The sequence below is a fragment of the Dipodomys ordii genome, unplaced genomic scaffold (genome assembly GCF_000151885.1).
Source record: "Dipodomys ordii isolate 6190 unplaced genomic scaffold, Dord_2.0 Scaffold90, whole genome shotgun sequence".
Classification (NCBI taxonomy): domain Eukaryota; kingdom Metazoa; phylum Chordata; class Mammalia; order Rodentia; family Heteromyidae; genus Dipodomys; species Dipodomys ordii.
Window position 1 is genome coordinate 10373259 of NW_012267306.1, and position 61808 is coordinate 10435066.

Sequence of the window (61808 nt, forward strand, 5' to 3'; positions counted from 1 at the left end):
TTCTGCTCATCCGATAAGATTATTCTAGACATATTAATTATTGCAAATAAGGGAAACCTGGGACCTATATTTCTTTAAGTCTGCCTTACTCAATATTATTAATATGATTTGTTCCAAGTCACAAGAGGATTTTCTTTGTTGTTGTTATTTTTAGTGTACTATGTGATTTTTTTTGGTTCTTTTGTATGTTGTTCTATAGTATATACCATGTTGTCATTGTATTTGCTTTTGGTACCCTGCATCTTGTATATACATTTATCTAATTTGGGAAAGGGAAGGGGAATAACAAAATGTTGAAACAAGAACTCAGGATGACCTATTGCAACATGATACTCACAAGACAATGTGTTGGAAATGAACTTTACAACTTTGGGGGCAGAAAAATGGGGGGGTTGGGGAGAGGGATAGAGGAAGAACAACAAAGGAGGGAGTAATAATGCTCCACAAAAAATGTACTCATTACCTTACAGTATCTTTACAATAAAATAAAATTAAGAAAAGAAAATGTTTTACTTTTTAAATATGGCTTTCATTGTAGCCACAAAATAGAAATGTGAGCTAATGTGTATATGTACTGATACGTTCCTACTAGATTGTGAGCACCATTGGAATAAATGAATGCTTTTTTCACTCATTTGTGCAAAGATGCACATAAAGAGTTCCTCAGATAAGATGCTCTATGAATTTACACGTTTAATTTAATGCAAAAGAACATGTAAGCATCATATGTTGTCTGTGTGTAGAGTTTACATCATAAAGAATAAGTGGAGATGAATCAAAACATTAATAAAAACACCAAGGCAAAACAAAATACTAGAAGGAAATATTTTCCATGATTAGAAAGTAGTGAAAAGTTGGAAAACAAAATGAAAATTTTCAGTGAGTTGAATTATTAACTATTTCCTAGGGAATCAAAGACATTTTGATGGTTAAAGTAATTCCTTACCCATTTTAACACCTCAAAAGCATCTACTGAGACTTGAATCTGAGATTTCAGCCAAGTGAAGATACATCTATTTATCCTCAAACCCTATTGCCAGATTACACATTAATCATGTCCATACCACAAAATCTTAGTCACAAGAGGAACTGAAAGTTGTAAAATCTGGTAAAATAAGCAAAAAAAAGTTTTAATTGAAGATGGGGGGAAAGTGGCTAAGCATAAAACACACTCATGCCTAGACTAAGGAATGTTTAGATATATTTCTAAGTATGTAAGAATATTTTTGGTCCCATAAACAAAACTTATCACTAAGAAACAAACACTGAAAATTGAATTAGAATTCTACTACATGGAATTTTAGCATTTCTGAAAGTATGGCTAAGATAGTTCTATAAAATTCTTCAAGTTAAGAATTCAGTCATTCAAAACAAGTAATTTGACTCCCAATTAGTCCAAATTAGCTATTTTGTATCAGACTTAATTCATTGATGATGTGTATATGTCAGTATTCCTGAAATCCAGAAAAAAATACTTTTCTATATCATGAAACTAATATATTATAAATATAAACTCTATGTCCTTGTATATTATTTAGCACATTTAATTATCAAACTATCCATAACAGTCATTTTATTGCAGTAAATCAAGAAAAAATATAGTAGCTCCTATTTTCATAACTACTGGGACTTTGCTGAAGAAATTACTATTGATGGGCTGGGAAGGTGGCTCAGTGGTAGAGCGCTTGCCTTGCATGCATGAGGCCCTGGGTTCGATTCCTCAGCACCACATAAGCAAAAAGAAAAAAAGCCAGAAGTGGTGCTGTGGCTCAACTGGTAGAGTGCTAGTCTTGAGCTGAAGAGCTGAGGGACAGCGCCCAGGCCCAGAGTTCAGGCCCCATGACCAGACCCCCCAAAAAAAACAAACAGAAATTACTATTGATTTGTTCTTGTTAGGGAAACATTATCAGGTAAAATTATCTCTGGGCCAGCAGGAGAGAGGCAAGTGCTGAAAGAACAGGAAGAGGACTGGAAGGTCTGCCTATATTCTTAATTGAAAAGCAGGAAGTAGCAGAGTGACTTTCCTTCTTGATTTGTATCCCAGTTATTACTTGTTTACAAGTTGTTAATTAAAGAGGCAGAAAGACCTCTTGGTCTAGGTAAGTCCGACTGTCCATGTTAACATAAAAATCAATGTGAATTCTTTCCTACAATTTGCTTCTTCATGCAAAGGGTTCACCTTCAAAGGGTTCAGCATTCCCATGCAGTGCATAAAGGAAAGAAATGAACTACTTCTCCTGTTAGCTTTTCAGTAAAGAAGAGTCTTCCCTCTGCAGCAACTTAGCCTCATCAGGGGCTAGGCACCAAATTCACTAAAATGTATGGCTGCTTCTTTTCTTTCATGTAAATACACCCAGCAGCTTAAGAAAGCCATTCTTAATCCTCTAAGAAGATTTGAGGTGATCCTAACTCTCCTTACTATTGCAAAATAAAATGAAGAAAGTGTGTGAGACAGAAGCAACACTGAACCAGACCTACTGACTACTGAGAATAAGTGGGAGAAAATGTGTGGCTTGCTCACCAAAATAAATAATGTGGCTCTGTTCCATATTAGAGTAATTTCCTCCACTGAGTTTGGAGATTAAAGGCTGGATAGAATAGAAGAGAAAGTAAGAGACACAGAAAGCAAGAAACCTAAAACAGTAATAATATCTGAAAAGAGAATTAACATCTAGTAAACAGCAAATGGAATGTGTGGACGCTAGATCCAGCAGCTGGTTCTCCTAGAAGCAGCATCTACATAGCTGAGCACAGGTGTCAAGATACATGTTTCCATTACATTCATGCTGGATATCCTAGAGATATGTTAAGTGGAGAGAATAGGAGCTACCAGGAGAGCAGATTACAAAAGAGGACTTGAGGGCTGGGAAGGTGGTTCAGTGGTAGAGTGCTTGCCTTGCATGTATGAGGCCCTTGGTTTGACTCCTCAGCACCACATAAGCAGAAAAAGCCAGAATTGGCTCTGTGGCTCAAGTGGTAGAGCGCTAGCCTTGAGCTGAATTGCTGAGGAACAGTGCCAAGGCCCAGAGTAAAGGCCCCATGACTGACAAAAATATAAATAAATAAATGAAAGAGGTCTTAGAATTAATGTGATAACAATTCTGATTTCTGTTTCCTCTACTTACTTTGAAAATTGAGCAAGCTATTTATAGATTCCTAAGCTTTAAATTCCTCTGCATTTAAATATATTTTAAATAATTAAAAAAAATATTCTGCTTTTTTTTGTCAGTCCTGGAGGCTTGAACTCACGGCTTCGTTACTATTCCTGAGCTTTTTTAAAAAAATATTTTTTTTATTGAGCTTAGGTGATTATATAAATTTCACATATTTCATAGTATTGTGGAATAGTGATACTTAGTTAAATTTAAATTCCTTTAAATTCCTCTGTACTTAAATATTAAAAGGACAATTTTATTAAGCAATATATTAATAGGTGATATTAAATATTTAATGCATTCGAAGACAACTGTGGTCCGCACTGATAAGAGTATTAAACTCACCATGTCTTCATTTCACACAACAAAACCCAGAAGTAAGCATCAGATTTACCCTTTGCGTGTGTGTCGGTTTCTAGTGGTTTATTGGAGATGAGCCTCAAGGACTTTCCTGCCCAGGCTGGCTTTAAACTGTGATCCTCAGATCTCAGCCTCCTGAGTAGGTAAGATTACAAGCAAGAGTCACTGGCTCCTGGCATTTAGCTCCTTTATACAGGAATAAACTCTTAAGTTGAAGAATAGAACATGGGAAGGCCTTGCCACACTACACACATACACAAGTGGAAATCAAAACCCAACACATTAAACTGCTTAATAGTGCCTATATCATTTATACCGTGAGCAAAATTGCTCCTTAAGTTATATAATGATTTAATTGCTCAAACTATCTAGAAAAAACCTGAGTCATTAACAAACATATTAGAGAAAATGGAAATATTCCACAAATAAAGAAAATAATTATATCTAAGACTTTTTAAAATTTTATTTTATTTTATTGTAAAGGTGATGTAGAGAGGGGTTACAGTTTCATAAGTAAGGTATTAAGTACATTTTTTGTTAAAGTGTTATCTCCTCCCTTGTTTTTTCCCACTTTCCCTCCCCCAACTTCCCTCCCCCACAAGTTGTAAAGCTCATTTCCAACATAGTGGCTTGTGAGTATTGCTGTTGCATTGGTTCACCCTTTGTCTTTTGTCTCACCATTTTATAACTCCCCTTCCCTTCCTCAAATTAGATAAACATATGTACGAGGCACAGAGTACCAAAATAAAAAAACAGTGACAACAGGAGACAAACCAAATGAAAAACAAACAAACAAAAAAGAAATAACTTCATCCAGTACATTAAAAAAAAAAAAAACACCTGGTTTTCGTATCTTGGAGTTCATTTTGACTAGCATCATTTTATATGGTCATATGTACATAGCTATTGAGCTCTTTTGATCTTCTGGAGGACTATCCTAGACAAATGACAAATGAGGGAAACCATGGAACACATGTTTCTTTGGGTCTGGCTTACTTCACTTAAGATGACTTTTTTCCAGGTCTTTCCATTTCCTTATGAATGGGGCGATGCCATTCTTTCTGATGGAAGCATAGAATTCCATTGTGTGTGTGTGTGTGTGTGTATACACCACATTGATATATATATATATATATATACCACATTGATCCATATATCTACTGAATAGCATCTGAGTTGGTTCCATGTCTTAGCTATGGTAAATTATGCTGCAATGAACAGAGTTGTGCTGGTAACTTTAGTATATACTGCAGAGCTTCTGCATGGTAAAGGACACAGCTAGAATGATAGATACAAAGCTCACAGATTGGGAGATCTTCACTAGCTATACAACTGAGAAGGACCTCATATAAAAAATATACCTAGAGCTCAAAAAAAAAACCCGAAAAACAAAACCCTCAAAAAAACAACCACTCCATTAATAAGTGGGCTAAAGAATTAAAAAGAGACATCTTTGGAGAGGAAATAAGAATAGCTAATAGACACATGAAGAAATGTTCAACATTTCTGGCTATAAAAGAAATGCAAATCAAAAATACATTGAGATTCCACCTCACTCCAGTTAGAATGGCCATTATCAAGAAAACAAATAATAACAGATGCTGATGGGCATGTGACCAAAAGGGAATGCTACTACAAGTTGGTGGAAATGTAAACTTGTTCGACCACTCTGGAAAGCAGTATGGAGGTTGCTCAAAATATTAAATATAAAGCACCCCTATTACTCAACAATTACCCACTGCTGGGTAAATACTCAAATGGTCACCAACAATAGCTGCCTAAGACTCTTACTGAACAAAGCTATTATACAAATTTGTTATCTTGCTTGGCCAGAAAGAGAGACTCAGTTTCTTATCTAAATAGAATCAATGAAATATAACATTTCCATCGAAAGTTAAAAATGTAGATCTTCTGTTTTTAGTTCTTTTGTCCATAAAATAGTCAGTAAGTGTGAACATGAATAAATATTCAGACTAAACCATTTCATATATAATGAGAATAGAAATTTGATATTTAATAATTTTGGTTTTAATAAACAAAAAACTACCCGTCCTTCTTGAGTCATCTTAAAGTTAAGAAATCAAATAACTTCTGGATATTTACTCCAAAATTGACTTATAAGTCCTATGAATCATCTTAAGAGTAAGGTTTGGCCATCCACAACATCTTAGAAAACATCTTAGAGTTAGTTATCCTGTTTGTAAAATAAGCTCATCAACATGTTCTTGGGAGTTGCCCTGATTCAGCTTATATAGTAAAAGGCAGCCATCTGGAACCTTAATATCATTGGGGAAGTGGAGGAGGATATCACTCCCATTGTACAATAGAGACAAAAAAACAGTTTGTTTCCTATTATGCTGATTAAATTTTTAGGGGAAAGGTTAAAATGTTGAATATAAAAAATACAACTTTGGTCCCGTATATTTGCTGTCTGTAAGTGTGACAGTACTTTGGGAGCTACTGCTCCTGAGATCTCCAATGGTAGGGAACTGAAACAAGCTAAAATTAGATGGCAATGGGGAAAGTCTCTGGGGGCTGCTCAAGAATGTTCTTTTGTTTGTTATCTTTGGTTATCATTAAGTAAATGCTATCAATCACAGGCCAAAGGTTCTGGGATGATTCCAAAAGCCAACTCCCTTTGATACTGAGCACAAATTCCAAGAGAATTATGAAGAGCTTATAGGAAGTCACTGTGAAAAACTAACTAGTGTCAGTAAACTAATTGAATTAAACAAGAAATAAAAAACAGGGTAAATTTTACCTTTTGAATAATTATTAGTAGATAGTAATAAACAATAACAGTTGTGAAGTTAATGAAAAAATGAGTCTGGCAAACTTTACTTTGAGAGAGAGAGAGAGAGACATAGAGAAAGGTACACATCAGACAGTCCTCACAAAACTCATATCTTCAATCATATACACATCATCACTTCTTGCCAGTTCTATAAAAGATTTTCTAAAACTATCTACTAACTACAACACATCTAGTAAAACTGCCCTCTGCAATTCCAGTACTACACATTTTTTTTTTTTTAAGAATAACATCTCAGCCAGACACAGGTGACTCACGCCTGTAATCCTAACTACTCGAGGTTGAGATCTGAGGATTACAGTTCAAAGCCATCCTGGGCAGAGTAGTCCTAGAGACTCTTATCTCCAATTACCCACCAGAAACCTACAAGTCGTGTTTTGGCTCAAGTTGTTGAGCCCACACTTTGAGCTGAAGAGCTCAGAGATAGCACCCAGGCCCAGAGTTCAAGCCCCATTACCCACAAACAAACAAACAAAAAACAAACAAAAAAAGACTGCATCCCCTTGGGATTGGAGAGGAGAGAAAAGTCATCCTAAACACAGAAGTCCTATTTTGATATAAAGTTGTAGTGTAAAGAATTTAGGCTTGATTTCTTTGTTGTTGTTGTTTTGTTTTGTTTTGATTTTTCTCAGTCATGGAGCTGGAACTCTGGGCTTGTCCCTGTGCTCTTCAGCTCAAGGCAAGCACTCTACTACTTGAGCCACAGCTCTACTTCTGGTTTTCTAGTGTTTATTAGAGATAAAGAGTCTCATGGACTTTTCTGCCTGGGGTTGGCTTTGAACCAAGATCCTCAGATCTCAGACTCCTGAGTACCTAGGATTGCAGACATGAGCCACCAGCACCCAGCTAGGCTTGATTTCTTAAAACAGAATTTCAGCTACTAGGAATTAAGTAATAAATGGAAGTTCATATGAATTAGCTCCAGGGATGATTCTTATATGAAACCATCCAAACTAATCAAATAGATTAAACATTTAGTTATAATTAGAGGTCAGTTTCATAGGTGATAAATTGTTTTTCTGACATATGATTGCATCATTGTTTTTCACAATGTTAGAATTATTAATTATTGAAGACATGGCAGAGACTTTGAATTAAAATTATGTGTTTTCTATTTATAAATGTTTTAAATATTCAATTATGAGCTGTTTGATATATGCATATGTATTATATATATATATTTAGTTACTAACAATCCATAAACATTCAAAGAAAGTAAGTTCAAAATTTACATAACTCTAATATCTTGGACTTAAATATTTAATGTGAGAGCTTCATCACCAACTTTTCAAACACTGTGTTTTAATGTAACGTGTTAGATCCTTCCTTTTAGCTGGGTGCCAGTGTATGGTTCACATCTGTAATCCTAGCTACTCAGGAGGCTGAGAGCTAAGGCCCACCCTTAAATTGGAAGCCAGCTAATCTCCAATTCATTACAGAAAAAGTTGGAAGTAGTGCTGTAGCTCAAGTGGAAGAATACTAGCCTTGAACAAAAGGTTTCAGTGACAGCACCCAGGCCCAGAGTTCAATCCATTGGACTGACAATATAATTTGTGGAAGGGAAGGGCAAAAACAAATCGTTTAAATAGGGATGCAGGTGGACCCATTGCAACAATGAGATGTACAAGTCATTATGTCTAAAAATGAACTTTACAACTTTGGGGGGGAAGGGGGAGAGATGGGAAGGGATGGGAAGGGGAAACAAAGGAGGAGGCAACAATACTTGATAAGAAATATATTCATTACCTTGCCCATGTAATTGTAACCCCTCTGTACGATATTTTCACAATAAAATAAATAAATATAAAAATAGATGTATCCCATAAATATCAGTTGAATATGCAACAAATAATTCATTCTAGACTAAGGATACAACATAAAGAAGGGAAAATCTTGTATTTCTGTTATACAAGATCTTTGTATTTAACTACAGCATTGATTTTTAAATATATATTTTTATTGTAAAGATACTGTACAGTCACATGAGCAAGGTAATGAGTCCATTTCGTATAGAGCACTGTTACCACCTCCTTTGTTTTTCCTCTACCATCCCTTCCTTCCCACCTCTCCAACTCCTACCTCCCGCCCCCTCCCCCAAATTGTAAAGTTTGTTTTCAACATAGTGTCTTGTACATCTTGTTACAATATGTCATCCTGTATTCTTATTTCAGCATTTTGTTATTAAAACTTTGTTTTTCTTTTTTGGTGACAGTCTTAGGGTTTGGAATCAGAATGTGGTCACTGTCCCTGAGTTTCTCTCTCTCTCTCTTGCTTAAAGCTAGGGCTCTGCCACTTGAGCCACAGCTCCACTTCCAGCTTTTTGGTGGTTATTTAAAGAATCTCACAGCCTTACCTGCCCTGTTTGCATTGAGCCACAATTGTCAGTAGCTAGGATTAGAACTATGATGCCCTGGCGCCCTTCTATAAGAACCTTTTGGTAAGTGAGCATAGCCTCTATATTTTGTCCTCATGATAAAACAACAGATTATGCTTAGGACTCCATGATTGGTCCTTTGTCTTATTTCCTCCCAGTTCAGAATGTTTGTATGCCTTTGCTAGCATCTTCTTAAATCTGCAGGTGGACTGCACACAGTTGGCTCTCAGTGCAGTCTCCTTTGTAGTTTTAGGCATTTTCTGGAATACCAGCGTTAATCATATAATCATAGTCATTCCTGCCGTAGGTATTTTTCCTGGATTTCCAGAACATCCTTGTCTGTTCTGTTCTGTTCTTTCTTTCTTTCTTTCTTTCTTTCTTTCTTTCTTTCTTTCTTTCTTTCTTTCTTTCTTTCTTTCTTTCTTTCTTTCTTTCTTTCTTTTCCTTCCTTCCTTCCTTTCTCATTCTTGCTTTCCTTGCTGTGTTGCTTTCTGGACTTCTTGCTTTCTTTCTGCCTGTCAGGGGGCTTGAACTCAGGGCCTGGGTACTGTCTCTGAGCTTCTTTTGCTCAAGGCTAATGATCTACCACTTGAGCCACAGTGCCACTTCGGGTTTTTTTTCTGTTTATGTGGTACTGAGGAATCAAACTCAGGGCTTTATGCATGCTAGGCAAGCACTCTACCACTGAGTCACATTCCCAGCCCACCCTGTCTTTCTTATAGTAACTAGTCCATTTCTGGTGTTGGTGCTCATACATTTGTTTTAAAATTTATAATGTGTGTTTGGGGACATCTTGTTATATATAAATTACTTTAAAAACAATTACTTTAACTATTTCTTAATTTTATATTTCCCTTTCCATTTCTACTCACATGCTATGAGATCTTTATCTTTTCTGTCCATTTCTGTATTCCTTTTTTTTTTGTTGTTGTTTTGGTTGGTCATGGGGCTTGAACTCTGGGCCAGGGCTCTGTCCCTCAGTTCTTCAGCTTAAGGCTAATGCTTTACCACTTGAGCCACAGTGCCACTTCCAGTTTTCTGAGTGGTTTATTGGAGATAAGAGTCTCACGGACTTTACTGCCCAGGCTGGCTTTGAACTGGGATCCTCAAATCTCAGCTCCTGAGTAGCTAGGATTACGAGTGTGAGCCACCGGTACCTGGCTCTGCATTCCTTTCTTTTTGTGGAGCTATGAAATATGAATATGATAACATCCCATTTTGTTCTGTGCCTGTTTCAGTTTCTTTCTTTAGAATATTGTTAGAAAGAAGAAAAAAAGAAAGAAAAAAAGAAAGAAAGAAAGAAAGAAAGAAGGAAAGAAGGAAGGAAAGGAAAGGAAAGGAAAGGAAGGGAAGAGAAGGGAAGGGAAGGGAAGGGAAGGGAAGGAAAAGGAAAGGAAAGGAAAGGAAAGGAAAGGAACTATTGTACAGACTCCTGATGATCTCAAATTGTGGCTCTTTGGTTTTAGGTGGTAGAAAGACCACCTAGTTTATTGTCCTTCATAATTTCCATATTTTTCATAAAATTCCATGTTGTTCTCAAGTATTGATGTCATATTTAGTATACTCTTAGTTGAATTTTCCCCATTCTCTTTATAGTGCCTTATATAAGAAAAAGAAGAAACAAGATATTGTGCTGTCTGAATTGCAACCTTACATTGGAAGAAAGTGTTCCTTCTTATTTTGTATATGCTGGTAGTACAGGTTGAATATAGAGCCTCATATTCTGCCTCAGCTTTTTTGCTCACAACTAACACTTTCCAACTTGAACCACACCTCCATTCCAGAAATTGTGCTTTTGGTGATCCTGATGTTTTGAAAATACAAAGGACTTCAAATATCTAAAAGAATCCAGTAATTGTTATTTAATTTTAAGTTTAAAACATTTGAAATAATAAGAATCAATATGCTAAAAGGCAAAATAATGTTAAATTTTCAAATTTTATTTAATAAGTAAGCAATTAACTAAGACTATCCCCTAGAAGTGACTTGGAAGAATATGTGGAGAGGAAGACACGAAAATTCCTTTAACAATGATCATGGTTATTCATTTATTTCTTCGTGTGTGTATGTGTGTGTGTGTGTGTGTGAGAGAGAGAGAGAGAGAGAGAGGAGAGAGAGGTCTTTGTTACTGTACTGAACAACACAGGTTTGGCCACTCCTTTATTCAAAAATGTTTTTTGGCTTCCTTTAATCTATACAATAACTTGTTACCTTGATTTTCAAGCCTCTACATTTTTCCCAGTCCCCCACCACCACCCAGATATCAACAAGGCTCTAACCAAACTCATGCATTTATGTAACCTACTCTCTATGTACAACAGACACAGAGGAAAAATATGGACACATGCAATGTCATAACTGATGTTCAATATTGATACCTGAAGCATAAAGCATATTCCCTAAATGACATTGAGCTAAATTTATCTATGACTACTTTTCTTCTTTAGAAAGTAGAAGAGGAAGTAGGGAAGTTGTTTAGCATCCAGAAAGGAGAAGGATATGACAGAAAGGAAGGTCCTAATAAGGAAAGATAAAATAAAAAATACAATTCATGAAAGTTAAAGGGGAACCTCTGAACGTGTAGAGGGAGAAGTGAAAATAGGGAGGGGAGAGAGATGCAATTGAGGGACAGACTTAGTCCAAGCATATCATTTGCATGCATGAAGATATCACACTGAAGCTGCTTTCTATAAATTGTGTACGCTATTAAAATAAGAGAATCTCATCAGTAATTATATAATTATATACTTTCTAAATGAGCTATTATTTGTTCTGTTTTCCTCAGTTCTAGAGCTCTTCTCCCCACCACCTTCAAGGGGCCAATACTGATTCCTGGCCCAAAGATTCATAGATAGAGAAAACACTGGAACATCGGCTGCTGTTAGGAGAAAAATAGTTTTGTGACTTGCGGCTTTATTGTGGTTGGGGCAATTTGAAGAGAAAAGATAAAATAGATTAGAATTCATGTTTTTGTGAGTCATAGCAGAAAGCCAAACTTAGTTCTACAATGGCTAGGTTAAAGGGAATATGCAAGTCTTACAGCAGCATTATATAAAGGTTTGCAAGGAGGCAAGAAAATAGATTTCGCAGAATAAGTTTTCCCTACAGATTAACACATGATAACTAAAAACCACCAGCTGCTCGTGATCATGTAAACTGAAATCCAAAATAAAGAAAATTAAATAAAATGTCAAATTCGTCTGTGCAGGTACCAAGCATTTAAATCATTGTTGTTAAAATTATTACCCATACTCTTATTGCTTTATTTTTTCTCTCTCTTCAACTCCCTTGCCCTGGAAACCAATATTCATCCAATGTATATTTTCCCTCAGTTTTTCCATGTGTTATTGCTTATATTGTTTCTATGTGTTGAGGGCTTGGTCCCCAGCTGGTGAAGTGATTGGCAGGTGACAGGAACTTTAGAAGGCTTTACATAGTAGAGAAATTAGGTCGTGAGAAGTGAGCCCTACTCTAGTGACCTTTGGCCTTTTCCTCTCTCCCTCTGCTTCTCCTCCCTTGCTGACAGAAAGTAAGTAGCTTTGATCCACCACGTGCTCCTGTCATGATAGCCTTCCTCATTTATAGGTCCAGAAGAAAAGAGCCAAATGACCATAGACTAAAATCTCTGAAACCACAAATCCAAACTAAACCTTTCTTTCCTTAAGCTTTATTTTCCTCAGGTATTGTGGCATAGCAAAAGAAAGCTGACTACTGTGTTTGCCCTATAGTTATACAAGTATATAGAAGTAAGCATACATTCATGGAAGAAATCTGTTTGTTTTTTTTTTTATCAAATGGTATCATATTGTCTATATTTCTCAGTCAATCTGTTCACTTCTCACTTAATATATGGCTGTTTTATGTTGCTAAAGCTAAGTGCTTAGGTTTCTACATCCCTTTTGCTCTATTTTTCAGGCAAAAATGTGTTGTTTTTCCCAGTTGGACCTTGTCTTGGCTGAAATATCCTTAGTTATGTCTCCCATAGAGAAGGTATGGCGATTGCATACCACCTGCCCAGCTTTTTGTTGAGATATAATCTCAACAATTTGTCCAAGCTATCCTTGAAATGTGATCCTCCCAATCTTTACTTCATGAGCAGCAAGGATACATTGTAAACCACAGTGTCTAAATAGTCATTTTTATTTATTCACATTTATGTCTCCATACTATGGACATATTACTATTAATTACTTCTCATATACAGGATAGCCTATTTGAATACTTAATTTGTGGGCCTAATGATATTTGCCATTAAGCCTTTGATTTCTCCTTGAAATCTCATTACTCCAGTCCAATTCAATTATTACAAATCTTAAGTAGTTTATAAAGCATTATTTATTTAAGTCCCCATATATGCTTTTTTTTTTGTGGTATCATTTTCCTCATTGGTCTTAGTCCTGTGATTTGTATAAATGTTAGATATAGGGTTTGTTTCAATCTTGGGAAACAGGCTTTGTCTAAGGAACCTCTTCATTATCTATGACCTTGTCGAGAGATTCTGTGTATGTAATGTGGAATAGTCAGAGATGAGCTTGATGTTAAGATCTTCAGGAAAGCTAGAATGCTGATACTTCAGGCCAAGAGTATGTGGGTATGGCTTCTAGTTCAGTGAGGTTGGCCTGGAGCAGAGATCTATAAATAGTAGCCTAGCCCTGGTATCTAATGGGTTGGGGTTGGTCCCTGGGTCTGCTGGAATGTAAGATCTGGAGAATAGAGTCTTAGCAACCATCCCAGCAATGCACAGTCACAGAACCTATGTCTGTGAGTTTTAACCGGACAACACAGGGAAGGATGATAACTTGCTCCAGTACAGCATAGGAGGTGATCTGAGGCCTGGAGGTTTGTGAGTTGACTTGGCTCTGGAGCTTAGAGCTCAGATACTGACAACAAACAACAACAAAGAAAAACGTATTGTCTCCATATCTTGGGGTTTGTTTCACTTAGCATCATCTTATAATCATAAGTCTTGAGTTTTTCTGACATTACATACTAATAAAGGGATCTCTCCTACTGGAGGATGTAACAGTTCTAAATATCCAGTCACTAAATACCGGATCACCCAAATTTATCCAAGAAACATTGCTTTCCTTAAGTTTGTTTTTCAGACAAGGTCCAACTTTTTCTTTTTGGCAATGACCGGCCTCTGACTGTAACCTACCTACCTCCTCAGAGGGAGCTTCAGGAGCTATAAGCAGCAACCACAACCACAAACATAACCTGCCTTGCTTTTGAGATGACTTGTGTCTAGGCTGGCTTTGAACTGTGACCCTCCAAATTCTTCTTCCCAAGTAGCTGAGATTACAACACCCAGCCTCCCAATTTTGAATCCTTAAACTCCCCTGAAACTTCTGCACCTGTGGAAATGGCATAGTTGTTGTTTATTCTCTTTTAAAGGCCAGAATTCTCCCTTGCAAGAAGACAATTCAAAGGAGTTTGGCATGCACAATGACAAGCACCTTACTGAAAATTTCACTTACTTCTACTGAAAACCATAATCTACTTAAAGTATATCTGGCAAGAAAAGTGGTAGACCTACTAGTGGAGAAAAAAGGCTATGTACTAAAAGAGCTGCAGAATCTAGTCAATGTGTACTTGCAGAATCCAAAAAAAGAAATACGATAAAGATTGAGATGCAGATTCAGATAGATTTTTTCCCTCCAATTTACTAGAACTTTAATAGGTTATGAGTGATGGAATATTGTTTCATTTACTGTCAAGTATCTCCTCCACTTCCTTCTAATCCCAGGTAAAACAGCTGCACTTAACAAGTAGTCTTTGATGTTACAGCTTTTCTTCTTCCACATTTTTATCAGCAACAATTAGTTGAGCAAGGGGATTCATTCTGGCATGTCCCTATATACATTCAGACTCAGCCTTTTGATTACTCTCCTTTATCATCCTCCTCCTCTCCCCAAACAAATTTCAGTGTTTTTCTAGATAGATCCTAGGGATATAAGATCAAAGGCAGATGAAACATAAAGTTAAAATAAGTAAAAGTGTCATCTGAAAATCCTTTCCTATGTCACAGGACTGAAGAGCTTGAGATATGGTATAAATAGTCTTTTGGTCCCTCAGAAGCTTACATATAGGATTGTCCCATAACAAATGGTAGTGAAAACAACAAATTAACTCACAGTATTTCATGTGTTAGAATGTATTATACATAAAGCTGCAAAATAAATCAGACTTTATAAAGTAGCCATAAAGCATTCTTTGCATTAATTAAAAAGAAAACAATACTGATAGGGTCTTTTGCATGACTGAGACTGAGACAAGAAGATGGAATGCAATGAAAACTTGGGTGCATTGCAAGATTGCGACCTTCAAGAGACAGAAAGTATTCCCTTGCTAACAGGTAGCATGTTCATCTTCATTCAGAAATGACTTTCACTCAAAACAATGGATCCATCTCACTAAAAATATTGCCTTCTCCCTAGGCCAACCCCATTTTCAATGTGTCCTTTTTGAAAGGGATGAATGGTCCAGTCTTTTTGTCTTATTCCAGTATACACACAAAGGACTGTCTCTGCTGTGCATCTCCCAACAGGGTCGACTGCATTCTCTGCTGCAATTTCATTTCAGTACAGTTTCTCCCTCTGTCAGCCTCATCTCAGTCACTGATAGCAATCATTCCAAAAGACACTTTCCAAATAATTGTAAGCATTATTGTTTTCATACTTAAGTCAATTGCAAGAGAATCTAACCAATAAATTGCCTTTTCAGTAAGATATTCATCAGGTATGACACATAAGATTCTTATCCTATTTTTTTTTTTTTTAGTCAGTCGTGGGGCTTGAACTCTGGGCTTGGGCGCTGTCCCTGCACTCTTCAGATCAAGGCAAGCGCTCTACCACTTGAGCCACAGGGCCACTTCCGGTTTTCTAGTGGTTTAGTGGAGATAGCCTCACAGACTTTCCTGCCCTGGCTGTCTTTGAACTGTGATCCTCAGATCTCAGCCTCCTGAGTAGCTAGGATTACAGGCGTGAGCCACTGGCACCCGGCTTTAATCCTATATTTCTTATAACACCTCTTATGCTCCTTCTCTTCACTCTTTGGTGCTTTGCTAGCACTTTTTAATCATCTATATATTTTACATGATTTTTCTTGCTTATTTTCTGTGTGAACTTCCTAATTACCTCCACACAAACTTTAAAGTTTAAGCTCTATTGGGAAATATATCAAATACCCTATATTCCATCCCTGGAATATGCCTGAAGGTTAAGTGTTGAATAAATTCTTACAGTTCTAGAGTCACCATTTAATACTTGCAGGTATTTAGGAGAAAGAATCTTGTATATCCAAGATGGAATGAAGTGCACTCAAGTATCATGTGGACCATCAGCCATTCAGTAATTGTTTCCATCAACAAGATTTCCTTCTAAGTGCAATTAGTTTACAGACTTCAAACTAGAGAAGGACAGGAGGTTATGGTCCCTGGGAAATATACTATCTACTTAATAAGGAAGGACAAGCCAAAGGCAACATGTGTCCCTTAGACATCTGAGAAGGAAGGAATACTCAACAGGTGGTACACGATTTGAAACATGAAAAAGAACATATGTATGGATTTAGAAGGAAGGAAGGAGAGAGAAAGAAGGAAGGAAAAGAGGGAAAGAAGAGAGAGACAGACTGAGAGAGACAGCGAGAGAAGGGAAAATGTCCTCTGTGAAGACTGAAGATTTTCTTAATGAAGGGGAAATTAGCATGCAGGAAAAGGAAAATTAAGGTGGAATGTGGACATAGAAAAGAGAAAAAAGCCCAATGTAAAGCCCAATTTCCTAAGGAAAAAGGTTAAAGGAGTTAGTGATGCAAACACATTAAAAAGATATATGTTAAAAAGCTTATATTTGCATCTGTGATAGAAAGACCAACCTTGAAAAGCAATGGTAACTATTACTTCAATAATCCTTATGCACCAATAGGTAGAAATCAACTCCAAAAACATGTGTCTCTATTACCTACTTGAGACATTAGCGCTAATTAGTGTTGACCATTAAACTATATTGCGATTTAAATGTACTAACTTGACACAGCAAGTTTTGCCTTACTCTCTTAAGATCAAAAGATTGCTACATGAAAGCCCACAAAGGTATAAACTCTCCAGAGGTAGCACTGCACTCTGAGCTCCCAGAAGTGCACATTTGAGTACCATTAGCAAAGGAGGGATGCTTTGCCTCAAGTTTCATGGGAATCTACAAATACAAAGGTCATTGCTAAGGCAGCCAGGATAAAACCACCCAGGGAATCAATGCCTGAAATCAACACCTCTTATAAGATACAGGAACAAAATTAAGAATAATACAGATGACAGCCTGCCTTGATTCTTTCCAGCAGACACTGAACCACTGATGTCACCCACATGTATTCTCCCTAAGGGAGAGCCAGATTGATGTCAGTAGAGGCCCAGGTAATTAATATTGACAAAAGAGACATAGGTTAAAATCTGGCTAGTACTAAAAGCAGATCATCATGGATTATATACCAAACCAAAAACTTTTAAATAGAAATTACTTTATGTTTTTTTAATTAAGTTTTTTAGATGAGCAAGGTAATGAGTACATTTCTTATCCAGCATTGTTGCCTCCTTCTTTGTTTTCCCCTACCATCCCTTCCCTTCCCTCCCACCTCCCCAGCTACATCCTCCCACCCCTGCTTAAATTGTAAAGTTTGTTTTTCGCCATCGCATCTTGTAAATCTCATCGCTGCAATGGGTCCACCTGTATCCCTATTTAAACAATTTGTTTTTTCCCTTCCCCTTCCCAAATTATACCAACATCAAATACAGTGAAAACAGGGGTTATACCATGGGGGAGGGACATACAAAGCAACAAAATAATCACATGGTAATCTAAATTCAAAGATTCCTAGAGACTCTATCCTAATATAACAACAGGCAAATTATACATAACCCCCAGGCTTGTAGTACTTAAGTGACTTTAGTGCTTAAAGGATATAGTCTGTAATCAACCGCAAGTCCACTATCTTTCTCTCAGGCCAGTGTCAAAACCATTTAGACTGATGCTGAGATGTAAACCAAAAATCACTTTTGATGATTTTGCTAAAATACCAGAGAACTCCAACACTTTTTTATTGTGTGCATAGGCTTGTATATACATTTCCATCAAGCTCTTTTCCTGACCAGTGTTCTCAACATGTAGGTGTTTGGGGTAGCTTTATGTTTCTTGTTCTCAAGGTCAAACTCAATTTCAGTTGTGCCATCTAATTTACTATCCTTTCTCTTTTAGCATCCTCTATCAATTTTCCCTCTCTGGGTAGCACAGTCTAAAAATTGAATGAGAGAATGAAGCTATTATTTTTAAGGCTGAGGGGAAAGAAGTGTGAACATTGGAGTTATAGTTGAAAATGTACATAGTGAGCCTCTTTGAGAGTATATTTTTTTTGTCCTTCTAAAACTTTTAGCATACAGAAATAAGCCAGCCTTAACAATGAATCCTGGAGACAAAGTTAAACTATAGTGTCACTGAACACAAGAATGGAAGGAGCTTCATTCAGTTCTCTATCACTTTAAGTATTCCCTATGGTAAATACATACTAAATATTGTGGAAGATTATTCTACTCTAGTGGACTTTCATCTTGATTTTCACCTTTTTTTCAGCAAAGAACCTACATTGCTAAGTGAAGTAACATGAACTAATAGCTTTATTAACAACCTGGATTCATTAGCGGTGCCTCATCCCAGGGCCCCAGAGGAGAGGCCTGAAAAGCATGTATCTCAGCTTTCGGCAGCCTCCCTCCCATACAACACCTGGAATTCCCTATCAGGAATAGTTTAACTGCTTGTGGAAAAATAATCTAACACTCTCACAGAGCTTGTGATCAATTCTTGGTTACATAGTAAAGTGGAGGCTCCTCATCTTCATACAGTGCAAAGTTGTATAATTCAATACCTGAAAAAGGTTGGTTAGTTTTAGTAATCCAGCTAGCAAGCCTTAGAAAACATATATTCTCTCAAAACCACACTACATCTTTACCGCAAAAGCAAGGGCAATGTTTATGCTTGATTGTAAATTATATAATGTGTCCTGTCATTACACTACTGCTATGGGACAAACAGCGATCCTAAATGTTTAGGGTAATATATATTGGGAAGTAATGAGCAAAAGTAACTCAATGTGCCAAGTCTTGCTTTCCTTGCTTTCAAACTGAGCTCTGCTCTCATTAGTGAGCATAAATCATGTGTTCAGTGCAAATCTCAATCCGTTGGGACAAGCTCTTTGCATTGTAAAAGCAATACTACATGATTTGTATAAAACTTTGCATATGTACCTTTCTGAATCTTCATACCATCATAATATTGCTTGGAAGGGTGAAGTCCAGTATGATTTGACTATGTTTATGCATCTTCAGCACAACCTATTTAATATATAAAAGTAAACAAAGCAGAAATGTGTGTTTTGACAGCCTATTTCCTTGCTGTATGAATATTCAAAACTGCACCTGTTCCAACTTTGTTCAAATTTCCACAAACAATAGCACTGACAGGCTGATTGGCTAACTACATTCTGGCATTTTCTGGTTAAACATGCTCACAAATCTCAAAATGTACATTGAAAGAGGAATTTGCTTCCACAGACAAACAACTCTGTTTGTATCAAAAATATTGATTGACTACCTGTTTTTATATATAAATTAAAAAAATGGTGCAATATCATATCTACCCAAAGCCTGCAGATTTTCAAAAATTACATGGCATCACTAGAATAGTTGAATAGTATGGAACATATTTAAATATATTTACTGTTTTCACTGTTCAGGACAAACCAAAATAATCACACAATGTTTCAAAGAGCATTGAGTTTTATTCCCTTGTCACCAAATCAGTACAAATATCTCCAGCACAGCAGCTGTCACTTAATGGCCATAAAGAGTTAAAGTGCTGCCTAAATTGAACACAGGTCACTGTCTCCACCAAGCAGATCCTCAATTAGTGTTGATGGATTGACTTTCTCACAGGCTGTAAAAGTTCAATTTATAGAAATGGATCTTGGAGACCAAAATCAATAATTTCAGAAAACTGTGCCCTGAATTCCTGGTTTTAGCTCTAAGATATGTATAAATGAAAGACCCGTACATATTTCCTCCCGATGTTTAAAAATTATTTTAGTTTAGTAATGTATTTAGAGATTCCCAAAATGTGTATGTAATCTATATACAGATAGGACTTCAAATGTGGATAGTAGAAATACTTTTTTGACAGAGGAATGATTATGAAGAATCTAAAGAGGCACATAAATGAAGATAAGATTCTAGTCCCAATAATAAAGGTCATCTACCAGTGCAAAATATTCCACAGGAATTAATCACTGTAGATCAATCGTCTTTAGTATACATTTGGACAGCACTCTACATTTTTAATGGTATTTTTTAAGGCAGATAAGCATGGTTTTGAAGCTGTGCCAGAAGTGACCATTTAATTTGAAAGCATAATGAACTTCCTCTTCTGTTTCTACCAGGGATTCATGGCTTTACCCCTTGATCAGGTGTCAGATCAAAATGCATGGGCCTTAGTCAAAGCAGACTCTTAGTGTGGGGAAATGGGCTGTTGACTACCTTAGCAAGCTTTCCTCTTAAATCCCATCTCTAAACCAAGACTGTGTTCTGTGTTTGAAGAAGTTTGAGCAAATAAGCTGATCAGTGTCTAGCACTGCAAAATGGGAAGCAGAATTAGTTCAGAGGGCAAGGAATCAGCCAAAAGGTCAAGAGAACTGGAGAAAAAGCTTCAGGAAGATGCTGAGAGAGATGCAAGAACTGTAAAGTTGCTGCTATTAGGTAACATTTTGCTTTCAAAACCCGATTTTCTTCATTTCTGACGTACTTTTCTTAAACATTAATTTCAATCATATTACTACATGGAGAGCTTTATTACAAAATATGTTTCAAAATAAGTAAGATTTATTGCACTCTTTTTAGTATTATATTACATGCTTTCTCAAGAGATAAATATTTATTAGTGGTTTTAACTTATCTGTGTCAATAATGTGATTTACCATCATGATAAGAAGACTCATATATATTATAATTATTTATACATAAATATATATTTATTAAAATAATCTTTTTCAAGTTAAAATATCTTTATTGGTTTGTATGGGGAAAACTATGTTGAATGACTTGGTTGCAAAGTTGATTTGCTATTTATACATGATATGTAAATCAACCACTATCAAATTGTTTCAAGAATAATGCTAATGTACTTTAAATTATATTACTATTATTTTATAAACATTGAATACTGATGAGGATACTTCTCTCACTAAAAAGTACTAAATGTAACTCATTTTTTATAATACATATATTTATCCAATTCACAACTTTCAGTGTATCTTCTATTTTTAAATATTTTAGTACAACTAAAATTTAATAAAGTTGGATTAACACAAATTAAAGCCAAAAATTGAAAATACTAACACTATTATTTAGTGATAGACAAATAAAATTAAACCTGATGAATGTAATGACTCTTGAGATGGGTCTATTAGATCAATTGGAGATTCAATTGTGAAGGAAAAAAGCTCACTAAAAATATTTACAAATGACTGAAAATAAATAATTGAAAATCAAATTTGATAGATGTATGAAATAGAGACTATTAAAAAATAGAGCCTGAAAATCAGTAGATCACATACATACACACACAAATGTACATACACACACAAACATAATGTTTATATTAGAAAGAATTATTATTTGTACTAATGATTAAGTTTCTTAAGATAATTACATTTGTACATAGTGCCCAGGTAACCATGTAATACATTATATTTGTTTGATTCCAATAGCATGTGCACTGAGGTGTTTAGTCAATTTCTATTTATACAAAATGAATAAAATTATCTTCATTTGTCATATCTCCGTTGTATTTCAAGGATTTGACTTAAGAATCCCTTCTGGATCCTAGGTTCTTCTTGAGTTTAAAGTTTTTGAGCCACTCACAAACTTTATGAAAGATAATCTTGCAACATCTCTGTCTTCTTTCTTATTTTTGATTTATACTCAAATTAGTTATATCACAACTTTTAAATTTACTTTGGCCTCATAAAGGTGACATAAAATGTTCTAAAGTAATTTCCCACTATCTCACTATCAAATATCTTCAGATAATAGATCTATTTGGTTTGTCTCAAAACTGAAATGGTGTCCTCAGTTGCTAATGTGGTCTGGGTAACAGTGTATATGTGACATGATACTAATTAGCTTAAAATTAGTAATGATTGATCTTGAACCTAGCCCCCTATTTACAAAAAGCAGGAACACACTTGAGAGAATTCATTCTTTGGCTTGATCCTCATTGTTTGGTGATATTCTAGATAAAACAGATAAGAATAACTTCCCAAATTTACCATGTACTATAAAGTAGGCAGAGCAATTTCATAGTATTGGAAACAATATTTACTAGATCTGAAAAACTAACAAATTTCTGCTGTATGATTAAAGGATGACAGTAAAATTATGATACATTTGTCAAATTTCTGCTTTTAACAGATGAACAGGCTCTAGGAAATATTGATGATTACTCATGAAATACTATCTTGTTTGATTCCTTCTATAAAGACAACAATATCATGTGTTAACCATATGACATTATAAACATAATATCTAAAAATATATTTTAATATATTCTTTAATGTAAAGAATATACTTTAATAAATACTATAAGATATTTCAGAAAGAGTACATTTTAATAGGAAAGAAAATCTATTGAACAAAGTGTTCTCATTGTTCCTTTAGCTTTTAAAATTTTGTTTACATATGTTTGATTAAACTGTATTTCCATTCATTAGAAATACCTATAATTGAATTGTGGGATCAAATATGAAACACATTTGCATTTTTCTGTCTCCTTTACTATTGATTCAAATTTCAGTTTGAAATTATTTATTTCTTTTTATTATGTTTCTTTGTGTTTTTACAAAATTCCTTCGTAAGAGTTAGATTTGGAGCACCAGGGGAAGTTGAAAAAATTATACTTTGTTCATACTGGAATACTTCTTTACATTTTTCCTAAGCAGTTAGCATTCACTCTACTACTATTCACTTATGATATTGTAGTAACTTTTAGCCAATTATTTTCAACACTATTGTAGAAAGTGATCTTGAGTGTCCTTTTCTATTATAAAATCTCTTATAAATTTTCTGTGTACCGGATTGTAAAAATTATATTATTAATTTCAATATTGTCAGCCAAGCTTTATTTTCTTAAAACATTCCTTCAATCATAAAACATAAAACATATAAATCTGGATCAAAGAATATATTTTTTAAAATGTACTTATTATTATAGTTAACTAATATTTTCAGATTTTTCAAATGGCCCTTCTTATTCACAAATACATATTTGCCAAACATGAATATATATATATGTATGTGTGTGTGTGTATCTATCTATTTGTGGGGGGGTTGGGAATGGGGCTTGAAATTTGGGCTTGGTCGCTGTCCCTGTGTTCTTCAGCTCAAGGCAAGCACTCTACTTCTTGAGCCACAGCACCACTTCCGACTTTCTAGTGGTTTATTGGAGATAAGAGTCTCATGGCCTTTCCTGGCAGGGCTGTCTTTGAACCGTGATCCTCAGATCTCAGGCACCTGGTTAGCTAAGATTACAGGCGTGAGCTACCAGCTCCTGGCTTAATATTTTTAGTATTATAGTATGAGAATTATGATTATTTTCATATTATAAAAACTCATTAATTGGAAGTGGCACTGTGGCTCAAGCAGTAGAGTTCTCGCCTTGAGCTAAAGAGTGCAGGGACAGAGCCCAAGCACAGAGTTCAAGCCCCACGACTGACCAAAAAAATAAAAAATAAAAAAAGTGAAAAAACTCACTCATAAATACTAAAATAAAATTTACTCTTAGAATTTGATAATCTTTACCATTTTCTCAAATATGTAATTTTCAAACTAAAAAGATAACATTCAGTTATTATTCATTTTCTGGCACTAGGCAAGGTCTGAATTTATTTACAAATATACTCATAATGCTTCACAAATAAATTCTACTTAGTAGATCATGAACAGAAAATTTTATAATTACACAATTCTTTTTAGAAATTTTCAACTCATTACTTGACAACAAAATTTGTTCAAGACTAAAACAAACTAGTCATTCTCACCAACAGTGCAGAAATAAATGATAATGATTCCAGGATTCCAAAAATACAACCAGAGGAGAGGGGACTGATATAAGAGATTCTCTTAGGAATAATATGAAAATACTATAAGAACCTCAAATAATATTATCTATTATATTAAAGAAGAAAAGTCATAGCATTTAATATGAAGAGACACAAAAATAAATTAAACTCTTCATTCATTTGTAAGCAAAACAATTATCAAAGTAGAGAGGATCTTCTTACCCAGATACACAGTATGTACAGAACTCTACAGTCATTATTACTTTTAATGATGAACTTTAGCATTGTTGGCCATAGGTAGTGAACAATGACTTATAATGATGAATCGTTTCCTGTTAACAGAATAGACTGTAAGCTAAGACAGCTTCCTGTCCATGACCTTTTCCTCCTCAGTACAGTTTCAGGGATTTGGGGGAAGGTTGACAGTTCATGCCTTTTCCACTCCAGTAAGATTTAGTTGGAAAGATATGAGGACAGAACAATATGTGAGTGCTACATACTCTTAACTAGCAGAACATTTGTATATTTTCTTGTTCCACAAAGGAAATAATAATCACTGTTTGTTTATTACTCTTATACTTCCTTGGATAAATTTTAAACCTACAGAAGTTAAACAAAATACTGATTTAGAAACCTGTATTTTTAAACAATACAATGGAATCTAATAGATGACCAGACAGAGGCTGAAATAATCAAATATATTCATGTGATTTCTGAAAGAAGCTCTTTGGTAAGAGCTAAAGTTTAAAACTGTATGAAGGAAAACTTTCAGAAATACAGGCTTGGTTTGTAACGAAGCAATGAAGGAAAAAAAAGAAGGCAAATTCATTGTGCTATGTAGTACAAAAATATTCTGTTTTAAAACAAGCTCTGGCATTCTCATGCTATTCTGTTACATCAGAATGTCTCTCAGTGTGATTCAGAGGATAAAATGTCTCAAAATTATGTTCCACAAGAAAAGTATTAAAGGAATGGAAGACATTATACTTGAAAGGTCTCTCTACCAAGATGAGAGCACATACTTGAGAAAATGATGAAAGCTGGCTCTATGTTACAATATGTTCTAGGTCATTTCTAACTGTAGTATAAACCTCAAAAGACCTTCAATGTAAATATTACTAACTCAATTTAAAATAGAGGAAACTGACTGTCACAGAGATTCAATCTTATAAAGAAACATGCAACTGGAAATTAATATAAGCTGATGTTTACTTAATTCCAAAAGCATTAAGAATGCCTCTTCCATGTTTCTCATTGTAAGTCTAGACTACTTGAATAGCTATCATGTGCAAGAGACACAGAATTAGACTGAACAAAATTATTCTCAGGCTGGGATGTAGCTCATTGCTAAAGTGCTTGCCTAGCAAATGCAACATCCTGGGTTCGATCCCCAGTACCAAAGAAAGAAAAGAAAAAAAATGCCTTTAAAAAGAATCCAAACAAAATTATTCTCAAAAACTACTCTAAACCTGTTTAGCCCAGTCTGAGAAAGCTGACACTACAATGTCAATTATTTCTTTGAAAGTATGGCTATCATATTAATTTAAACCAAGTGTTTACTAAATAACTCATACAAGTATTGAACACATTTTAATATTGATATCATCATTGTATGCCTAGAAAAAATCAATATGGCATAATATTAATAAGAGATACACGTTTCTTTATTTCAAAGTAGACATAGAGCTTTTGATAAGCATTATAATCCCTTGGGACAAACATTCCTGTCATGGGACTCACTTCTCTCAGGTGCTGAATGAAAGTATTCACAGAGACGAGCCATTCCTAAGGCTTCTCTCTACTGTAATGTGACATAATTTTATGACATTTACAAAAATGGCTTAAAAAAAGCCAAGAGCTCATCATATGTGTTTTAGACATAAGAATAGTTGTATACAGTTTGTAGTTTTAAATATTTGAATAAAAATGTGGAACAGAATCCGGAAGTGCCTTTTATTCATAACAACATAGTTTGCTTTAAAGTTGAGTTAAATACAAATGCAATTACTCAATCATTTGAACATTTACTGGAAATAAAGATGTAAATCTAGTAAAAAATAAAAAAACCCTCTGTAACCTTTGACCCAGAAAATGTTAGTGATGTCCACAGTTTAGAAGGAAGAGATCATTTCAGGGCACCACCAGCACATGTGAACATGCTGCTACTATGTCTATCTTTGGCTTTGGAACATGATCTCATCCTCTAAGAATGGAAGAGTGCCTGTGAACTCAGACCCACAATCAATCTGAGAATTGGATTGAATCGTTCATTTCCAAAATAAATTTGCAATGGATTTTTAAATAGTGAAAGAGACTTTACACAGATTGGCTTTTCTTTAGAGTTTTCATGCCAATGATATATTTGATTTACAAGATTTACACATAGAACATTGAGGTCACATAGCACAAGGATGGTCCAGACACATTTTGAAGAACAATAATTAACTTTTAATACTTACTTTCATGAAAAGCTCCTAGCTACTTTCCAAAGGTCTTTGATTATTATGCCCACCTTCAATATATAATGAATTGTCATCTAAATTACAAGTAATTGCGATGGTATATTCACTAGTCTCAGGAATAACTAGAAATTCCAGGGCATATGGCAATGTAGTTGGCTCTAAGTATTCTTGGGCTCCCTTTATGTGCATCCAACATGTCAAAGGTTGAAAAAGCTAGAAAAAAAAGTGAGGCATTTTACTGAATGTATGTAGAGATTTTCTTGTTATAATGTCCCAAACAATATTAGTTATAACAATTATTTACATAGCATTTATGTTGTATCAGGTATTATGTGTAATCTAGATTTAAAGTACATAGAGTATGAGCAAATGTCTTGTCATCTTATGTAAGGGGCATTGTAGGAATTTTGTATCTTTAAGGGCTCTTGAAACTTACTCTTGTGGTACTTGGAATGACTGAAGGCTTTTCCTAGTGTACTTCAACTCTCTGACATAGACCAAAAGACACTTAAATTCTCTAAATTTTGGACTTGTCTATAATAGACACAAGATGAAATTCAGAAATGGCTTTATTTTTTGTCAGATGAACAGTAGTCCCTAGTTGATACCTATTTGTCAGTGACACACATATTCAGACAGTTCTGAGTTTTGTTTGTCTCATGATGATGGAAATGAACCCTAGTACACTGGCATGCCAGGCATAAACTGTGACCACGCTAATCCTGCCCATATTCTAGAAACATATTGCAAACATTCATTATTCAAAATGTAAATACCTGATTTAAATGAGAAAGATCTAACTTTTACTTCATTGTGGAAATCATAAATAATATAGAACTTAAGAGCAATTTTATAGAGAAAAATATTATTTCCTTAGTCCATATTTTCTACAGTATTTTCCATATGGCTAAAGAAAAATTTAATGTTAATGCATCTGCAAGTACTTAATTTCTAGAGTCCATTCACTTTCCCACCATATTCCCATAACTTTGTAACTTTCAAATGAGTTTAATAAAAAAAAAAAGAGTTGTCTAAGCCAAGTGCTGGTAACTTATACATGCAATTCTAGCTACTGGAGGCTGAGATCTGAGGAGTGCAGTTTGAAGCTAGCCTGGGTGGAAAAATCAGTGAACTATTATCTCCAATTAAATACAAAATAGCTGGAAGTGGCTCTGCTGCTAGAGTGCTGGCCTTGATCAATAAAGCTCAGGGACAGGATCAAGGTCCTGAGTTCAAGACCCAGAACAAGCACACACACACACACACACACACACACACACACAAAACATTGCTTAATTAGATAACTTTCATTCTAACCTATACATACCCTATTGACAAAAAAGCAAGGTTTCTAAATCCAGCAACTCAAAATGTCCTGAAAAATACTTATTTCTATTTTGCCACTCTCACAATACCTCTGTGCCTCACACTAAGTAGTATAGTCATTTGTTTTCTGGAATAGATAAGTGATATTCAAATATAGTTTTATTCTTAGATACTTTATTATTGAATAAATCCATCTGTTTTAAATAAAACCATCATGCCAGGTTGGAATTATGTGTGAGGTTTCTTCTATGAAGAAATTCTAGGAAATTACCTTGGTTGATTTCTACATTCACCAAATTTGTTTTAAATTTCATGCTTTGGGGCTGGGAAGGTGGCTCAGTGGTAGAACGCTTGCCTTGCATGCTTGAGGCCCTGGGTTCGATTCTTCAGCACCACATAAGCAAAAAGAAAAAAGCCAGAAGTGGCGCTGTGGCTCAGGTGGTAGAGCGCTAGCCTTGAGCTGAAGAGCTGAGGGACAGCGCCCAGGCCCAGAGTTCAGGCCCACTACCGGACCCCCCCCCAAAAAAAAAATTTCATGCTTTGTCATATAACACAAAGTCATAAAAAGACTTATGGGCGTTTACCCACAAGGAAGGATCTGTGTAAGGTAAGGAATCCAGCCTCATCCAATAATGAAATGTAGTGTCCCATGGCTTCACTGCTTTAATTTCCTTAATGTCATATATAGCAGGCAGCTGTTTTAGACAGCTGCCCCAATGAAATACATTTAGATATATCCTGGACTACAAAATGTGTTGAAAATAGAATGGAATTTTGGTGTAACCTATATCTCTTCATCAAAGTTGAAGAAATATGGTAAATAATGGAGAGATAGTCCAGTGAAAAGAAGACACAAATGATTTTTTGAGAACAAAATGGGCAGTCTAAAGGACAGAAATCTTTTCTTTTTTCTGTCAATTCTGTAGCCTGATTTCTGGGCCTGGGTGCTGTCCCTCAGCTCTTGAGCTCAAGGCTAGCACTCTACCACTTGAGCCACAAAACCACTTTCAGCTTTTTCTGCTTATGTGGTGCTGTGGAATTGAACCCAGGGCCTCATGCATGCAAGGCAAGCACTCTACCACTAAGCCACCTTCCCAGCCTATAAATCTTATTTTTGAAGTATGATTTTTTAAAGTTTGTTTCTTTCATTGGGGTTCTCTGAGTCAAGTATTGTTTTAAGTACTTTGGATTCACTAAAGAGACAAACAGGATGAGGTTTTTCACATCCTTATGTGATTTGCCTTACAGTGATGTCAGAGACAGGATTTTTTAATATGTGAAAAATTAATAAACATATAAAAGGTAAGTGATAGGAAACAAATGAAGATCATTTGAGAAGTAGATTCAGGAAAATCTTGAAATGGATGCCTGCCTGGACAACCATATCATGACCCTTTCTCAAAATCCAAACATAAATGGGCTAGGGCATTCCTAATGGTAGGTAGACAATTTGCCTGGCATATTTTAAAGACCAATGTTCAATCCCAAGTACCAGAAAAATAAAATAAATATAAAATAAGTGAATAGCAAGTGGTGAAGGAGGTTTGAAAATCCAGTGGGGATAGCCAGCATGTTCTAGTACATCACAAATTTCAGTGTAATTTGAGCCAAAATATTAAAATTCGGGATTATCAAAAACAACTACTTTTGTTTACCAAAAACTCATGCCCATTTTGGCAAATCAGAGCTGATGACTTCCCATGCTTATAAAATGTACACCTTTCTTTATTAGGTTTTTTAAATTATTATTATTGTAAAATACTATACAGAGGGTTACAATTACATGGGCAAGGTAATGAGTACATTTCTTATCTTCTTTATTAAGTTTTATTAATTTGGCTGTTTACTGAGAAATCTGAATACCACTTTAGTTCTGCAATATTAAAATCTGTCCCAAGTAAACAGGTACAACAACTTGGGATATGTCATATGGCTAATTTGGGGATTGTTCATAACATCTCACACCCTATGTTTTACCTTGTGCCACCAAAATTAATAGAAAACAAAATAGTCTGCTCATTGGAAATTTATATCATGTCTTAAGTTCCTGAATTTCAGTATCATACTTGTATTAATAAAATGTTAGTTGTAACCTAAGGGTACATTCTAAAAGATATGATTTCATATTAATTCTAGAATGCTATAATACTTTAGAGATATATTAGTGATATTTCCTAAATGTTGTAGTAGACTAGTTATGATGTTAGTCTTCACTTATTTTTTTGTGTGTGCTTACCTATAAAATCAGAACTTTCAAATTTCAATGTATCTGAATTTATACCTTCTTTCCCTTATGCTCTGTATATCTAAGATTTGTAGATAAGTATCTGGTCTATTTTCTTTTGCTAATACTATTGAAGCAATACTAGGAACAGTCTAAAGGGGGAAAAAAAAAGGCTTAACTTCTGTCTGAATCTGCTCCAAATCAAAGGGCTGCATAAAATTTTGGCTTTTGTGTTGCTAAAACTCTCAAGGTAGGACAGGGCATCACCCAGCAAGTGACACCTCTTATTTAGAAAACCCAGCCACACCAGCTTTAAAAGAAGACTCTCCCTCCCTCTCCCTCCCTCCTTCCTCCTTTCTTCTTCCCCCTTCTCTCTCTCTCTTCTCCCTTTCTCTCTCTCCTTCTCTCTCTTTGTCTCTGTCTCTCTCTCTCAATCTGTCGCTCTCTCTCTCCTCCCTTTCTCTCTCTCCCTCTCTCTTCTTCCTTTCTCTCTCTCCCTCTCTCTCTTTGTCTCTCTCTCAATCTCTCTCTCTCTCTCTCTCTTTCTCTCTCCCAATCCATTAACCAGTGGAATATGAATTGCTTAATCTATTTATGGAGCCAGAGTTCTCATTATCTCTTAAATATCCAACCTGTTCCCACCTCTTAACAGCTAATTTTGGGGATTAAATTTCAACCTGAGCTTTAGAAGAGACAAAAACACTTGTGGGCCACAGTAATAAGTATAATTTTCACAGTCTTTCCCCTTATTTAACAGTCAGAGGCATAGTCCATCCATTATGCATATTTACACCTGTAAGCATCCTTGTAAACCCTCCCGATCTCCACCAAACTTTACTAGACTCTACCCCTTCCTCTGATATAATGCTGAGCAGGCTTCTTACCACCCATGAAGTGCCCTTTATCTTTGCTTTGGGTCTAACATCATTTTTTAAATTTTTGTTTGTGCATCTACTTATCATCCATTAAACAAAAGTTTTGGGAATTCAAAATTATGAATTTTTTACAGCTATTAATTTCTCTATAACTTTTTGTAGTTTTAGGATATATACATATGTAGTTTCTTGACTATTTTGAATTTGTGCTACATTGTGATATGAGTCCATGTTCTACATTGTTATCCAGTTTTTTGCTGAAAATATGGATGATATCTACAGCAGAATCTCGTTATTCTTTTCTATAACACTGTCAGGATATTATATCAATGGAGCCTCAGAAATCATTGCTTAATGTTTTATTTCACACTGTACATTACAAAATATTTATTATATTATTATCACCCTCTAATAATCTTGTAACATAGGTATTCTCAGTTTATTATAGACAAGAAAATTAAGAGAATGAAGGGATTTACTTAATTAGCTTGAAAAATCAGATGATTTCATGCTCTATCTTTCAAACAGCATGCATATGTTGAGTTTCTCTACATGATGTTTGCAGGGATGATGCCAAACTAAACAATATAATTTAAATAAAAAAGCTTAAAAGCTATGTACATATGAACATATAAGATGATGCGAAGCTAAATGAATCCCAAGATATGGACACAAGAAGTTTTTCTTTGTTGTTGTTTATAATGTACTATGTGATTATGTTTGTTTCTTTTTTATGTTCTTCCTCCTATGGTATATCCCTGTTGTCACTATGTTTGATTTTAGTGCCTTGCATCTAATTTGAAGATGGGAAAGGGAATAACAAATTGCTGAAACAAGGACACAGGATGACCCATTGCAACAATGATACTCACAAGACACTATGTTGGAAATGAATTTTACAACTTTGAGGTGGGGGGGAGAAATGGAGGAGATGGGGGAGGGAAGGAATAGTAGGAGAAAAACAAAGAAGGGAGTAACAATTCTCTACAAGAAACGCATTCACCACTTACTGAGGTAAATGTAACCCCTCTGTACAGCATCTTTACAAGAAAATAAAACTTAAAAATATGAAACATAAAAAATATCCACAGGGCACCAGTGGCTCACGCCTTTAATCCTACTCAGGAGGCTGAGATCTGAGGATCACAGTTCTCCAATAAACCACAGGCACTGTGGCTTACGTGGTAGAGCACTACCCTTGAGCTGAAGAGCTGAGGGACAGCGCCCAGACCCAGAGTTCAAGCCCCACGACTGACCAAAAAAAAAAAAAAAATATATATATATATATATATATCACAAGAAAATCTATCTACAAAGATTGTTATCACTCAAAATGAGGAAATACCAGACAAAATTAAATGCATAAATCAAGCTAAACCTTACATTGCACATTATCACCTAAAATTGATGTTCTATGTGAATGAACATATTTCTATTTAGTATTACTGATTCCTTACCACCACCAGAATCTCATGTCATCTTTTCAGCCTCCCTTCCCCTCCTTCCATCCTGCACCTACAAATACGTAGCCTTTTTTGAGCTATTCCCTTATCATCTTTTACTCCTGGGAGCTCCTGTGGTTTGCTGATTGCTATTACTTGCTTAGTGTTAATAGCAACTTTCTTTTTGATGAATACATGCAATTATAGCTGCCTATCAACATGAGTAGGATGCTGAAGAAACTATATTTCAATTACAATAGAGTTTTCACAATTCTGAAAATGAAACGTTATTGCCTAATTGTTCTTTTGTTTGTTTTGCTCTTTTCTCAGGCATATGATGGGATAGTTAAGAAAAATTGTGACTTAGAGTCCATGGAAATCATAAAACATTTTAAAGGGTCACAAAGCCAGAAGACAAATAACTTTTTTAATTATGTTTAAATGTAATATTATAATTTTTTGCTACTATATACTCCTCACCTTAGATGGAATACTAGGGAAGGTGTATTTTAAAGATCTGCAAATGAGAAAGGGATAGGCAGGTTATATTACTGTGCATAGGAATGTGACGTTTTCTCTTCCTTTTTTTGCAGGAGCAGGAGAATCTGGGAAAAGCACTATTGTTAAACAAATGAAGTAGGTACAGAACTATGTCAAGTATTGACTATGTGATATGTGTCCCTGTGTTTGACCATTCTTACAATGCTTTGAGAGATTCAGGAGTGGCGGTGAGCTAGAGTTAGCACGGTGTCTATGCAATTACTCCCACTATTTAGCAAACATGAAAGATGAATAATAATGTAATTTATATTTAATAAATAAGGAAATAATAAACACAAAGGTATTCTAAGTAAGAATGCCATATCTGAGTAAAATGGTTATAGATAAGTAGAAACAAATAAATGAAAACTCATGCCATTGTCACTGATGGAGTATTTTAAAGAACAACAGTTGATAGGAACACAGGTTGGGAGGAGAGAAGAAGAAGGGGGGGTGAGGAGGAGCATGTGTTGGGGGATAGAATCATTTTAGTTTATTTATAAATGATGCATGAAAAATCTTGTTCTTTTTATGTTATACCAAAGAAAGAAACTATTTAATGACAAAATTGTCGGATTGCAATCTAAGTACGTATTAGTGGTTATAACATTGTTTCATGGAGCTGTAGTCAGTCTGTATGTATTGCTAGAAGAAGAAACTTGTGCGATTAATTCCTCCTTTTTAGCACATATTTCAGTGAGAAAATACCAGTAAAAGCTCTTTTAATTTGAACAAATCTAAAAATTAGCTTGTAGCAGAAGATACTTTTCTCATAGAAACTAATTTATGCAGTGGTGGAAAAGCCATGACATTTTCCTATTTCTTCAAGTCCAACTTCAAGAAGATTTTTTAAAATTTCCATTTATCATGTTTCTTTGTGAAAGCTATTTTCTCATTTTTTGATAAACTCAGAGTCACCCAAACTTGTTCCACCAAGGAAATCTGAAGTTTATTCAGAATTATCATTTTAAGTTAATAGTTAAGATAATTTTTCAATTCCAATTCTTGACAATGGACTAAGATTTATTGAATGAATTTATTTTTGATCTAGCCACGAAATCATTTCAATGCATTTTCTACAGTCTTTCTTTATGGTCTATCCTATTTGCTTTATTGAAATTGTTTAACTGTTTAATAAGAATGACCTTGCCTAAAGTAGAAATGCAACATTTGTTGGCAATCAAATATAAATAAATTACTAAACAAGTAATAGGCAGCATTACTCACTCCTTTTAATTCTAAGTCCTTATATTTGAAGGCTTTATTTTCTACAAACATATTAAAAATATTTTCTCTTTATCCCCAATTCTAAAGCTTCCATACATATACACACAACAAAATGTTTACAAATATGATATCCAAATGCGAATTCAAAGCTCTTAAAAACAACAAAAGCTCAGAAAGGAACAAGAAGTTATTATTCAATAGAGAGGGAACAAATTACATAATTAGCCCTACAAAAGATTTCAGCTTTTAATAGGTAACTATATTTTAAGCTATTATTTGTCAACTATTAAAACTTTGACTTTTGGCTGAATGAGTGGAAGGAAGAGGAGAGTTCAGCCAAATAAAACGTCTAGGCACTGCAGCTCTGAGAATTCAAGGGCACGTACACACACAGAGAAATGACCAGGGGTTTAACAGAGAGCAATTACCTGCATTAAAAAAATGCCTTTGTTAAGGCTGAAAATAGAAAGCCGGCACTCCTATTTTCTAGTTTGTGGTAAGTGATAGGGAAAGACATGAATGTTCTACTAAATTATTTCACTTCCTTTAGGTAGCCCGTTGTAAACACAACATCAAGTTTCAGACATTAATATTTATCTATGTCCTGGAAATCTGGGAAAAATATTTCTTGCAAAAAGAGTAGTGTTCTAAGTAAAATGTTTATAATTTTTATCTATTTTTAAAAATATTTTATCTAGAACAAATCCTAAATATAAATTGCATATATATGTGTGTATATGTCTATCTCTATCTATCTATCTATCTATCTATCTATCTATCTATCTATCTTGGACATCCCAGTAAGAAAATATTTTATGAAAGGACAATAATAAAAATTCAAAGATATAACAGTGTTGACACTTAGCATATATTATATATACTTTATTTTCAATGGCTCTGTGCAGTAATTTATTTAAGTAAATTGTTAATGTACACTTTTATATAATTGCTCAACTCATTAAAGCATTTTATTGTTAAATTCCAGGATCATTCATAAGAATGGTTACAGTAAGCAAGAATGCATGGAGTTTAAAGCAGTAGTTTACAGCAACACATTGCAGTCCATTCTAGCCATTGTGAAAGCCATGTCTACCCTTGGGATTGATTATGTGAATCCCAGAAGTCCAGTAAGTATGTAAATAATGACAAAAATATTCATATGATGTGACTTGAGAAATTAGCATTTTCATCCTAATATGTATCCAAAATTTAAGAAGATGGAATAACAATTTTCAAACATATACTCTATAAGATTTCTCAGTTCCTCTAAAGAAACATCATTTCTTCCTATGCACAGTAAGCTTATTAAATATTTTTCTTTGGATAAAAACTAATATTCTAATAAAATTATGCTTATGATTGCAAAAGTCAAAAGGGTTTATTGAATAAAATCCAATCTTTAATACCTATACATTATTTTAGTTCAATTCTAATTAATTTATAGAAAAATTTAAAAATGTTTATCAGTAACAACATGATTGGTAATGTTCATTGAAAATTACAAAGGATATGTTAGAACAGGAAAGTGTTTATTTGAGGCCAGCTAAATTATACTGTAGGACCCCCCAAAATTACACATTGTCATATGGATTGACATTCAAAGAAAATCTGATAGAAAACTTAACAAACTCTGTTAGTTATTAGTTGGACAAGTTACTTAATCTCTCTCTATTCTAGTTTCTTCATAAACAAATGTTAATGCTTTTCTCATTAAATTAGAAGGATCATTAAAGGAAAAAGAAAATCTAAAAATAATTTCTTGGTATATACGACTTAGTAAAATATATTTGTGCTTAGAGAAGAAAATTCTGATGTTGGAAAAATCTTGACAAAGTATCTGCTATTTCAGTATGGTAGCCCAGTTGAATGTGAAGCTCTGTATATCCTTATTTAAAGAAAGAAACACTAAAACAGGATAGAGAAGAACTAATTATTTTGGTTTTGGAACTCTGTGTGTGTGTGTGTGTGTGTGTGTGTGTGTGTAAATTCCATGAGCTATTACCATACATGAGCAACTGCAAATGTGCATTTGAAGCCTCAAAGTACCATTTTGTCTGGAGAACTAATCTAGGTGGTATTGTAACACTGTTATTCAATGTCCTATTATTTACTTGAAGTAGGGGGATAGAATGGCATAGTTAAGTGCTTAGACTGATTAAAGAAGGTTATTGCAGAGAAGGGAGCCTAGTGATTAAAAAAGAAAACAGCAATTTTCAGTTACTTGGTAGGAATTGAAACTTCAGAGGAGAGGATGGAATCACAACAGGAAAATCAGAGGGCTATGGAATCACAGAATTAAGACTAGTGCTCTCTATATATACCTTCCTACCTACATACATATACATATTTGTGTATATTAATAGATATGTGTGTATCTATCTATATGTATGTATATATTAACTCAGGGACTTAAGCTTGCTGAGCAGATGCTCTATCACTGACTCATGCCTCCAGTCTTTTCATACATTGGTTATTTTTTTACATAAAGTCTTACTTTCTACCAGGACATATGCCCAGCTTCTCCTGTGGATAGAATCACAGTGACTTTTATTTCTCAATTGACCTAGAACTTACCTCCTCCCAATTTTAGCCCCCTGCATAGCTTGGGATGGCAGGCACACACCCATGAGCCCAACTATTGGTAGAGAATGTATCTTGTGAACTCTTGCCTAGGCTGGCTTCAAAACTTGAGCCTCCCAACTCAGACCCTTGAGTATCTAGGATGATAACTATGAGGCAGGTTTAATAATGCATACCAATGCATATATACACCGTAAAGCTGGGAATAGGTTGGTGTATGTTCTTTATTTGATTCAGGTGCCCTGCATCTTGTATATACGTTTTTCTAATTTGGGAGGGGAAGGGAAATAACAAAATACTGAAATAAGGAGACAGGCTGACCCATTGTAACAATAAGAGGTACAAAACACTATGTTGAAAACGAACTTTACAACTTCGGGGGAGGAGGGAGGAGTTGTGGAGATGAGGAGGGAGGGGATGGTAGGAAAAAAATCAAAGGAGGAGGTAACAATGCTCAATAGGAAATGTACTCATTACCTTACTCATGTAACTGTAACACCTCTGTACAGTATCTTTACAATAAAAATATATATTAAAGATTCAAATAGTATTGATAGGCCAACCTTTACAAAATGACGACTTTATAACAAGAAATTCCTGAGAACTTGCTTGGAGGATCTAGCACTGAAATGCAGGTACTACTATACCTTTGACTAAACAACAAGCCACCTCTGATGGGAAATTTGTCAGGCAATTCATGCCTGGGGAGCAATGGGGTGATAAAGCCCTGTCATCCTCACATCTTGTTGATAGGAATTCTTTTTTTTGGGGGGGGGTCCGGGCGTGGGGCCTGAACTCTGGGCCTGGGCACTGTCCCTCAGCTCTTCAGCTCAAGGCTACCGCTCTACCACTTGAGCCACAGCACCACTTCCGGTTTTTTTCTTTTTGCTTATGTGGTGCTGAGGAATCGAACCCAGGGCCTCAGGCATGCAAGGCAAACACTCTACCACTGAGCTACCTTCCCAGCCCCAAGTTCTACCTTCCCAGCCCCAAGTTCTTTACTATTATTATTTTTTGTCAAGGGGATATATGGAGGGGATACATTTACATAAGTAAGGTAATAAGTACATTTCTTCTCAACTTTGTTATCCCTTCCCTCATTTTTCTCCTACTTTCCCTCCTCCCAACCCTCTAAGTTGTACAGATCATTTCTAACATATTGTCTCGTGTATGTCACTGCTGCATTGGTTTCCCGCCTGGTCCTTTGTCTCACCATTCCTCTTGTTCCCCTTCTCTTCCCTATTTCAAATAAATGTATATACAATACCAGGCAATCAAAATCAAATACAGTGATAACAGGGGCTATACCATAGGGGGAAGAACATACAAAAGAAACAAAAAAACCACATAGTACATTAAAAAAGTGAACAGGAAAGAAAAACCTTTTATGTCCATGTCTTGGATATATTTTGTTTAGCATCAGCTCATATGGTCATATGTACATAGCTATTAAGATATTCTGCTCAAGAGTGTCTCAGGAGTTGATAGGAGTTCCTAACTGCTATACTTTCCTTTTAACAACAGCAGCAAATAATATTTTAGGCCTGACACTTGAAGATTCTAATATTTTGTTTGGAGAGGGATTTTGGCATGGCTGCATTGTAATAGAACCCTGCATGCTTATAATATACAGCCACCAAAGAACAACCTCTCTGGACTTGTTCTATCAAGGCAGCCATTTAAAGAGTCTATGGCCTGGAGAGACAGAAATCAACCTAAAAGGAACATATGGAAGGGACGTTCAAGGAGACTTTACCATCCCTGAAACACTTAAAGTAAAACTCCTGTTACAATACCTGTACAAATAAAGTGTGTTTTGATTTAAAACGGCACATTTTAAGAGAATGGAAAGTACTTGGTAGTTTGATTTTTAAAAATTCCGAGAAGACACATAACTGGTTCCCTCAGGGAGCAAGCTGTGTGGGCAGCTGTTTCCCTTGTGTCATTTGTCCTAAAAGGCACTCACTTATTGGAAGGAGCCAAATAGGTCGTTGCCTGCAAAAGTGACTAGATCCTATTTCACCAGATTTGCAGTTCATTCTCACATCTAGCTAATACGACAGAAGGATTTTAAAATTTTAGTCTGTGTTGGTACAAGAAAATAGGGCCAAGTCTTGATTTGAGACATTGAGTCACTGGGCCAATGTTCATCTGATCAGTTTGGTTTCAACACTGAAACTTGACTGCAAAGAAAGATTGAAATACTATTTTTCATTATTTAGCAATAGAATGGCACTCTCCTTTTTTAAATCCAGAGCGAAACTGGATAAGATGATTGAATAAACCTTGAGTCAATTTTAGATAATAATCAAATTTTATTAAAACAGCAACAGATTCTCACTGAATATACTTCATTCTGAACACCTTGACATCACACAAAATATATTTGAGTCTTCTTCTAATTCTTATTGTATTTATTGATTTAGCAAATTAACTTATGGGAGGTATAGATTCCACACATGTTAATGGAGAAGCTATAGTGTCTATCTCTTGGTTGTTGTAAGGATCATGTGAGATATTGCATGCTTCTGAACTGTTGTGATAATATCTATTGGAACGGTTATTAGGCAGATGGAACCTAATCTTTGACATCTGACAACCAAGACTTGAGCCCCAAATCCTCCATTTGCCTAAGCTATTATCACAATCAATTTAATTACTGTGAAACTCAAATTATGGCCTTAAAATACTTTCATCGTGAGAGTTTTGATTGTTAAAACACTAATATAAATTTTGTAAATAGTTTTTTTACTCAGTAAACTATTTCTTTCTTCATTTATGATGCTAAAGATTATTCTAGGAGAATTTTTATGTAACATTTGCTTTTCTATTCTTTTCTTTTTGTTTCTTAAACAGTCTACATTACTGCCCTATTGTTGTACTTGAGAGGGCAGGAATGAGCAGTTAGATAGTCACAAATTTTATGGGACTGTAAATATCTACTGTTACTTGATAGAAAGGCTGGTAGCTCCAGTGGTGCAACTGATTAGTGCGTGGTACTTATATAGAAAGACTTAATACCAACTAGTCTTATATATGTATTTTTAAATGTAATATTGTAAGGTGAATGTATTGCCTGGACTTTTTGTTTTCCTTTAAAAACTATGGCTATGACAAAACTGAAAAATATGAAAATGCCAGTTAAGAACTCTGAGCTCACATTGTACCAAACCAAGTTACTGTTATCCTTTTTGATATCATCTTCAAAAGCTCATTTTACATATTAAAATCTCCTAATTTCATTTTCTTTTTCCAGTCTTGGGGCTTGAACTCAGGGCCTAGGCATTGTTCTGAACTCTTCTTTGCTCAAGGCTAGAGCTCTCCCACTTGAGCCGCAGTGCTACATCCAGCCTTCTCTGAGTAGGTTATTGGAGATCAGAGTCTTAAGGACTTTCCTGCCCCAGCTGGCTTCCAACTGCAATCCTCAGATCTCAGACTCCTAGGTACTAGTTAGGATTAGAAGCTAGAGCCATAGGTGCCTAGCTTCTAGCTTCTTTAAGGAACTTTTCCAGGCAGCAGTGAGCTTTTCCAAGGAACTTTTGTAGTATCCAATTTAATACATTTTGGAAACATAAACAAGTGGAATTATTAGCAAAAGGAGTAAGATTTTTAATAAAAATGTCAAACTAAAATATTGTATTTTTGTTTTCACCAAAACATCATGCTAGGAAGACCAACAACATCTTTTTGCCATGGCAAGTACACTGGAAGATGGTGACATGACACCACAACTGGCTGAGGTAATAAAACGACTGTGGAAAGATCCAGGAATCCAGGCCTGCTTTGAAAGGGCATCAGAATACCAGCTCAATGACTCAGCAGCTTAGTAAGTGAATCCATGTGCACAGGCATTGATTTCAGACGAGGCTTTTACAGTTTTATGACTCTGCATATTATGTATTTTAAACACAAGTTAGGAAAGTAAATCACTTTGCATATTAATTATAGAAACTAGAAAGCATTTGAAGAGAAATAAGAAGAAACAAAGTGTCATAAATGAGATGTAGAAAAATTTATGGTGAAATTATATAGTCATAAAACTACTTGTCTGGAAAAAAGTATCATTTTTTTTCCTAATGAAAAGGTGTTAATGATTATCCACAGGTTACAGATAAATGATTAATACACAGTACAGATATGCACAATGAAGTTTGGGGCTATTTTAATCAACATCACCTGTGCTGTTACTGAAATTATTCTCCAGAATAATGTTATTAGTGATGCATTCTTTAGCACTGTAGCTTGATAAATGAAGTACAAAATTCTAGATGAAAATAATCTATTGATTTCATAAACATTTGTATATTATGAAATACTTTTGGTGTCACACGGATGATGATATAATTTCCACAGCTAATATTATCTATCTAATATTATCCATTAGCCAAAAGGAATGTAGAAGATGTAGAAGATTCATCAGTAATATTTTCAATATTTTTAGTTTTAGTTTTTAGTTTTTTTGTGCTGGTCCTGGGGCTTGAACCTGGGTCTGGGTTCTATCTGAGCTTCTTTTGCTCAAGGCTAATGCTCCCCACTTGAGCTACTTGAGCTTCACTTCCAGTTTTTTGAATAGTTTACTAGAAGTATGAGTTTAATGGACTTTCCTGCCCAGGCTGGCTTCAACTTTTGATCTTCAGATCTTAGCCTCCTGAGTAACTAGGATTACAAGTGTGAGCCACCAGAGCCAGGCAAAATTTCATTATTAATGTCACAATTTCCTTTTAACAGGTAGTTCTTAACCTATGCCACCATTATATATATGCAAGAATGTATGCACAGGATATTTAATTATCCACTTCACATTTCTCTCTGTGCATACACAATGTATAAAATGCATTAAATATTCCTTTACAGGGGCCTTAGAAATAACAAGCTAACAGCACATCATTCAAAAACAATATTAAAGGAATATAAAAATGAAAGAAAATATCAGATTTAATCGTGGTAGACAAAGAAATTGCTATACAACTTCAGTGGTGGGGAGCATTCTCTAAAGAGTCATCGTTATCTTATACCCCAAATTCCAAAAGACACATTGCTTTGACGGGTAATGCTGCCTGTAGTTCTCTGAGGAGACAGAGGCCTAGTGACATTTGGAGATAACATAAACTTGATAACTGCTTTTCACAGTGCCTCAGTACCTGCCAGGCTTAAACAGTAAAAGTCTCTGCCGTGTAGTAAAACATTACTTGCAAATGTTACTCCTTGGTAATGGAAACCACAATGTGTTTAAGGACACTGGGTAGAATATCTTACAAAATATGGCTTAGTAAAGTTCTACACTGAAAGTGAGGAGAAAAAGCCATATACACAGGGATGATGAACTATACTTAATATATTAATATATTAATGTACTGTGAGCACATGGCATTTATTAATACTATTCCCCCTTGGAATCATGATAGCTAGTATATTGAAAGAAATATAATTATGTTATTGCTTATTGTGTTTATGAAATTATTTTTGCTTCAGTAGTAAAATACTTGTTGGCGACTTATTTGTCACTCACATAATTAGGTTAGTGAAATGACATTTTATCACACTTTTTAAAGTGATTCTTTGGTTTAAATACTTAACATATGTCTTTGTTCCCAACTATCAATCTAATTAAGAGCATTTATGTTTTCTTCAGGTTAGATATGATTAAACTACGTTGATTTGTATTGGTTTTATGGATGTTGTCCATATTGTAATAATTTTTGATGTCACAAATTAAAATAAAAGAACAAGGAAAATGGGAAAGGTATTTTCTATGTCTCAGAAATACTTTATAGATAAGCCCAAAGCTAGAAATGTGAAATGTGTTTTTTTTCTATTCTAAAATGTTCTTAAGGACAAGTGAAATAAAATAAAAGGTTGTTAAAAATAAATTAAAAAATAAATAGCCATTTCTTTCTTCCAAAATACTTTATTCAATTCGCACTGTAAACTTTAATATATAACAGATTCAATGTATAATGAGATTACTATACTGCATGTTTAATTCATATGTTCTAAGTAGATCAAGGTTGCTAGCATTTCTTTCCTTTATGTGTGTACGTATGTATGTGTGTGTGCGTGTGCACGCATGTGCAAATAAGGTATTAGATCTCAAATCTAGACATTCTTTTTGCTGAGACTAACAAAGGGAAGAATGTAATTAGAGTAAAAGAAAGCGTGGGACTTGCAATATGGCATTCTTACCAGTTCCTCAAAAAAGAAAGAAAGAAAGAAAGAAAGAGGAAGGGAGGAAAGAAGGAAGGGAGGAAGGAAGGAAGGAAGGAAGGAAGGAAGGAAGGAAGGAAGGAAGGAAGGAAAAGAGAGAAAAAGAAAAGAAAAAAGAGACCTGACAATAGTAAGCAAGAGAGTTGTTAAGATTGCATTTTTAGTGATTAGGGCCAGCTAGTGTGCTATGCAATCCCACATGCTTGAGGAATTAACATGGACTTATCAGGGAAAAAAAATTTTTTACATGATGAAAGAAGAATCAAATTTTTTTAGGGATTTGGGGCAAATATACTAAGGGCCTATTTGATCTAAGCTTTACATACATGCTTGAACACCCAAATCCCATATTTGCTTATTAAAATGCACATTTCAAATGCAAAATTGGCAGTCTGCTAATGTTTCGGCTTTGTCTAAAATCATTTGCACATGCAAATATAAAGGCACAAAAATATATATTTACCAAGTAATGGTTTAACTATCATTAGAATAAGTTTCTGGTGTGGTAGGTTTGTTTATTTAAGGTTTACCAAGTCTGAAGTGAGCAACCAATAATAAACTATCATACATGGAGATTAATCAATAAAACATTCACACATACTTTTACTTCTCCAGATAAAATGTAGGTTTCAAACATTGGTAAAAGTCAACAACATATTGTTGATATATTTATATCTTGACTTATCACTCAACTTTTGTTAGCTTGTATTAGTGACACAGAGAAGGATTTCATTCTTACATTTTCACACACATTGACAAAACAATTTGTACAAACACCCCTAAATAAACCCAACTTCATAACAATTTCTAGTAGTGGAACTCTGCCTCTCTATTTCCTTCTCAATAAAATTTATGGTTAAGTTTTTCCCCTTTCATTAAGCCCTATTGATAATCTTGGTTAAAGTATTAGACAAATCTGTCAGCAAATATTCTGGTAAGAGCTTGAACTTGAGACATGGCTATGTTATGAAGCACCTAACTGGTAAGCATAAAATCTTAAATTCAAATGCTAGTACCATCAACACCAAACACAAAGCATTATTGAGTTATTATTACCTGTATGCAAAAATTTCATAGAAACAGCCATAGTACTAATGGCCTTAGGATTGAACATCTGAAACAGTGGGTTTCAAAAAACAAACAAACAAACAAAAAACAGCAAAGCACTTAGTTACGATATACAGACTTATTTGGTTTCAGGGATGAAAAATTTCAGAGTAGTTTCCTTCTTCTGATCCTAATACATACATAAACTGTAGACCTTAATCAAACCTATCCCGGCCTATCATCACTACTAACTGGACACTGTTGGGTACAGAAGACATAGTATTGAGTTTAAACAGAGTAGAGACTCAGATTAATAGCGCCCACTGAACTAGTGGAAATGAAAGGAGTAGGCCCTAGGGGCAAATATAAATTCAGCTTTCTGTCCCCAAAAGTATAGAAGCAGTTATAGGTCAGCAATTTCATGAGTTAGTTTGAATGTGGACCAGCATGAGAGTCACATATTCTTTCTTTCTTTCTTTCCTTCTTTCTTTCCTTCTTTCCTTCTTTCTTTCTTTCCTTCTTTCTTTCTTTCTTTCCTTCCTTCTTTCTTTCTTTCTTTCTTTCTTTCTTTCCTTCTTTCTTTCTTTCTTTCCTTCCTTCTTTCTTTCTTCCTTCCTTTCTTTCTTTCTTTCTTTCTTTCTTTCTTTCTTTCTTTCTTTCTTTCTTTCTTTCTTTCTTCTTCTTATTTTAATGTGAAAATACCATACAGAGGGATTACAATTACATGGGAAAGATGAGTACATTTCTTATCAAGCATTGTTGCCTCCTCCTTCTTTTTTTTTCCCCTTCCCATCCCTTCCCATCTCCCCCTCCCCCACCCCAAGTTGATGTTAGGTGAAATGAACCCCAAGATAAGTATTGAAATGTTTTTCCTTTCATGCGATTGTTTCTAACATATTTATAAAACAATTTTTTGTTGCTTTGTATGTCCCTCCCCCACGGTATAATCCCTGCTCTCACATATATTTCTTTTACTAAGCTGTTTAGAATTCATTAGGGCAATTGCTGTAAAAAGGTGAATTCTAAACTAGGAATCTCATGCAAAATATCACAAACAACCTTCAAATAACAACACTAAAACCAATCACTTGTAAAAATCCTCTGTGCCTATTGGCAGGGAATTATGATGCACACTGATCATCCAAGTGAGAGATCTAGGTGGGGGAATCATGATTCGGGCCAGACTAAACAAAACATTGAAACTCCTATCTGAAAATTAACTAAAAGCAAAAAGGTGCTGGAGACATCATTCAAGTGGCTGAATGCCTGCATAGCAAGCCTGAGGCCCTGAGCTTGATCCTCACTCAGTACTACCAATAATAAATGCCTAGAAGAATAAAGGGCCCAAATACAAACCACAGAATATTGAGGCAAGTCTACGACATTATTACAAGTGTTACAATGCTTGCCTCAAAATATACAAACATATTTAAAAGGCTTTGAAAAAGCAACTTTCTTTCATCCTCCCATCTTCACATCAGCAGAATTAGCATACATACTTCATAAAGTGTAGGTTGACCAGTGAGGAGTTGGCTTCCTTGAGCAGCGGACCCAGATGTTAAGCTTTGCCACACCCCAGATCTGCAGCCCTATATCATCCTACCTGGTAATCTGATAGGCAGCACACTGAAGTTTATTATTTTTAATGGACTCTAAACTAAAGTTCACTTATGTTGATTCCTGGTGTGTCTTTCATGTGTCATGAAGTATATAAATATTTGCTAACAATTCTATTTCTGTTTTCATTTTTATTAGCTACCTTAATGATTTAGATAGAATAACAGCTGGTGAGTATGTCCCAAATGAGCAAGATGTTCTACATTCTCGAGTGAAAACAACAGGAATCATTGAAACGCAATTCTCCTTCAAAGACTTGAACTTCAGGTATGAAAAAATACAGCTCTGAAGGGTGGAAAGAATGTGCATTAGCTCAATGTTTCTTTCTGAGAAGTTCTATGCCAGGGTCAGTTGCAGTGAATCTGTACTTGCTGATTTCTTAAAGCACCTTTATTCCTGGTGTCCACACCCACTACTTGTCCTGAGTCTCATTCAGAGTTTCACCCTTCCTTTCAGCCTGCGGTGATTTGGTCATGACTAGATGGGAGTGAGATTCTCTTTTCCTCATATTTAAAACTGATAAAATTGTCTTTTAGATTTTTTTAAAAAAGAAATATATTTAAATAATATTTAAAGCCACAGGTGGCAGGGATCCTATATCCCTTGCCTCCTCCTTCTCATTGGCTAGAAATATTTCTACTAAATCTGTCATCTTAGCTTAAAATGCAAATAATTAAAGAGAATTATTTGAATGCTATATTATTTACTAGAAAAACAAACTATATTTTATAAGTAGGTTTTGGATATGAAAATGAACCATTATTTTATGGCTATCACATTATCAAACCCTTCCTAGAAATTGTACCTCAAAAATCACTCTGACTTAATCAAGAACAGAAATTAGTAATATAGTGTTAGAATGGATTACTGGATGAGTAACACCTTTCTCTTTCCTGTTTTTTTCATGAGACAAGTCAAAAATTTATTTACAGTTATATTAAGCTTAACATCTTTTTTCAATGGAAAATGAGATGAATATTAAAATAATACTTGGTCATATTTGTATACTTTACAAATAAAAAAATCAATAAAATATAATTAATACAGTCCTTTATGCACCCAATAATTTTAAAGAATATAAAAATTAGAGAAAAGCTGATATGAATCATTTATAGTCATTCATGAAGTAAAATGAATGACTAGTAATTGGTGTCACAATTTTTTAATCGGATAAAGCTTTTGAAATATTGATGGAAACTGGTTAGCTGTAACATCTATTTATATAGACAAGATTATCTTCAATGAATATGAAAGTCAAGTATTCAAAATTCACAGTAAATTTCAGGCCCACAAATAGTTTTCTGGAAGAATAGCCAAAGAAAAAAAATGGGCAGAAAGGAAAGATGCTAAAATCGTCATTCTCTCTTGGTCCACAGTGGTGTAGTGTCTCTTTGTCAACAAATTTCTTCAGATTGTTAAACTTTGTTCATATGTTGAAATTTCCTTTGGGAACCCAGGTCCCATTGCTTCTCCCCTCTATTGGAGCCTTCACAATGCATTTTTGACACATTCCCTTTATGATCTTACTCCTTTTGCCCCTCTCCATGTTTCTGAGAGAAATACAGAGAAGATCCTATGGGTCTAGAGGCTAGTCAATACAAAATTCCAATCCCATACCCTCCAATAAATAGCACCGGGGTAAAGAATACATACTTAGCAAGTTTGCTATGAAGATTTTATCAAATGAAGTCCCAGCAGTATGTGATACTACTTCATACATCTTATCTCACAAGAAGCAATAGACTTTTCTGAGTTCTGATAATCTGGAAGCAGCTACACAACAACATCACCTATGGAATATTTGAAAGCCCACAATCCTGGTTGCTGCCGCTATTACTGAGTACCTTCTCAGGAATGCTTACTTGGAATTACAGCCAATTTACAGCTTGGGCCTTGGTACTTGCTATCCTCCTTGCCTAGAGTATCCTGCCTCCCAAAGACTGTCTCCTTTTTATCATGGAGATCTCAAATCAGTTGCCTCTTCTTGGAATCTTTTTTTGTTTATTGGGGGTGCGGTCGTGGGGCCTGAACTCTGGGCCTGGGCGCTGTCCCTCAGCTCTTCAGCTCAAGGCTAGCACTCTACCACTTGAGCCACAGTGGCACTTCCGGCTGTTTTCTTTTTGCTTATGTGGTGCTGAGGAATCGAACCCAGGGCCTCAGGCATGCAAGGCAAGCACTCTACCACTTGAGCCACCTTCCCAGCCCTCTTCTTGGAATCTTGTATGCTGTTTACCATCCCTTCGTATCTCTTCCACTGTTACCCAGAAACAGTGCAGTGCCAATTGTCTAACAGGTTTTCTGGGAAAATGGAGTGAGAGAACAAGTATGGGCGTCAGTTAGTTATGGGCGTCGGTCTGTAGCCCTTGATGATTTCTATGGTGTATATACCCCACCACTGATAATTTCAACATATATTATAGTACTAAATGCAAAGTTGGGAACAACTATTCTGGTCAGAACAACATCCATTCCATCATTTATACAACACACTATCCCTTCAGTGTAATAGCCTTATATATGAGATTATTTTGTGCTTTATTCATTTCTTCTTTTGTTTCTGTTTCTTCCACATATATGCTGAATCTGAGAGGCCAAGGGGGCAGTCTCTTAAGGCTTTACTCAGCAGTTATGAAGAGGAAAACATTGCGTAATCAGTTTTTGCTGAATGAATAACCATATCAAGCCCTCTGTGTTCCACACCTTCATGGAGTATGATAAGCTTGGTATAGTTATATTATGTAAGATAAAGGTGGAAGAAATGGAGGTTAAAATGAGTTGGAAGTTTTGCCATGTTCTTACAATGTACTGCTAGTCTTAAGATCAATGTGTACAATTTTCTGTCTTCCAAACCCATATTCTTTACACTGATAGGTTAGCAGATAATTTTAGGAGAAGTCATTGTTTTACTATAGAGCAAATGTTCCTTCCAAGGTTGTTGGTCATTTGTGATTCCTATCAGTGAGAAGTGGAAGAGAAGACAAAATAACAGCCTCCAACATAAAATAAAAATATTTTTAATTTTTTCCTTAAGGAATGATAGTCATTGTAAACCATTTTTAAAGTTTAGTCTCAACAACTGAGTCATGTTAATCATCTATTAAATTCTCACAGTTGAATCATCTCTCTTTTAGGTGCTAAAGAATTGTGCAAATGTATATAGACTTTGGTACTAGAAATTTTTATACTTCAAAATATGAAATGCAAAAAATAATGAGCCTAACAACCTCATTTCAGCAGTTTCCCAGATGTTAAACTATATTGCATTAGCACTGATGCATTCATATAGTACAAATCATCCTATGACTATTTAAAACTGAAGACTTAATTTGCATATTAAATTACAGAATACTAGAATTTTAAATAGGAACACCAAAGTGGAAAATTCTCTCCTGATGTAGTTCATCATCTCCAGTGTATCATTCCATTGAATGAAAATTACTTTAGGATTCTTATCAAACTAAAACTCCAACTGTCAAACTGATAAAACAAATTATAGCATTCTTATCAAACCATAGCTCCACCTGTCAAAATGATAAATTGTTTTTAGAAATGTTTAAAGTACTATGTAAGTGGAAAGTGCAATGAAAATAGAAGCCTTTTTTGTTAAAGAACAATTCCTCAGAAACAAATAACTCAGAAATATATCTACAAGGATTTGTCAAAGTAACTTTTCCTTAAATGTTTCATATTAAAAGACAGAAATGAATGTACTTTAAATTATTTAGGAGTGAAAAAACAAAGGTCAGCCCTTACTACAACAAAGACCTTCCAATTTTGTAAATTTAGCATGACTGGTTTCAAGAATGTTTGAGCAGCATATCTGTGATATGAAATAAAAGAAAGTTTTCTTGAAATATGAAATTGAATTATCTTTACTACATTCATTTGTGCTTAGAAAATGGCTGGTTAGATCTACCCAGTAGCTATCTCTCTTGTTAGATGTTATTCTCTTTCAGATTCTTTTAGAATAATAATGCTTGTACACAATATAGTTATTCTAGGTTTGGTTATGATTATATTATGTATATAGTCATGATATTTTTATGAACAGAATAGTTCAGAGAATTACCTAGTAGTATTTAATTGCAAATTTAAGCATACAAATATTCAGTATAAAGTAGGTAAGGGTAAAATAATATTAACAATTATGGAGATTTAAATTTAAACACTAGATCCTTTGTGGTTATAAATCTTCATGATTCATATTAAAATCCTAAGTCTTTAAGGGATTAGACCTTTATTAGTATTGTAGGCTTCTATAAGTAGCTATTCTTCAATGTTTTTATAACTGGGCACAAGAGAATGATTTAATTAGGCACTGTGACTGGGCTATGTACGAATGACTCAGGTCTACCAGTTGGTCCTCTCTTTGTAGCCACCTTAACAAATTATTCCAAATCTGATGCAGTTTAACATCTTGAATAAATCTTATCAAAAGGACAGTATGAAGGAAATCGCTATTCAGATCATGTCTTTTTTATATGTGGTTAAATACATAGAAAATTTTAGAAATGGTGGTTTTTCGGATGGTCACACATAGGTTAAGCAAAGATATCTGACAGAAGCTAGCTGGAAATCACTGTTGACTTGTAGCTCTCACAATGATTGTGGAGCAGTTATAATAGACATATTATTTCATAATAATCCCTTCTAGTATAAAGTATAAGAAAGCTGCTCTCAAATAGCCATAAAACCCATAAAAACTCAACAGCTTTCCAACTGCTTATAGTACCATAAACACAACTGTTTAGTCTTCTATTTAATCTAAGATCCTATAACTAATAGCTTGTCCTATATTAATATCATGGGTAATTTAGCTATAATCAATATTCTGATATCACTTAAAATTCTGGCCTGTATTTTTAGCTATATTTTGCTTTCAAAATCAAAATTTGTTAGTTTATATAACAGATATAAGTAAAATTTACTTCCCTTCTTCCCCCCAAAAAATAACTAAATAAAACAAAAAAAATTCCCAAAACAAGTTTTGTGAGTTTCATTCAACAATCTCAAATTTTTATTTAGAGAATACTCAGGGATGTCTTGTGTTATCAGTAATTAGCCTTTATATGTGATTACTATAAGGATGCAGGCAGCAAATATATATTCTCTTCAGATTTTAATTTTATTGTTCACATAATGATAATGATTTAATAAGAATGCTTCTACAATCATATATAGAAGTAAACACTACACTTTTGAAGTCTGAATATTGTTTTTTTATAGTTCATAGAAATTTACATAAAGTAGGCCTAAATTCAAATTGAGATAGATAGATAGACAGACAGACATAGACATTATATCTAGATGTACCTATGTATCTACATATATGTATATATATCAATATATGTACATATATAAAACTTTCCAATTTCACTTTGTAAATGAAAAATTAATTACTATACACACTTCCATATAAAAAATAAATTACTTCATCTATCTTTTTCATCTAACTTTTCTTAGGAATAACATGATTTCTAGGAGCATCAACACGGAAACAAATGTCTGGATCTTGCTCTCATTTGGCAATGGGACTTTAAGCTCACTAATAACAAATGACATTAGCAAAATGTTCTGTGTTCCCTGGACCTTTGTCTCTTACATCACTCTGTACAAAACAAAATGTTGCTTATAAGCTTAGACATAAATGAGGAAATTGTAACCATTCATGCTAGGATAGAGTTTCAGAAGCCATTTTATCAGTCTGAGTAAAGACTGAGTCATCTTTGCTCTAGAAAGAAAGCTAAGCTCATTAAGATATTTTATTGGATACCATAATTATACTGATAGAAAATGAGTCCAAGGGTTATATTTGTGAGCTGCATGCCTTATTCACTGTGAATGTTCAAACAAACGACTTAACTTCTTAATGACTCAGTTTCTTCATCTGTAAAGTGGGTAGAGTAGTATTTTCCCATATGGCAAAAAAAAGTATTATCAGGACAAAAGTAAGCTGAAATCCAGAAGCTCTATCCTATCTTCATTAAAAGAGAAAAAAAGAGTTTTACATTTTTGCCCACCAAGATTTTACAACCCACAGAAAAACTGCACTTCCTGAAAATAAAGGGTAGACTTTTAGTAAAGATAATTTCAATCCACTGATGAAGGTTCTGGAGCTAACGATAAACACTGTTACTGGTTGAATCTTCTGGGCTAAGTACATAGATTTATTTATCAGGAGCCAGTGACACACAATATAACAATGGTGTTCAGAGAACCAGTTAGTGTCTAGAACATAACAATCTCAAAAAATGTTAATTGAGTAAAGAAGGCTTGATTGAGTTGCTTATGAGCTCTACTGAACAATCTGAACAATAAGAATAATGATTACATCCACTTTCAAAATTCATAGTGAAATTTAAATGAAGTTTAAATGAAGTGTAATGTTTATAGTCCTAGAAAATAGTGAACTCATAAAGTATTAAGATCAATTAGTAATATGAGAATTTAAAGGAGAAATGAGTGATGACCTGAATTTTTCCTTTTGCCTCACATATGACAGTTTAGGTAAGTTAAGGTACCTTGAATAAACTAAAAAAATAAAATACAATAAAATACAAAGAAGACTGATTTCATAGAAAATTGTGCTCTTACTAAAAATATAAATGTTGAATATGCATATTTTGTCCTTGTTTTCTTAAAAATGCTAACTGGTAGGTGTAAATTAAATTTGTGATAAATTTCAATTTCTGACCCTTCCTTTTAGGTTATAAGTCTGAAACTGCAGTTTAAAATTTGCATTTAACTTAACCAATTGAAATGAAACTATTAAACTCTTAGCAATATTATTATGAGCATATTGTCTTAATTTACTACTAACCAGCATAATTCTGCATTTTTTGGTACTGCAAAATGAAAATTATTGAGACCAAGAGATCTCTGGAGGAAAAAGATTTATTAAACCAAATACTATCCAAATACTATCCACAAAGAAAAGACCAGCCTTGGAATAAATTCTCTAAGTCACCACTACCATGACTAGTTGGAGAAGTATTCACCAGATCTAAGCCGAAGTATTTCATAATAGAACTTCTGTAGAAAAATATTGTTATTAAGGGTTGAAAGTTGACAAAGAAACAATCATATAAGGAAAAAACAAATCTGTGTCCCTAGAAAAGAAGATGCTTGTGCAAAATTCTTGAGACAGAAAGATATTACATTTACAGTAAGAACTAAAAAAATCATATGAGTGATCACTGATCTGTGATTTGTCTGCCAGGAAAGTGCCGTAATAAGGAATTTATAAAATTCATTTAAACATTAAATTAAAAATATTAAAACAGAAGCCTAGGTGCCCTAAGACTGTATTTTGTGTCTGTGATATTAAACAGAGAAAAGAGGATGCTTTTACTCTGGATCTAGAGATACTGGTGTTGAGAGAGAAAAGTTGGAAAGATATGAATGATTTAAGATTGCATTTGGGGTTAGTAGTATCTGGGAAAAGGGAAAGGAAGGGGTTGATAATAACTCTAAGAAACCTACTGATTACTTTTACGACAATGGTTACTTTCACCTAATTACAAAAACTAGGCCAACAACAAGTTATCAAACATCCCTTGTGAATTTTGGTGATCTCCAGGCTTACTTCAATCCTCCTGAATGTTGAGGTTTGTTTGAATATCACAGTATTTCTCTATATAATATAATAACCATCTGCTTACTGGCCAATAAGTTCTTTGATAAGGATAGTGATTGCATCTTTCCATTCACTCTAAGAAGATCTTTTATTGTGTGTAGTATGTAGAGTACAAACAGTAATAATTTGAATAAACAAATCAATGTAGGATGATAGATCAGGCAATAAACATGTTGTTATGACAAGAAAAGCTTCTAGTCTTCTTTTAGTTTCCTACAATAAATGTTAGTACAGATAAGCTTTCATGAAAGTCTCCTAAAGCTAATTTTTTAAAAAAAATCAAATTCATTTAAAAAAATTTTCCAGTTATACAAAGTCAGAGTGGGAACTATTTTTTTCCTACTACTATTTTTAAATCAAAAAGAGGAGGGGATGAATTTACGTTTTTTTTTCTGTAGTGCTTGAGTTGCAAGGTCATCAAATAAAGTTGATTTAATAATCAACAAAATCAAAAGAATACATTTAAAATATATTGTCACATTGACTTTTTAACTCTATTAACCTTTATGTAAATCTTAGAGGATTCATTATTCATTTGATGTTTTTTGAAGAATGTTTGATGTAGGTGGACAGAGATCAGAGAGAAAGAAATGGATTCACTGCTTTGAAGGAGTGACGTGCATTATATTCTGTGCAGCGCTTAGTGCCTATGACATGGTCCTAGTAGAAGATGAAGAAGTGGTAAGTGTGAAAGGTAAACCAGGCCCAGGTCTATACTGTCCAATAGAATTAGCACATTTCCCACCTCACTGAAGGCCTGCTGAGGTGGATATCAGTTTTAGATCACAGTTTAGAATGTTTAACTCTCACACTGCACAATGATCCTAAACACTCTCCACTTTTATACCTAACAGAACCGGATGCATGAAAGTCTTCACCTGTTCAACAGTATCTGCAATCACAAGTATTTTGCAAGCACCTCCATTGTCCTTTTTCTTAATAAAAAAGATCTCTTCCAAGAGAAGGTAGCCAAGGTACATCTCAGCATCTGCTTTCCAGAATACACTGGTAAGACTTCAGTTATGTAGTAATAAGATGTTTCAAGGCATAAATCTGGATCCAAAAGATAACGAGGAATATAATCAACTTGAGTTGTGCATATAATCCAAACAGATGAGAATATTACAAATACAATTCTTCTCTATTCTATTTACATTAAAGTAAACCTCAGTGTACAAACCGGAAAAGAGAGTTACTCCTCTGTATAATACATCAAATTACACTGCAAACTGCATTATCACCAACACTGTAATAGAAAAACAGACTTTATTCTAAGCAGGTATTTTTATTGTACATCCTATCAAAAACTTATAAAGCTATATAAGATCTCAGTGGCCCTTTAGTATCTGAAGCTTTTCAAATGGATAACATGAATGAATTTGAGAAAAATGGTACTTTTTTTTCTGGTTTCCCAGAATTTCAGTGTCAATCTTGTTAGCCAGTATAGTAGGGTCAAGTTCCATTGAAGGGTTGTTTTACCATCAGAGGAAACTTTCTGTAAATATTTGGATGGTATTGGATGATCCATTATTAATAATCAACATTTCAATTTCACTCTTCAAGTACATGTGTTAGTCCAATTATATTAAGAGCCTGGCATAGATATGTATGCCACATTATAAAGGCAGATATTATGCTAGAAAGATATTTTGTTATGTTATTTATGAATTTATACTTGTTTTTAAATAAAAACATAATTATATGCTTATATTAAATTAAATATAGATGCCCTAATACTTGCTAAATGATTCTATACTTACTATTTCAAACTAAATAAAGAGGGTCTACCCATTCACTAAATAGTAACATTGATTTCTTAGAACCATTTTGAGTTTATAGAGAAATAAGTTCCTTTATTTCAATTGTTTGCTCAGGCATTTTTATTATTATTTTATTATTTCCAAGTAGTTGTACAAAGTAGTTGCCATTTAGCAAAGCAGTTTATGAATCCAATGCCTTTTGATGAATGTCACCCCTTTCAACCTTCTCACTCATCCATTCAAAATCACCACTTCCCTTGCTGTTCTTAATTTCATAGCATATACATTGAATTCTTGATTTCATCCCCCCCCATTTTCCTTGTTATTTACCTACTCCTACACCCTTGACTACACCTTGACTACTCCTACACCTTACCTACTCCTACACCCAAGTACATATTTCCTGGCATTTATATTGCTGAATTTTTAGTTTGTCTTACAATAGTAATACACTAAATTCTCGCTTGTCTTTATCTTATTTCAGTTAATGTATTTGTATATATTGTACACCACCTAACATATTTATTTACATGTTTATAAGCTAATCCTAGCTTCTACAGATGTAGGAAAACAACCAACTTTTATCTCCCTGGCCAGACTTACTTCACTTACCCTAATTTTTTCTCTAGATATATCATTCTATCTCATGGATGAGTAAAATTCTATTATGTGTGTATACAATATTTTCTTGATCAATTTGTCCACTGATGGACATCTGAACTGATTCCATACCTTGGTTGTGGTGCATTATGCAATGAACATAGTTGTGCTGGTGGCTTTGCTTATCCTTGTTTCTATCCTTGTTTGAGCATTTCTTTTTTTTTTACTTTTTTAAACTTTTTTTTAACTTTTTTATTTTTAATATATATTTTTATTGTAAAGATAGTGTACAGAGAGGTTACAGTTACATGAACAAGGTAATGAGTCCATTTCCTATCTAGCATTGCTACCCCCTCCTTTATTTTTACCCTACCATCCCTTTCCTCCCCACCTCCTTAGCTCCTCCATCCCCACCCACGCAAAGTTTTAAAGTTCATTTCAACATCGTGTCTTGTACATTTCATTGTTACAATGGGTCATCCTGTATCCTTGTTTAAGCATTTTTTAATTCCCTTCCCCTCCTCAAATTAGAAAAATGTATATACAAGATGCAGGACAGCAGAATCAAATTACAGTGTACTCAAATTACAATGTACTCAAAAATTAAAGACGTACAAAAAAGTTTGTACAATGCTGGATAAGGTAACAATGCTGGATAGGAAATGTACTCATTACCTTACTCATGTAATTGTAACCCCTCAGTACACTATTTTTACAATAAAAAACACAAAAAAGAAGAAAAAAAGTTTTAAAATTTTACATTGAACTTTTTAAAATACATAGTCTGATCTACCTCACCATAATTAGAATGGCCATTATTAAGAAAACTAACAGTAACAAATGCTTTTGGATATATGGCCCAAAAGAACCTCTTATGCCATTGGTAGGACTGTAAACTTGCTCAAACATTCTGGAAAGCAGTTTGGAGGTTGCTCAAAAAACTAAAAATAGAGCTTCCCTATGACACAGCAATTCCACTCATGTGCATTTATCCAATAGAAAATAAATAAGGCCATACTAAAGCTATCAAAACAACCATGTCCACTGCAGTATTGTTTATCATAGCCAAGATATGGAATCAATCCAGATGCCTCTCAGTGGACAAATGGATTAAGAAAACGTGGTATCTATACACAATGGAATTATACTCTCTAATGGAAAGAATAATATTTTATCATTGCAAATAGAAAGACTTGGAAAGAATATATTAACTGAAGTAAGCCAGACCCAAGGAAACATAGGTTGCATCGATTCCGTCATATGTGGTGGCTAGAATGTGTCTATAAATCTATAAGTAAATGGGGCTGGGAAGGTGGCTCAGTGGAAGAGTGCTTGCCTTGTATTCATGAGGTCCTGAGTTTGATTCTTCAGCATCACATAAGCAGAAAAAGCTGGAAGTGGTGCTATAGCTCAAGTGGTAAAGTGCTAGCCTTGAGTTGAAGAGCTGAGGGGCAGCACCCAGCACCCAGGCCCAGAATTCAGGTCCCAGGGCCAAAAAAAAAAAAAAAACAACTACAAGTAAACACACTGGATGGTTAAAAAATACACTGGGAGACGATAATTTAAATAGTTGTCTAGGCCTTCAGACAAAGTGAGAACAATGGAGGATATTCTTAGGAGAGGAACACAGCCTAAATACCTATGAGCATCTGATCATATAAAATAATATTTATTAAAATGAATTCTAGGAGAAATGTGGTTTTTTTCCTTAGTCGTTTATTTTTGTTTTCTTTTTCTTTTGTTTGTTTATTTTTCTGTCTTTGGGAGGTTCATGGGGGCACAGAAATGTTGAGACAAAGGGTGCACAAATGCAGCAGTGATACTCACTAGACACTAATTAGAAATGAACTATAAAACTTATGGGTGGAGATGAGAGTGAAAAACTGGGAAAGAGCAAGGGAAGGGATAATATTATTCAAAAAGATATGTACTCTTTATCTGATTTATATACATGTAACCCTTCTGTAATCATCCTTGCAATAACAATAAAAATTCATTGAAAATAAATAAATAAATAAAGCAGAATTCAAGCTAGAAGCTGATGTCTCATGCCTGTAATCCTAACTATTCTTTTTTGGGGGGTGGGAGGAGGGGCCGGTCGTAGGGCCTGAACTCTGGGCCTGGGCGCTGTCCCTCAGCTCTGCAGCTCAAGGCTAGCGCTCTACCACTTGAGCCACAGCGCCACTTCCGGTTTTTTTTCTTTTTGCTGATGTGGTGCTGAGGAATCGAACCCAGGGCCTCATGCATGCAAGGCAAGTGCTCTACCACTGAGCCACCTTCCCAGCCCTCCTAGCTATTCTTTTTTGTTGTTCTTCATGGAACTAGAACTTGGGACCCGGTACTGTTCCTCGACTCCTTTTCCTCAAGGAGAGTGCCCTACCACTTTGAGCTACAAAAACATTGTGGGTTTTCTAATGGTTCATTGGAGATAAGAGTCCTGTGCAATTTCCCTGGCTGGCTTTTAATGCAATCTTCAGATCTCAGCCTCCTGACATGCTAGTATTACAGGCATGAACCACCTGCCTGGCTAATCCTAGGTATTCTAGAGGCCGAGATCTAGGATCACAGTTCCAAAGTCAACCCAGACAGAAAAATTCATGAGACTTTTATCCCCAGTTAACCACCAAAAAGCCAGAAGCAGAGATATTGCTGAAGTAGTAGAGTGCTAGCCTTGTGAAAAATCATTTAGAGACAGCATCTAGGCCCTGAGTACAAGCCCAACATCAGCACTGGCACACACATAAGCGCATGCGCGCACGCGCACGCGCACATACACACACACACACACACACACACACACAATGCACAGAATTCTTTTCTGCACTCCCCCTCATCCTTCTCATAGTTGTCTTTGTTGTTAAAACTTTAATTCTGGAATTTTCTGTGACATATTTATTGTTAAACTCATATTGACACATTATTAACTAAAGTCTATACTTAAAAAAACAGTTTATTACTTTCCCTGTGGAATTGTGTTTTGCCAAATTAACATCACTGATCAACTACATTAACTGACTTTCTGTTACTATAATAAAACTCCATAGATAAATCATTTTAGAGGGGAAAAGGTTTATTTTGGCTTAGAGTTTTGCAGTCATTTGGCTCTGCCGCTTTTTGCGTCTGTGGTAAGCATATGCAGCAGAGGAAGGGAGCTCATTTTGAGGCATCCAGAAAGCAAACTAGAAAGAGGAATAGCTAACAATCCCCTGGAGAGCACATCCTCAGTGACCAGACAACCCTCTACCAGTTCTCTCTTAAAATTTCCATCTCTGCCTTACAATGCCAAGTTAGGCAATAAGCAACACATAGACCTATGAGGGACATTTCAGTTCCAGATTACAATATTATTGGAGTATTATAAAATAATTTCAGCATCCCCAAATTCTCACACATTCTGCCTTTTTCTACCCTTTCTATCAGTAATTCCCACAAATCACTGTATATCAAATAGGCAGAATTGCATTTAAGTTTCTTCTTGGGCTTTTCTGTGGATGTGATAAGCTCATTTCCTTTCATTCTGAACATGCACAGACCACAGTTTGTTTATCCTGTCACCTATTGAAGAACATATTGGTTGCTGCCAATATTTGGCAATTATGAAAAAGCTGCAATGAACACTCATGTACAGGATTTTCTGTGGACTTCAGTTTTTACGTAAATACCTAGGAGTACAATTGCTGCTTTGTGTGCTAAGACTGTACATAGCTTTGTGTGAAATAACAAACTGCCTTCTAAGCCAAACCAGTATCTCTACTCCCAACAATGAATGTATTCTCTTGTGAACATTTGGTTTTGCTGGAGTTTTTGGTTTTTAGCCATGTTGTGTCATTTTATTTTTATTTTTTATTAATTAATATTTTAATATCTAGGCTTGAGCCAAGGGCCCTTATACGTGCAAGGTGAGTAGGTGCTGTAAGACTGAGCCACAGTCCCACCCAAGCCATGATATGTGTTTTTGAAGATGATTCTTAAGTGAATTCTCCTTAATAATAATAAAGTGAGGGAAGCTCACCTCATTAGGAAACTTTAGTTCTTCCTCTGTTGAGTCCTTCAAGGTATATTCTGCTATAAAGCCAACCATAGTTCACCTTTAGCTAACTATATGTTTATTCTCCCTACAATATTTTTGCTTTACCCTAGTTAACTCAGTGTGTCCTGTTACCCAGCTTTAATCATATTATTACTCCGTTAAAATGGGAGTCTGAAATTCCTCTCTTTCCCATCTCACCTCAGCACCTCTGTTTACATGGTGATGCAGCCTATAGTCTGACACTCTATTCAACTTGATTCCCCTATTCCTTTACCAGTATCATTCATTTCCATTTGATCAGATCCTTAGATCTATTTTCAATTTTTTTGCCAGCTCCACCTAAAGCCTAAGCCTACAAGCCTTTCTCCCTGAATATTTTTGCTTCACTTCATACTCATTTTTCATATCTTTTAAACTGTATCTTAAGGTTCCACTTCTCTCATTCAGATTCCCACGTGCATACACAACCACAAGCCTACAGCATTTCATGTAAACATTGGCTTATATTACTCATTCTGTTGTGAAAATTAATTAGCATTTCTATTATATTGTGATCTTTTTGATACAGAAGTTACATTTTAGCCCTAGATATCTCCAGTGAGGAAGGCATAGATCCATCACAAGGAGATTCTACCAATTCTCACTATTTTTACTAATCAATACTTACCAATGATTTTACAATGCTTACCCCATCAAATCGCAGCATTCAGTGTAACATTCTAAAACTTGATATAATGTATAGCTGCATTCTTTGTTGAGTAGAATTAATGTTTATTTCTTTTGTGTTGTTTGTTTTTAAGGGCCAAATACATTTGAAGATGCAGGAAACTACATCAAGAACCAGTTTCTAGACCTAAATTTAAAGAAAGAAGATAAGGAAATTTATTCCCATATGACCTGTGCTACTGATACTCAAAATGTCAAGTTTGTGTTTGATGCAGTTACAGATATAATAATCAAAGAGAATCTGAAGGACTGCGGGCTTTTCTAATCAGTTCTTTCCTTTTCCGTGCTTCTTCATGTATGCTTTTCAAGATAGGAAAGAAAAAGGTATTTTCTGATTATTTTAATAGATACTGACTTCTCTAGAGAGATAACTAGCATTCAAGGCCTAGGATTTTCATAAAAATATTCATATATTTTCTTCTGTATCCAGGTAATTTCTTGGGAACACAGAGGATAAGAATTCTGGTGCCTCTGGTCTAAAATCCAATGTATTTTGGTAACTAAAACAGTATGTAAATTTCTTGGAATTGAACTTCTGCAAGTAGCCTATTTTCAATCATTAATAAAAATAGAGTCTTCTAAAACATTTCCATTGTCCAGATTTTGACAATTATTAACTGTTACTGAGAATGAAAACATTTTGGATCCATAGAGACTTTTAAAAAATCACAGATAATATTTCTTAGTCAATTACTCCTTAAGGTAATGACTGCCAGTAAAATGTTCACATATTCTTGTCAATGGGAAATTGCATATGCAAAATAAATGTATGCAATTTTGTCAGTTACTTTTTTCCTTTAAAAATCATTAAAATCAAATTTCCCCTTAAATCTGCACATCAGTAATATATCTTTTTGCATCATCCTAATAATAGAGGGGAAACATTTGATAAGTACTACACCAGAAGGTGTTTGATAATGTAATATACAGTGGAGTGCCATTGTCTGCTTTTTATCCCACAGTAGCATGAATGCAAGTTAATGACCCCAAAGATTCTCAGGTAGTATTACCAGACTGTAAAAGAAAAAATAACTCTTTTAATACTATGTTTTATGTATTGTGAGTATGAGCAGGAAGTAGGAACAAACTCATGATAAATTTATAATTAACTGGGAAATAACACTGCCATGTCAACATATCATAAAAGTTGTTAGCTCTATAAAAATGTTTTATGGAAAAGGTGTTTATATTCTATCGTATTCACAATATTTATTATAAATATTTAAGATTCTAGCAATCCACACATACTGTAAACACATCAGTCTTCATGCACATCACATTAAATGGACAAACAAGCTTCTTCAACATTTGACTTATCTTAGTCTACATTCCTTTCTCTGACCATCAAACTGTTTAAATACAAAATACCATCAGAATCTGTTGTTACTGAGTCCTTGATTATAGTCATTATAACTGGGGTGAGGTCTAATAACAACAGATGCTGGAGGGGATGTGGACAGAAGGGAACCTTACTATATTGTTGGTGAGAGTGTAAACTTGTTCAAGCATTTTGGAAAGTAGTATGGACGTTCCTCAAAAGACTCCACATAGAGCTCCCCTATGACCCAGCAATCCCACTTTTGGACATTTACCCAAATGGTCACAAACAAAACCATACTAAAGCTACCAGCACAACTATGTTTATTGCAGCATTATTTACC

General features: G+C 34.7%; 1 protein-coding gene across 1 annotated transcript; it reads left to right on the forward strand.

The window, feature by feature from the left end:
• Positions 1-20261: 20261 nt before the first annotated feature.
• On the forward strand, positions 20262-60448 carry Gnat3 (guanine nucleotide binding protein, alpha transducing 3). The gene is made up of 8 exons (XM_013026021.1): positions 20262-20492; positions 32774-32816; positions 34933-35074; positions 40196-40353; positions 45534-45662; positions 53583-53712; positions 53886-54039; positions 60222-60448. The coding sequence occupies exons 1-8, from the start codon at positions 20375-20377 to the stop codon at positions 60410-60412; spliced, it is 1065 nt and encodes a 354-aa protein (XP_012881475.1). The 5' UTR covers positions 20262-20374; the 3' UTR covers positions 60413-60448.
• Positions 60449-61808: the final 1360 nt, after the last annotated feature.

Coding starts and splice junctions, on each gene's coding strand:
- Gnat3 (XM_013026021.1), top strand. CDS start 20,375: ATGGGAAGCAGAATTAGTTCAGAGGGCAAGGAATCAGCCAAAAGGTCA. Junction 40,354..45,533: donor CTCAATGACTCAGCAGCTTA/GTAAGTGAATCC, acceptor CATTTTTATTAG/CTACCTTAATGATTTAGATA. Junction 54,040..60,221: donor CTGCTTTCCAGAATACACTG/GTAAGACTTCAG, acceptor TTTGTTTTTAAG/GGCCAAATACATTTGAAGAT.